The sequence below is a fragment of the Amia ocellicauda genome, chromosome 18, assembly GCF_036373705.1.
Source record: "Amia ocellicauda isolate fAmiCal2 chromosome 18, fAmiCal2.hap1, whole genome shotgun sequence".
NCBI lineage: Eukaryota > Metazoa > Chordata > Actinopteri > Amiiformes > Amiidae > Amia > Amia ocellicauda.
Window position 1 is genome coordinate 6,368,523 of NC_089867.1, and position 52,855 is coordinate 6,421,377.

At 38.2% G+C, this 52,855-nt stretch overlaps 1 protein-coding gene across 1 annotated transcript; it reads right to left on the reverse strand.

Annotated features, from left to right (window-relative positions):
* Nucleotides 1-6,549: 6,549 nt before the first annotated feature.
* On the reverse strand, nt 6,550-44,000 carry LOC136714084 (fer-1-like protein 4). The gene is made up of 31 exons (XM_066691396.1): nt 43,907-44,000; nt 42,358-42,511; nt 41,692-41,866; nt 40,475-40,661; nt 38,696-39,027; nt 38,366-38,474; nt 37,840-38,035; nt 36,176-36,296; nt 35,527-35,653; nt 32,681-32,805; nt 31,526-31,660; nt 29,578-29,751; nt 27,868-27,975; nt 27,492-27,653; nt 26,909-27,065; nt 26,498-26,560; nt 22,904-22,930; nt 22,367-22,452; nt 19,465-19,593; nt 17,925-18,038; nt 16,880-17,007; nt 15,736-15,906; nt 14,539-14,693; nt 14,044-14,067; nt 13,775-13,920; nt 13,447-13,532; nt 12,656-12,754; nt 11,763-12,004; nt 9,014-9,291; nt 7,768-7,868; nt 6,550-7,631 (listed from the first exon to the last, which is right to left on the reverse strand). Exons 1-31 carry the CDS (start codon nt 43,998-44,000, stop codon nt 7,451-7,453), a joined length of 4,386 nt encoding a protein of 1,461 aa, XP_066547493.1. The 3' UTR covers nt 6,550-7,450.
* Between the last annotated feature and the right edge of the window lie 8,855 nt (nt 44,001-52,855).

Here is a 52,855-nt window from a genome sequence, read left to right on the forward strand (position 1 = left end):
TGCGCAGGAGGGAGCGGCTGAGCTACACAGAGGAGCCTGAGCCCAGAGACGACGACTACCTGTGTGAGTGACTCTCTGATAGAGCAGCTGTGCTGTGAGCTCTACAGTCCGTCTCTCCCACAGAGGAGTGGCCGAATGGCAGGGCCTGTGACCCGTGTCCCTAGCCTGACCATGCTCTATCCCTGTGTCTCTGCCAGTCTGCGAGGAGTGCAGGTACCTTTTCCTGGATGAGTGCGAGGTCCACGGCCGGCCCGTCTTCCTGGCTGACACCCCTGCCGTGCTAGGCATCGAGAACAGGGCTCGGCTCACTCTGCCCCCAGGCCTGAGGGTTCATGAGTCCAGCATCCCTGGCGCGGGCCTGCGGGTGTTTAACCAGGGTGCCCTCATCCCCAGAGGGGTGCACTATGGGCCATATGAGGGCCAGGTGGTCAGCAAGGAGGAGGCCATTGCCAGTGGCTCCTCTTGGGTGGTGAGTCTCACCAACATTTGGAGCTCAGCTTGGTCTCTATAGCACTCACTCGTACCCTGTAGCTCTCGCTAGCGTGAGGTTGAGACACTGAGCCAATAGAGGAACGCCCCTCTGCACGACCCGGCCGTTACTGCATACATTTATGCAATTAAGGCCAGACCACAGTCAAATTGGCTTTTTTTTTCTTTACTCATATCACAATTAAACTTGAACAGGTTGAAAGTATACATGAATACAATATTTTCCTTAATTTCTGTTTTTAAGTGTTTTATTATTTCAATACGCAAATGAGGCAGACCCTCATTAAATATGCACTGATTTGCATAGCACACAAATCAATGTTTCAACATATTAATTGTCAGATGATTTTTGTTTAACCGTGATAACATGCCCAATGGTCAGACCTTTACAGAACAGTTAACCAAAATATTGTTTTTTGATGGATTTATTAAAAAAGAAAACGCCATATACAGTGAGGGAAAAAAGTATTTGATCCCCTGCTGATTTTGTACGTTTGCCCACTGACAAAGAAATGATCAGTCTATAATTTTAATGGTAGGTGTATTTTAGCAGTGAGAGACAGAATAACAACAAAAAAATCCAGAAAAACGCATTTCAAAAAAGTTATAAATTGATTTGCATGTTAATGAGGGAAATAAGTATTTGATCCCCTATCAATCAGCAAGATTTCTGGCTCCCAGGTGTCTTTTATACAGGTAACGAGCTGAGATTAGGAGCACTTTCTTAAAGGGATTGCTCCTAATCTCAGCTTGTTACCTGTATAAAAGACACCTGTCCACAGAAGCAATCAATCAATCAGATTCCAAACTCTCCACCATGGCCAAGACCAAAGAGCTGTCCAAGGATGTCAGGGACAAGATTGTAGACCTACACAAGGCTGGAATGGGCTACAAGACCATCGCCAAGCAGCTTGGTCAGAAGGTGACAAACTGTTGGTGCGATTATTCTCAAATGGAAGAAACACAAAATAACTGTCAGTTTCCCTCGGTCTGGGGCTCCATGCAAGATCTCACCTCGTGGAGTTTCAATGATCATGAGAACGGTGAGGAATCAGCCCAGAACTACACGGGAGGATCTTGTTAATGATCTCAAGGCAGCTGGGACCATAGTCACCAAGAAAACAATTGGTAACACACTATGCCATGAAGGACTGAAGTCCTGCAGCACCTGCAAGGTCCCCCTGCTCAAGAAAGCACATGTACAGGTCCATCTGAAGTTTGCCAATGAACATCTGAATGATTCAGAGGAGAACTGGGTGAAAGTGTTGTGGTCAGATGAGACCAAAATCGAGCTCTTTGGCATCAACTCAACTCGCCGTATTTGGAGGAGGAGGAATGATCCCAAGAACACCATCCCCACTGTCAAACATGGAGGTGGAAACATGATGCTTTGGGGGTGTTTTTCTGCTAAGGGGACAGGACAACTGCACCGCATCAAAGGGACGATGGACAGGGCCATGTACCGTCAAATCTTGGGTGAGAACCTCCTTCTCTCAGCCAGGGCATTGAAAATGGGTCGTGGATGGGTATTCCAGCATGACAATGACCCAAAACACACAGCCAAGGCAACAAAGAAGTGGCACATTATGGTCCTGGAGTGGCCTAGCCAGTCTCCAGACCTTAATCCCATAGAAAATCTGTGGAGGGAGCTGAAGGTTCGAGTTGCCAAACGTCAGCCTCGAAACCTTAATGACTTGGAGAGGATCTGCAAAGAGGAGTGGGACAAAATCCCTCCTGAGATGTGTGCAAACCTGGTGGCCAACTACAAGAAACGTCTGACCTCTGTGATTGCCAACAAGGGTTTTGCCACCAAGTACTAAGTCGAAGGGGTCAAATACTTATTTCCCTCATTAACATGCAAATCAATTTATAACTTTTTTGAAAAGCGTTTTTCTGGATTTTTTTGTTGTTATTCTGTCTCTCACTGCTAAAATACACCTACCATTAAAATTATAGACTGATCATTTCTTTGTCAGTAGGCAAATGTACAAAATCAGCAGGGGATCAAATATTTTTTCCCTCACTGTATATGACAGACCCATTTTGTCTCATATTTTCAGATAAAATTCAACGTATAACCAGAATGACAATTGATATCTAAAAACCCTCTATAAATGTCTGGGTATAAGACCTAAGAACCAGTTTGTGAAATGATGAGGATCTACCTGCATTGAAGGGTGAGGACAATGACTTGGCACACGGGAAACATCATTTTGAGACAATGGCTGTTATTGGTTAAGGCAATTACAATGTACTTTACATAAGGACATTATTTGTCATTCAGAACAATTCATGATATCTACATAGTAAATGACCATCAATGGACTGTTTTGCTTTAGAAAACAAGCTTTCAAACGACGTATTACTCAGTTTGGAGAGTTTTAAAAATACTGGTCAAACTTCGACTTGAAAAATGCTAACAAGGACTAACTTTATGTGAGCCAGGCTCAATATAGAGGCCGGTCTAGGAAGGAACAGCACACAGGCAGGGAAGTGAAAGAGCTGATATTTATTATACAGTGTTCAGCTGGTGAAATCAAAACAGAAAACCAAGGTAAACCCTAGAACTTCTTCTAGAAGGAACTTCTTCTCAGTCCTTCTCTATAGACATGGAACACAAATTCAAACGAACAATCAACGACACCAGCAACGACACAGTCCAGGTAAAATGTAAATTACTGTTGTCTTGTCACACACACAGACACACACACACACACACACACGCGTGCGCACACAGGCATTTACACTCTCACACTCTCTCCTGCTCCAACTCCCCCAACAACCAAGGTGCTTATTCACCTCCTAGGGCTTGTGGGGGATGCAGTGCCCTTCTAGGTGGCCATTTTGTGCCCCACCAAGCTCTGCACCACAACATGACCACTGCATGAATACAGCTCCCCCTCTTTTCTATCTGATAAACAAAGGTGATGACAGTGTTTTAAATGATTTGAAACCTGTTCTTATCTGTTCGTTTTGTCCACAACACAAGTCCTCAAATTCCTCAGTGTGTCTAGTTAGAGGAGACTCCATATTCAGAAAAGGTTTATATAATAGTAAAACGTCAGCATGGGAAGTTGTGAACAGCAGGAACTATATGCTACACCACCTTGTTCTGTGTTGTGTGTTGAACTGGTAGAAAGCAATACAAATACTATCACTGATTTAAATCTGTTTGTCATATAATAATGCTGGCCAATATACTTCCATGCTTTTACACCAATCTGCAATTCCTGAAACATTTCAACAAGAAGAATCAGCGCACAGTGAATGGTAAACGACTATCACACGCTGTGTCTTTCAACAGATCTGAGTGCCCTGTGACTGGAGCACCAGACTACAATAGGCTTTTACTGTTGGAGGAGCGAGTGACCGGTAACCGCATCCTGTGTTTCCACAGATCCACAGGGAGAAGAATGATGTGATTTACATCGACGCCCAGGATGAGATGCTGGATGAGGTGAGACCTGTAGCTCTGGGTGCTGGAGGACGCTCTCCTGTGTTCAGTGTCATCAATGTATAAAGACTCAGCATTGGGTCAGTGTAGCAGCACATGCTTCTTGTGTTGAGCGAGGGGAGAGCTGTCAGAGCTGCACAGTGTGGGCAGTTTACAGGAGAACTCCCATCAGCTCTAAAATCACAGTTTTATGCATCTTTATGTGTTATAGAGCATAAGGAAGGATTCACACTGGGGTAGTTTCCAACATGCTCACTTTGGTCTGCTTGCTTTGAAGCATTGTGTCAGTGTGCTAGTTGTTCATGCTTGCTTTGGGTACAAAGTAGAACATTTGGAACAGAACTGGGGTTTGTTTTTGTGTTTTCCTGGGACTCAGTTCACTTGTGTTCATATTGCAGTAATTAAGTCCACTCAGTTCGGTTTCTATTCATAAAACACAAGATGTTTACATTTTCCAGCTTTGAATTTTGTCGTCTGACAAAATATCTCACAGTGCTTCGGTTTCCTCCATAGCCCAAAACACCATCCTGGACATTTTTACCACCTAATTGCAGCAACTACATAAGTACTGTACAGCAAAACTACCATAAATGGCATCTCCATTGTGTGACATGTGTGCGTCGTTTCCTGTTTGCGACCCGAGACTCTCCAGTGTCACATGCAAGTGTTTCAAGGGCAACGAACTCTAAATCCATCCAAGTCCAAGTCGTCTCAGTTCGGTTCTTTTGCCTGTCAAACTTTGTTCTCACTCCTCTCCAAATGAAACAAACCGCACTGTGCCCAGTCTGAGAGAGAGCTCTAGTGTGCAGAGGCCCTGAGATACACACCACTCTGCCAGACCAAGACTATCATATAAGCAAGTTTTCAATAGAAATTAGTTTTCAACTAATTCAATAGAAAACTTCAGCAGGTCAGCTCTCTCCAGTTAGTCCAGATGTGTAGTGTCAACATCCTAGATAGCTGCAAAATTACACAATCCCCAGATTTGTCTTCCCCATGGCTGCTATTATCAAGTCCATTTGCATCACTCAATCATGCTACTCACCTACACTAGTTTGTATGAATCGGCTTATAACGAAGAGTAATGTGTGTTCAGGTAAACAGTAACTTTCTCATTCCAGTACAATCTGCACAAAGTAGTTTGTGTTGTCGTTGGCAAATATCAAGGGTTACTGAACACAAGCACTGTCCCAACACTACAGCTTTGTAAAACGACACATAAAGACGCATAAAACCATAGTTTTAGAACTAGTGTGACTTTTCCTTCCACTCTCTCACTGTCACTCTTTTTTCCTCACACCCCCTTTCTCTCCCTCCTTCTCCCTCAGGTTTGTGAACTGCGTGTGGAACGAGGAGGAGGAGCAGCAGCAGAACGTAGTGGCTTTCCAATACCACAGCCAGGTTTATTACCGGTCTTTCCGGCCCATCGACCCAGGGTGTGAGCTGCTTGTCTGGTACGGGGTATGGGCATCACCTGGGACTACCTGTGGCAAAAGAAGAGCTGAGCCTCAGGTATCCACTCCCTCCTTTACTCTCTTTTCTTCCCTATCTGTTTCTGCCTCTCATAATCCTCTCTTTTCTATATATATTTCTGTGACTTGTGACCTGGAAATACCTCTAGGAGAACAGAAGCCAATTCACCCTCCTCCACTTCACTCTCTTCCAGACGTTCTTCTCGCACACTGTAGCACTGTCTCTCTCTCTCAATTCACTTTCTCATTCTCCTTTCTTCGCTCACGTTCTGTCTCTCCACTCCGCTCTTCTCACCAACAGCTACTTGACACTATGTTCACTTGCGTCTTTCACAGCTGTTGCTCTTGTTGACCCGTCTCTCTTTTCTACCTCCTTCTCTCTGTTTTCAATTATCTCACACTGTCTGGAAGGTTTCTGCTTTCTCTCTTCTACCTACACTCTTGCTCTCTTAGTCACTCTCTTGCTCACTGTCTCCCCCACATCTCTCTCAGTGCAGTGTCTGTACAGCAGTGTGCAGTCAGTCAGTGTGTCTGTACGGTATTAAGCCACCCTGCCCTCTCTCTCTCCTCAGGCAACAGTGTGCCGATATCTCAGGTGTTTCCCTGCAGTCGGTGCTCCCTGTCCTTCACTGCCCAGCTCTTCCTCCAGAGGCATATGAAGAGGTGTCACCAGCAGGAGTACCTGCACCCTGCTGAGGTCTGGCTCTATCACAGCAGAGAGCCTCCCACCCCAGCGCAGACAACAGCACCCTTGGCCCTCCTGCCCACCCAGTGCATCCTCACCTGCCCCGCCCCCTCAAGACACTGGGGGCTGCCACCACTGCACCCAGTGTGGGAAGAGCTTCAGTACAGGAGATTCCCTTAAAGTCCACCAGCGCATTCACACTGGAGAGAGACCGTACAGCTGCACCCTGTGTGGGAAGAGCTTCAGTACAGGAGATTCCCTTAAAGTCCACCAGCGCACTCACACTGGAGAGAAACAATATAGCTGCACCCTGTGTGGGAGAGGCTTCAGTACATCAGGAGACCTTAGAGTCCACCAGCACACTCACCCACTACAGGAGAATGTATTTTAGCAACAAAAGTGATGCTTTGTAAATATGTTAAATGCTGCCATTTATTTATTCTGGCCTTGGTTTTATTTTTTTCTTGATCCCCATTTAACAAACCTATACAAATGGAAAATATGGGGGTTTTATCTGGTTTAAGACACCACCTTTGTTCAGTTACATGCCGCTGCCTGCATGCATCTCTTGTATAAAATTGGTGAAATACAGTTCTAGAAAATAGAAAAAAAATATTTTTGTTTTCCAGAACATTTTCAAAGTTTTAGAATGTAATTTGCTAGTAAGTAAGGGCTTTGTTGTTCCTCAAGACATCTGAAGACCAAACTAGCAGTGTTATATGTTAATAGCTTAATGTCACGGAAGAAAGTGAAATCAATAAAGCATTTTGTTTCTTTCAAATAAGCAGTCAAGAATGCATGTAGTACAACCGATTCATTACTAAATTGCTTTACAGAGGATCACATTTGTAAATAAATGTAAATGTTTGAGTACTTTTTATTAACCTTACAGCAACTTGAATGGTATATAACAGCAAGTACAAAGAATAAAATCTAAATGTAGGTTGTTGTTTTGTTTTAACTGTAGTGGGAAAGTCATAGTCATTTGTTTTCAAATACATGTTAAGATAATGCTGATGATAAATGTTCACTATTCACAACATTTGTTGCCCAGGGGGGTGGGGCAGGCTATTGGAAAATATATAGAAGCAGGCATTGGGGTTAACTGAAGGTGAAAACAGTACTAGTATTCATGAGATGTGAAGATATTTTGCTTTTATCCAGTTGCCGAAAACTGTTCCTCAAGAGAGCTGACAGAGATGCTGCACTTGAACTTTGTACCTGGTTCAATGTGGTTTGGAAACTCTCAAGAGGTTAGCACTTTTTTTTTTTTTTTGGTTTATTGTTCACTTCTTAGGTGTTAGTGTTAAATAACCATAGGATGGGATGCCCTTACCAAAACGTCTGGGACTACCCGTTTAAAATCTTGCTTGTAATGCTACCCGGAAAAGTGTATATCAGCATGACCAGAAAGCTTGCTAATGCCACCATTCCCAGTGAGGACAGTAGATAACACTTGTAGTTCCTCCAGATGTAAAAGCAGAGAGTTTTGATGGGGTTTGTAATCCACGTCATTGAAACGTGTGGTCGGCTGTGAAGAAAAATCAATAATTAACCCTAATGGATCTTTAGAGCATCGGTATGCAGTGACAATAACCAGATGGACAAGAGACTGAAGTCAACTCTGGATTCCTACAAGGTATGTGCAAAGAATCACAGAAACTTACTTTGGCTTATGCAGTGGCTGAGGCTCTTTTCTTCCTTCTCCTGCAGGTTTTTTTTCTGCTTCCTCAGAAGTCAGAAGCTCAAACTCGACTTCTACCTTCCCCTGGAAAACAGAAATCACAGCACTGAAGAAAGGGTCTGCTCGGCACAGCCCAGCAGGGTCCACGACACAGATTGTTTGACGAAATACAGAGTGGGATTCTTGTTTCCCCTTAAAGCACAAATAGTGCCTGATTGGAATATTTATGTTGCTTCCTTTATTTATATCTTTTTCAGGGGTTCTTAACCTATTTACACCTGTGGACCCCTGCCTTTAGCTGCCTTTCAGAAGTGATCATCACAGGAGTAAAGGAAATAAAAGTAAAGTAAAGGAAATCAAAACCTGAAAAAAATAAATTCCAATGTGAGTTCCCAATTATCAGAACCTTTGGAACACCTGGTTCAGCGATGATAAATTCTATTGTTCGGGAGCTATTTTTATATATTTCATTTTCCATGAACCCCTGCTCTAGCTTAAAATAGCACACTAGGAAGTAATACCAAAAAAGTGCCCTCCCCCCGACAGTCCAATTTTAAAAGAGGATTAATAGCTCATGACATTTGAGACCTGAAATTTGACTGTGGTCTCTGTCCAGACTTTCTGCACAGTTGGATAAGTGTTTTTGAGGCAGCCTTAGGAAAGTGATTAGAGAGGCTAAACTACCATAGGCAGTCGGCTTGTTTCAGGGATAACTCAGTCTCTCGGTGGTTTGGGGAGTTCGACTTCAGGCACTTATTAATAACTTACTATATATGTTGATTGTTTCATTACTTAAGATTTTTTTACAATTATTCTGTGAAAATACATATACATACCACTATGCATCAAAAAGTGAAATCCTACAGTCCTGAAAGAATCTACACCAAGGTTTATTCCTTAAATCTAATATGCAGGGATTAAAATACAACTGGGTGCTTTATACTTGCTGAAGAAAGTTTGCTTGTTCTCCGTAAATTGGACACATCCTAAAGAGTGCCTTTCTGAACTGAAACACTCCTATTGTGTTTCGCATTTTCAGAGAGGAAGCCCGTTTACTGGGAGTGTCTGAATAACAGCATTGATGTCTGAGGAAAGGCCTGCTGCTTTAGGATGTTTCTCATCTAATGATCATCTCTGGAAACATTAGACACTATCCTGCTGTTCCTTAAGAGCTGTTAAATTACAGGACGTTCGGTTCTAATGAGTTAGAGATGATTGAATTTCCTTACTGTCAGCTCCAAGACATGAGCACTGCTGCTGCCAGTCCTCACGGTCACGGTTTCCCTCTCCTTTTCTTTCTTCTTTTTCTTGTTCGTCTTTTTGTCATGTGGTTCCTCTCTTTCCTCCTGCTGCTCAGCCACCTTTGTGAAGGGCCACCAGCCTTTCTCTCTCCTCTTCTTGAAAAGGGAAGAAGTCGGGTACAGGCCTTCTACTGCCATCTTGACAGAGCACTGCTTTGCCGTTTTGATGCCGGTAACCATCCGGGTCAAGTCGATTTCAATGGAACCTTTTGGAAAACAAACAAAAGCATATTTTCTGCCATAATGCAAACTAAGGTTACTGAGTAATTCACAGGTAAATTAGAGTAGACATCTGGCTATACAAGGCAAATAATGATTCATTAATGGATGGCAATGACCATCTATTATACCTAGCTATTTTGGTCTATTTTGAGAATCTAAAATTTAAAGACAACTATTTGAATTTACAGTACAGGGACAGCCCACGTTTAGTGGATGAAATTCCAGCCGCACTGAAATCCTCTTTCTTTTTAACTGCACTGGACAGCATCGAATGATGATGATAAATATGATTTAGTGGATGTTAAGCACACAGGGCCAATGTCAGTCCTCTCTAGGGGTCAAACTACTGCCCATTTGAACTGAAAGTGAGAAGTATTGGGTTACAAAACAAATCCTTCTGTCTTGTGTGATCTATCGCATTGTGCTATTGACTTACAGGTCTCTGCAAACCTGAGTACTCTAAAGCAGTGAATGACTGAATCTGTAAGAAATGGAAGAGTAAAATCAACAAGATTTATTTTTGTTCAATTCATTCTTGTGCTCTTCAACACAGCCTCCATAATTATAATTGGTTAGATGTGATAGAACAAAATCTATCTACTATATTCAAGTGATAAAGATAAATCGGTCATTCTAAATATATTAAAAAATCTGGGATGAACTGACATTTCTGGGATGTGCGGTTGCAGTTCTAATCTTACTGTTGCAACCTGAGATTCGGAAGACATTGAAACAATCTTTTTATGGTGTGAGATGCTGAACTAAAAATAGCAGGCAGCGAGTTTATTTTGAACTTTTGGGTAATTAAATTCCACATCTCTCCAAAGTACAAAATCCCTCTCAGGGGGGCGCTGGCTACCAAACATCAATTTAATTAAAAATCGGCAACAAAATATTTTGAAACATTCATGGAAATGAGCATTTCCTGGGTCATTTATGTATTGAGCTGAGGCTCCTCCACACTTATTGATGTATTTGTTATTATTTAAATATAGTTACTCAATAGTGTATGCTTGACTATCTTCTTTTTTGGGGGGTGAGGGGGTATCTTCATTTCTATTCTGGGGACAATTTACAATGTCCAGTTTTTCCATAAGCTTTTTGAGCGCCATCTCTGTGACTCGAGTGTGCTATTCTTGTTTGGTTTGTTCTTTCCCAATCAAATTACCTAATCTGGATAAACGTGCTTCTACAGACATTTCTCAAGGTTTTATTCAAAGATGTGATGTGAGGAAATGTATCGGTGTTGCCCAGATTTAAGACCCTTGTCCAAAAATAACAAGCTTCTTTACAACACTTTCCCACAAACCCTGTTAAACATTTATGTAATCCTTTTAGCATTAACATATTTACTCCTTAAGATGTGTTTTTGTTTTCCTTGTTTCAGAGCAATTTAAAGTATGTGCATGTCTTTGGTGGTGGTGGTGGCAGCATTCAAGTGATACCAAGACAGTTGGCACAAATTCATATCACTGCTGTAGCTTTTGCAGTGTGTTAATATGTAATGATTGTCTTCCAGATATGCGGTTACAGACAAATTCTATTACTCTGAAAGGATCAGATCTTAGAGACTGATTGGCGCTGTGGATTAACTCGCAGGCGATTTCAAGCTCTTTGCTTATAGAGCCCAGGGGACACGTCCCAAATGAAATGAGTTTGGTGGCTGCAGACTAACCCCCAGAAGACATAAGTCCCTGCTTCAAAGTACTTCCTCTTTCTGTTAGTAATTGGGGTCAAATGAACACCTGCCGAGAATGTACTATGAGTGCTTAATGCTTTAATTTGTCTGAGAGGTAGATCGAAATATTCATTAGTACTTCAAAGAAACCACTGCATAAACCTACAACACATTACACACACAAAAACACGTTAAGTTGTAGCTGAACGTACTCACAATTTGAAAGTGTTATTCTGTAATTAACATATTCATGAAACCATGCTGAATTGAAATTGATAGCCTTTCAGAGTCTGTTGACCACTGTAAAGTTTCAGCAGTGACATTTCAGCAATGTACTCTGCAGAAATTGTAAAATGTCACCCTAGAGCAAGGAGACATAGGGAACATACATAGATTTCAAGTATGAAAAAAAACTAAACAAAAAAACACAACTCATCTTACAAATAAATATTGCAAAAGCAAAACAAACCCTTGAGAAGCCACTGTGTCGTTTGACTTTTCTTCCAAATGAGCTCTTAATTAAAACCATGATGTATTCAATTAAACCTTAATTGTTTTCAGCTAGTGCAAACATTGGACACTGAGTTATCTCGGAGCCACTTTAAAAGTCTAATTAAATAAACAAGTAGTTTCCTTTAGTACCTGAGAGGTCTGCTGGAATAAAAATCAAAGGAATACCAGGGACTGGGAGGAATAATTACTGCGTAACAGTGTCTGAAGAACAGAGACTCTGAACAAGAGTAAAAACCATCTCTGCTTCATTTGTCTGCAGCTTACCAAGGAAGTCATTGGCGGAGATCAAGTCATAGTCCCAGACCTGCAGGATGAGAATGGGAGCCACACGGTACTCTGTTTCCTCCAGGGAGAACACCGACTCCTTGCTCCGGTAGACAATCTTCTTTTCCGAGGACAAGTAGTCAAAGCGGAAGATGAACCTCCAGTTGAAGTTTCCTTCCCCGGTGAAAGAGCTGAAGTGGACGTCGGTCTCCTGCTTGCTCTTGTCCATGGTTTTGATCCACCTGTGGTTCCAAAAGCAAATGACTAATGGAGCGCTTACAGTAAGTTCACTTAATAAACCCGCCACTCTCCCCTTGGATCGGTGACACTTGATCCATGATTCCAGAAACTCTGAAAACCTCAAAACATAACAAACCAAGTTTATGTAGTTATTTTTGGCTTTGTTGGTGTATTAAATAAATACCTTTTCGGGGGGGAGGTGTTCCCCATTAGTGTTTACATAATTGTTGCCCAAATAATGGAATAAGTAGCATAAAGCAAGAAGTTTGATCACTTGAGCACTATATAATATATAGTAATGTCACTAGTCACCCAGAGATTCTCAGAAGGAGCACTGACATTTAAAAAAACAATGCACATTCAACTGACAAATAAGCAGGATGCAAAAACAATATGATCTTTGAAGGCTGAGACATTTCTGCTTCATAACATTTAATTTTTTTATTTTTTATAACTTTGCAAAACTAGCTTTTGAAAAGTAAATTAGAGGCCTTAAAAGTAAAATTATAATTTGTCTCTAATGAGGATTGTGGAATATAACCTTTATACATAATTTTAATTGCTGAATTATGCAATGAGGCACATTTTTCCCCTCCATACAGACTAGCACTGACATTATTAAAATTCAATACTGTCGTTTCTTCATTTCCTACCCTTTGACATAAATGTCACTGGATTTAGTTCCTGTGACTGGATTCACATCATCAAGTATGACATCTTCGGTGTTCCAGATAATGACTCTAAGTTCATAACTGTGAGAGAGAGAGAGAGAGAGAGAGAGAGAGAGAGAGAGAGAGAGAGAGAGAGAGAGAGAGAGAGAGAGAGAGAGAGAGAGAGAGAGAGAGAGAGAGAGAGAGAGAGAGAGAGAGAGAGAGAGAGAGAAAAGGAAGATGTGTGCACATAAAGAGAGCAAAGTGCAGACAGGTCAAGATATGATGTTTGCAAATCAAGTTTGAACTGTGAAGATAACAAATAATTTAGTTACAAACTACTTCATAATTCCCTTCTGGTGCAACCTTTGTGCCTTACAGATGGGCTGACAATACTTTCAAAGGGAAATTCTGGCATCTGTCTAGAATTTTCTGACACCATTTAGACAGCTTTTCACACACTTTTCTTGCCATCTATGATCAGTAGCTGTGAAGTAATGCTCAACTTTCATTACTGCATTATTTGTTTGATCCAGAAGTGTTGTTCACATGTACAAAAATAGAACACTGTTCAAACAATAGATATAGTCCACACAGTTTCAGTCATCAGTATATGTTTTTGTTTTTCTGAAATTCTTTCTAGTGCTATATATTGTACTTATTCTGTGGTGGATATATATTTGCGAACCTTAGGTGGTCTGCATATTTATTTCATGCCAGCAAAAGTGAATGAATGTTTATATTTCTTCAATTACATCTTCGTGAATTTAGTGAAGTACAGAGTAAATGCCCACCTCTCTGGTTTCCGTGGTGACACATTTACTGGTGGTGGTACAGGTAATTCTTTAGGGAACAAGTCTACCCACATTAGCACTTTGCCCTTCAGGAGAGATGGATTACTTTAAATACTGTGAATATTTTCATTGCACATCATAGAAGAAAAGAGAGAACAGAATTTTGGAAGACATCTATGCACTGGCAAGTTACATACAGTGTTGGGAGTGAACAACTACAAACACCATTGCTGAAATCAGATTGAGTAACCATAATGATGATGATGAAATTTGCTAATCACTAAAAAACCACAAACCAAAGTTTAGGCTATGTCTCAGTAGGCCTCACCTGCTCCAGGCCGGGCTTGTCAGCATTGTATAGTGCTCTAACCTCCACGTGCTCCGGGACGAGCTTCACTCCAGCTCCAGGCATGAGCTCCCATTGCTGGAGAACATACAGGGCCATGATTTCTTGTTGTTCCTCTACGGTTTTTCCTTTCGTGCCAGAGGATAAACCGAAACAACGAGATATACGTGAGGACTCATTGTTTGTAAGAAACTTGATTAAAAAGCACACATCTGACTCTCAAATACCTATTCGCTGTACTTCACTGGCACTGTTCCACTTAAGCAGTATTCGAGTTCATCGTATTATTCGTATTATAAGTATTATTCATGTTCATCTGAAATAACTGAACTAGGCCCAGAATTCATCTCATATAACTGAATTCACATACACAGTGCTTTTCTTCTCATCTCGTCATCTCCATATCCGCTAAGCTGTTAGCTCTTTTATTTTATTCCTTTCAGAATTGCTTCACTAATCCCAGGTCTTAAAAACACACAATACTGAGGTAACTGATACAGCTACACTGATTTGCATAATTTTACAGAATGTGATGTCAAACAATGGAACAGAAGGGGACATTTAAATGGAGTGGAATGACCTATCAGTAGAAAGCTTGAGATAATTCTGGTTCAGCTCCTGCACTAAAAATGTAAAGCTTGCAGGTAATGTTATCATAAAGAAGCTGGATATTACAGCACAAACATAATCAGGGCACTATGCTGACAAAAGATTTTCACATAATGCATCAAAAAAAGTACCAAGCTGCAGAATTTCATCAGGTATATGAAATACTTTCATATCAATTTTCACTTCTTGAGCTGAAGTGTCATAAATGGCGTCGGGAAGACGGTTTTCTGTGCAGAGCTTGGCGAGAATTTGAGTGGGCTTCCTGGCATCTCTCCATTTGTTATACCCCGAACTGTGAAAGGAAGAAAAAGTAGCATATTGTAAATGAATACATAATAAATCACAGAAGATAGACAGCACATTGATTTCCATTTATTTGTTTTATTTTCTGACACTTAAAATAAAATAAAAATAATGAACATTGATGAGCTCATCACTATCAGATTGTCACTGAGTCTGACAAGGACAGATTTCATATAGGTGGCAAATACGATGTGTGGTTCAATAATTTTTTTAGATACTTTTTTTATGATTACTTGATTGCTCTGATAGTCTGCCATTATAAAAGTATCCATAAACATTGTGGTTTACTTGTATATCCATCAATCTGTATTGTATTGTTGCTGGGGAAGGTCTACATTTATTTGCACTTTTTGAGATGTAGTTTTCAGTCCAAGATGAAACTGAAATTACCAATCAGTGTCTGCCAACTGAAAATGTGTTATGTTGCTTAAACCACTTTTGTTTCTTCTCAACGTTTTTGTTACAGAGATGGTAATTTGCTGCATACCAACTCAGTTTTGCTGGTGTGCTTCAACCAATAGATATTTAACCTTGACAAAATTCATTCCATGTTTTCCATAGTTACCTCACAGAGCAGGCATAGAGCTTATTGCTCACACAGAGGAACACCTTTCTCCATTAAAATGTTCCACTAATGGGACTGCCCTAGGAAAATCACAGACAGCTATGCTACAGTCTGGGCCATGCTTCAATTAGGAACATCTTCAGTCCATGGTAAAGGCAATCACTGTTTATTGATGGAGGACTGATAATAATGTTTACTTTTTATACTTAGAGGCGAATGACTATATTTGTGGGTGTAATGGATAGTGATTTACTAAGATTCACACCATTAACTTTGCTGTTTAAATTGGTTATTTTAATTTCTGAACTGTTTTACATCCCCTTGATTGTGAAAAACTAAATACCTGAAATAATGGCAATAAATTGAAATTAGATGAGACTGTGGCTAGCTGACATTAAAGCAGTAGCGGAGAAACTCAGCTTGTTCTTGGGCAGTAAAGGAGAACCAAACCAGGATGGACACTGACCTGCAGTAGACACGCTGCAGTCCACAGCATGCGTAGTGCCTGCTGTAGAAGCGATTCTCAATGTCAATCTTCGTCTCTCCAATTAAGTCGTCGCTGCTCACTAAATCATGGTCCAGGACTTGAACTGTGAGCTCCGTCTCTGTGGGGAAGTCTGCTGTGAATTCAAAGAACCTGCCGAAAAACACTGAGGTCAAGGTTATGGAAACACAGCATCTCTCGTGGTCTTAATTTAAAACACAGAAAGAGGAGATGCAACCAAAAATAATGCACACACACAAAGGAATTAAAATGCCGGATAAAAACACTGAAGGAGAAAATAAAAACTGAGAAGTCAACGTCTGGAGGACGATTTCAAAGCCAAGGCATTTTGTGTAGTTTAAGAGCTTAGAAGTTTGCGTACAGCCTGAACATTTGGCCTCATTCTGTACAAAACATGACACAAGTGATTTACTCGTCGTCTTGTGTCTAGTGACAGCTGGTTTTCATGTCCTTGTCAATCAATACACTGCATTGAGAGAGGGTCATTGGTTTACTGTTGTATGTCCTTACAACCTCACCTTGTCAGATTTATTTTTACACTTTGTTGCATAAATTGAAAAACGGGAAGACTGAATGGACAGCAAAAGATCAATAGTGTGATCAAACATCTCTACATGTAAATGGGGCTTTGTATTGTTCCTGGTTTTAGAGACACTGGAACAACTACATTGCTTATAGGCATGGAAAAGTACATTTTTAAAAATAACATCTTATTTAAAAGACATCTTTACTTTGCTAAACATTCTCATTTTGCACAGCAAGGGACTGATCATAAATCAATATTTGAGTAATTGAAATGAGATTAAATGGATCAGAAAGACATCGTTTGTCACAAACCCCTATTAACTCTGAAATGCACAATTGGGTGTATCACCGCAGGATTTACAGGCAATTACAGTACACAGTTATTTTCACATTTAATGGAAAAATAAAATAGAAGATACAAGCTCATAAAATATTCATGGGTAAGGCTCTTACTTTTACCAGAGGGATAAAATATATGCGTTCTGAAAATTGTTTTACAGCGATACATTAATTTATATCAACATTACAGTTTAAAATCCTGCATTTCTCCTGAACTTCTAAAATGGTGCAGGACACTTACTCTCCAAACATTGGGTTCAGTTGCTTTGGTATGTATCTCTCCTTGGAAGACAGCTCTGCTTTCCCCAGTTTAACGGTCACGTAGGGATCTGCTTTCCCATTTGAATCGGCTGGGGTCAGGTTCATGGCCTAGAGTATTAATGAAGAAGAGAAACATGAATTGAAAAGGCTAATGTGGCTGTCATGCTGACACAGGCCATTTGTAACCTTGTATTATACAGGAATATGCGTGATTCACCTGATAATGACTTTATCTAAATGATTTTTCAAACGCAACTGTGGCAGGTTTGGTGAAGATATCAATATACTAGGCTTATATCCACAGAAATCCGATGGTTAAAGTGAATACATATAGAAATGTTATAAACAACCTTGGAGAAAAGCAGAAGTTTCAAATGTCAGGCAACGGTTGGGGAAATGGTCACTCAAAAGTTAAGTTACATGCTGAAGTGCAATTGTGAGAATTGTGGGAAAAACAGTCCTCCTAAAATCAGTAATTGACAGAAGAAAGGGATGGCACAAGCTTGTCCTTTTCATCCTGAAAAGTAGATGAGTTGCTTAAGTCATACAAATGCTATTATCTATTGAAAGCCTTTATTAAACATGATCAAATTGCATTACAAAAGCTATAGCAAATAAATTAAATTACATTTGAAAATGTTGTCATCCCAGCTGTGAAGATAAGACACCTTTAATGTCTATTTTTGATATTTTTCTTTCTCTATAACACCGTCACAGAAGCGTAACACTCTCTACTTTTCTGAGCCATTTCTTCTGCTAAGGTTGTCATTTGTCATACTAATAAGGGCCTTGTGAAATTCCATCCTAAATCTTATTCCCAGGATAGGAACTCTATGGGGAGAGTACAATAGTTTCACCATACCTTTCTCTGCAGATGAGTAATGGTTCCCCCAACTCTTTCCAGAGGTTATTTATTCCGGAAGACTCCATTAACATTGTACAGAACACAGAGGATATGCAACAAGACCAACTGAAAAATGTAGCTCATATAAAATACTACTTTACAGTGTGAATCTCTCTCTTACCTGTATTACATAGACTCTGACAACTACTTGAATAGGAGAGTTGGGTGGAATTCCTTCAGTGATCCTGAATGTATTAGCCTGAGCCTCTCTCGCCAGGTAGATACAAAAGGAACCCTAAGAAACAGGTTAACATTTCAAAGCGTTTTCATGAAACCATGCCAAAAAATAACAACGATTGGGTGAGAGGGAAATGCCTGTGATATTTCAAATGTAAGCCCTCAGCTGTCAGCTAAAATAGCACAAAATCTGCAAAGTCTTAAGTGAAAGGGAACTTCCCTTTTTTTGTAATTCTTACAAAAAGGTTTACCAATTGTTAAACAGAAACCCAAAGAACACCTTCTGCTATCTTTGAGATGCTTGGTACTCTAGTAGCAATTCAAATTTAGTTGCCACGTTTCTCTGCTACATTACTGGATACCTGAGCTGACTAAGCCCTCAATCTCTGACAGCAGGGCCTGAAAATCCAGCACAGGCAACAAGTCATGGGAGATTGCTGTTATCAGCAAAGCCCCCCGTGAGCATAATAAACTTCATATAATAGGGAGGCTTTGGTGGTGGCTGGGAGCCAGGCTATCAGGACTGAAGCACCCTGCTATTCTCTGGGCTGTGGTCCAGCTGGGGCACTGAAAGGAAATCAGGCTGTATTCTGGTCTCCTACGGTTTACCTGCTCTGTTAATTCACTCATGACTTATTTAGTAGTTTTAGCCTGTAGACACATTTCATAAACCTAATGAGCCCACCAATTAGTTTGGACAAAGGTAATTCTCCATATGTCATCCTTTTATGCTTTTCCAACTGTAAAAACCTGTATCACATGCACTAAACCTTCTTTGTTAAATAAGGATGAACATTTATTTAGACATGTCATGCTTTTATGCATCTGAGAAGAACAAAATGCAAAACCCAATGCTATCAATTAATTTACAGCTAATAGCAATAGACTAAATAAGGGTATCCTAAGCCAAGGTATTTGTAAAGTGTATTATCAGCTAGTATGTATAATCCTTGACAAGCTTAGTCATGGGTATACATTACTTTTGTGAATAAACAAACAATTAATGCACCCTAGGTCCAGGAGAGAGATCATCAAAAAGATGAAAATGTGTTACTCTCAGAAGGCTTTCACTTGTGGATTTAATGAGAAGCATAATGTTTCCATTGATGCTCATAACTAGTAGTCATATTTCATGTCACGTCATATCATGATTGAGATTTAGCTGATATAATCACACACAAAGTGTCCAGGAGAAGTGGGTAAAACTCCTTTAAAAGGTTAGAATTGTAATACTGAGATCTATGTTAGTTACTAAGTGTAAAAACCTTTAACTGAATTATGGATCTATTATTGGAATCTCTAATGAGAAAACAGTCTATGAAATCATGCATTTTAAACACTTGATTAATGATAATGTATTCAGAGATGCCCTCCAAAAATACAGCTCGCTCTAGTTTCCATTCTCAAAGGCTAGGTGTTTAGAAGTGGTCCTTTTCAACTGATGAAAGAACCATCTGGACTGCAGCAGATCTAGGCAGGCTCACTTTAAACTTCCCAACTGCTTTGTCTTGCATCTCCTCAAACTCATCCCTGCTTTTGCCCTTGTAGATTGAGAAGATGTGCAGCCAGTCTTCAAAATTGTCAAATTCCTTCTCCAGCTCACTATAAAAGATCTGAAGAAGAAAACAGTTTGCATTTACAATCAAAGAAGAAGAAGATCAGTCATCTTTTAATGATTTAAAGCATTTTGTACCTAGTAAAGTGATACAAGACACAGTTGATTAGGCCAATTTATTGAATGAAACTGTCAGTAAAACTATAGGAACAGTAAGGTAAAGGCAGAGACTTTAATTGAAGTACATGCAGATTCCACTTGACTGCATTCAACAAAACAGGACCTTACCCTTTGTCTCACAAGATCTGAAATTAGATACAGGGCTATGAACAAAACAAAACAGTTTCAATTATATGGGAGTGAGAGAACAGCAGATGGCCTCTGAGACAGCAGGAGCTAAATCTTGTCGGTGGGGTGATGAATGATTGCAACCTTTATCAGCACTAGTGTAATTTTCCCCTACAGAATACAAGAACAACTTCTGCTTCATCCTAGAAGATTCCTGCAGGTGAGTAATGATTCTCTTGGACAAATATGTGGAAGTTAACCTATATAGTTAATCCATGAAGGCCTTTGCTTTCATTCAGCTTCTGACCTCTCTCTGGGATGTATGGCTTTAAAACCATCCCTGAGTTTAATTTTGCACATGACTTTTGCTGGACCTCGCCCAGGGACAGTGAATCATCCCCCTAATGATATAAAACTTGTCAAGCTGGAATGTACTTCTTTAAATTAGAACAACCATCTTCGATTTGTAAGGTATCATTTATGGCCAGCATCCCAAGCAGTGCATGATATTTTAAAAAGACATGGCAAATACTGCTAATAAATAGGAGTCTTAAAGTTATCACCCAGATTTTCCTTGCCTTTTCCTAATTTAGCAGATCATTTAGCTAGTTAACTTTGAGTTCTGTCCCTAGCTTTTCACAAGGAGTCGTTTCTGCAAGCAGGCAAATGGAACAGAGATGAACAGAGCCTTTAATAAGAAAGCCTTCACAATACCAGATTTTATCAACTTCAGTTCTTCAGTTCTCCAATTGTTATGCAAAAAATAACTCTCATTCTGTTTAAACTCCATTTTTCAATTTTCTGCTGAATTAAAATATTTGTATGCTCTTCTTTTCTTCTTTCCAGTGCATTCACAAGATAACATTGTGCATTTTAAAATGGACTAAAAGGCATGTCTTTGCCCTGTAATACAATTAGGACTGACGCTTCTGCTTGGGCTTACAATATGTCAGGCAATTTATTCCAATTAGAAACAATTAGGCAGGTACAGCTTTAATAGTTAATTTTTCATATTTTGAGATCTATGCAGGGAAAATATCTGAAATAATGAGAGCCCAGGTGAATCATTATATAAGAGAAGGGAAGAGATATTTGTTGTAGTTTTAATCTGTATACATAGTGCACCACACTTGCCACCTTAGAGCTACAAAGAATAATTAATAAGGCACCTTATTAGTAATCTCAAAAGCATCAAAGGGAAAAATCCAACCGCAAGAGAGATCTAAAATGAGCTCTGAATAAGCTCATTTGTATTTCCAACTCAGCTTAAAAGTCAACTGACTGCCCACCTCATACACCTCCCTCTCTCCCTCTCTCCCTCTCTCCCTGTGCACAAAAAGAAGGAAAAAAAGATCACATCATGCCCTTTGTTCTTCAAGAAATATTGTCCAACTCACTTTCGGTCAGCAGAAGTTGGGAGAGAACATAACGTACTTCACCCATATGTTGCTAAAAATCATGGTATTTAATCATGTTGAATATTTGATCAAACTGATATTAAAAGTAGCAAGATAAAGACATCATCCTGAGCTAATTCTACAGTGTTGGACAAAATTATTCTACTGTTATAAAATCTCTGATACCTTTGTATTTAATTTACATGGTACTTATTACACTATGTGAAGGGAATAATAAAGAGGGCAATTTGAAGCTGCTGATGTGACTGTCGAAGAGTGGATCCTCCAAAATGATTCTGGTCCTAAGAAAATCACAGCAGAGGTATGCCCGAGGAATCGAGGCTACAGTCAGGGTGGGAGTTTAAATGTATCCTAACAATAGCAGTGGAAGAAGGCGCTTTCCTAGTTTCATGGAAAATGCACTTGCACAGCTTTTACTGTGATGACGCACAACCAACCTACGTGACAACAAATGAAGCGGATGCAGCAACTTTGCCAAAAAGATGGGTAACAATTACTCTTTGACCGGTCAGTGCCTTTGAAACAGTATGGACTAATACTGTACTGCATCAGAAATAGAGAATTACCCTAGACAGGCCATTTTCTGTACTGCTCTATTGTTTCTCATTCGGTTATTGTGTGGCAGGGACTGAGTCTGAACAATAGTGAGTTCTGCCAAGGATTGCAGTGTCGGAGAGAGAATTTAACCCTCACACACTCCATCCTCATAAGTGTGCACTCCTTTACCTTTTCTGTTTCTTTCCTTTTTATGTAAATCTTAAAAACAGGCAATTACATAGTACATATTTCAAATCAATCCTATACCCATTCAGTAAACTAATACTTTAACAGGTCAATCTGCTACTTCAAGGGCTTTTTATCTTTTGCTATGCTTAAAATAATTCAGATGGCATGGTCCATCCTCAAACCCTTCAGAATTTTAATAATAATAATTTGACGGGCAATGGTGGACAACACTGATGCTTGCGATTCTGTCTGTTGATTGTTGTCAAGACAGCACTGGTGTGACATCTGTAATACAACAAATATGCTGCAAGAAACCATGAATATAAAAACGGCAAGATTTACTGAATATTGGTTAAATATAACATAACATATAATATAACAAAATCAAAAACACTATACCTTCAGTGGGACAATAGTGTTTGGCAGGGATTTCTGTGGGTTTGCAGCCGAAGGATTTGATTTGCCGTCTAGTTCATGTTCCGCATCTGTTAAACAAACAAGTCTTACTGTGTTACTTACTATGTTTGAAGCAAACTTAAGTAGAATAATATTTTCCAGTTATTACATATATCTATGTGGCTAAGTCTTATACAATTTTAAAACTCTACAATCCAACTGGTGAATCCCATAATATATACATGAGTTATACAATCAGTATTATGATCTGCTTTTTTATTTGACATTTATTTATTTTGAATCTTGAATTCCTGTACTTATAAACCTTTGCAATAAAATTGTCTAAACCAGTATATTGAGTTTCAAATGATCTTACAACATAATGAGATTTTAAAAAGAACAAGATAATTCAATAGAATCATTAAATAAAAACAAAGACAGTGGTTAGGTCTTCAAAATGGATAAAAGTGTTTTGTTCTGTAAATGAGAGAGAACTTAATGACTGGATAAATAAGACAGGAAAAGCATGTTAATTCTTACCTTTTGGTCTGCTGTGTTCCCCATCACCTGCGGAATAAAGGTCAGATACCTACACAGCAAGAATAATGGTGAATATGAATATATTATCATATATAATCATAAGTTAGACAATGTAAAATGTCCTATTTAAATTTAAATCCAAGTAGAATCGAGTAAGAAGTTCATGCTGAGCCCAGGAAAATGAGTTGCCGCTTTGTATACAGTGTTATCTGTTTAGTGGGTTTTGTTAAATGTGGAAATTCTCATGTGACTTGCCATATCCATCTCAAAGTACGGCAGGAGGCAGGTTAAGATAATATAGCACTGTCTAATATCCAAGTTACTTTGACGTATATGGTGCCATTAAAGGACCTATAGAAAATAATTAAACATTCAAACAAGGAGAGATATGGTCATTAAAGGAAATCCAATTGGTATTATTGAAGTGCATCCAATATATAAAGTACAGCCCATTCTCCTTATAGGTTCCTGGCCAACAGCCAGAGTGCACAAAATATACAATATCACCCGTTACTTACTTTTTATTAGAAATTACTACTCTGCCTCAATAACCTTCAAATAATTTCCATAGCCATTGTTTAACATTAACATTTCAGTTACAGTTCAAAGGCCTAAACCTTGCCTTTACCTGCTGCCTTTCTTTATTAAGTGTAACAATATATGTTATTTTGTTACCTTTAAAATATAAATACTTCCTAGATCAGGAAAAAGGGGTCTTCAGCATGTCCAAACACACAAACAAGTTCTAAGGTGTCTTCTGGCTTCTGTTCCAACCAACCCTAATGGGCCTGAGTAGCAGATTAACTGGATGGCTTCTCTGCAGGTTGAGACTGATGTAGGTAGTGTACCATGAATCAAAAGAACCTGTTTAATCATGAACTGTAGTATAGTAATTTCAGTAATGTTCTATGTGTCTAAATGTGTCTTCCTGAGAGCTCCAACTGGACCACAAAGCAATGGGCATGGTAGACATATATATTCAGCACAGAATATACAATAATCACATTTTAACACATAAGAACCTTAAAGCAGGCAAATATAAAAGACTGTCGAAACTGATTGCCACTTTTCAATTCACCTTGTGTCTTCCAATGTAAAAGATGTTCACATTAAGGTCAGACTACATTTGATTTGTCTCTTACCGAGGCATACCTGATGGAATGGGTATACCCAGAAATTCAATGCATTTCAAATGAACAGCCTATTTTAAAGCCATGAAATTACAGGATACACCAAGTTGTGGAAGTATTAATGCTAAATACGTTTTTAATTCATATTTATTTCAAAACTGATTCTGAGGCCTTGTAATCCTGTAATGAGTAGACTATAAAAGAATCATTGTTAAAAGAACATTATAGCAGCAGGGTATGAAATCCCATTACATTTACTATTAGATGCTCATTTAGCTTACTTTTGCCATCTTTAGACTCTCTGAACTTTTGGTTTGTATAAGAATGTGCTGTTGTTAATTAATTGAGGAAAAAGCGGAAAGAAAACATACTCACCTGTACCTTTGAGATGTGAAATTTGGACCACCAGTCCAGAGCATTTTCATCCTCCTCATTTACCACATTCTCCTGATTAATGATCACTCTTTCGGTGTTGTCCTAAAGGAACGTGTGGCATTAATTCTGCATAGTAGTGGTGTAATGAGTGCAAACTGGAGCAATAGTGCAGAAATAATTGCAGATGAGGTCTTCCTCTCCAAATCATATTTATTGAAATATTAACATTTTTGAAATAGTTATGGGGCTGGGAAGTGAAAATCAAGTTGACTGAGAGAAAGGGGTGAGGGGTCACATAGAAAAAGTAAGTTGGTTATGGTTCATTCTGACAGTTTTGTGTTTTTTTTACTTGAAGGAAGGACACTATTAGATTACAAAAGTACATTCACTATAATGGTGAATAATATAAATGATGCTTATCTTTGATTAATAAAAAGGGTCTTACCTTCAGTACATAGCAGTAGAATGTCAGACCTAAATAATACTTACTAGAGGACTGGTACCCTTTTTGAGGTGGAGCAATTTATTCACCTTTCTTACTAAGAAACATCCATTATCATCTTCCTCACCTACTGCAAGGTAATTAGAGAATAGTATTAGCTGGTTTCCTATGAAATATATATATATATATATATATATATATATATATATATATATATATATATATATATGAAACAGATATATCTATATATGTAGATTTTGTATCTATCTATCTATCTATCTATCTATCTATCTCTCTCTCTCTCTCTCTCTATATATATATATATATATATATATATATATATATATATATATATATATACAGCTCTGGAAAAAAATAAGAGACCACTTAACATTGATTTCTGAACTTGGAGTGGTCTCTTGTATATATACAAAGCTTATTTGGAATTTCTATTAACATATATTTTTAACTATATATCTTCATAGTAGAACTTTAAATACATAAAAAAGACTATCTAATGTCTATAGGCATCAGTCTTCACTCAGAACCAAGTTTGGGCTCTGGTGTGCAGGTCTTTGTAGATGCAAAGCCAATATAGACTCTACACTAGTGCACTCCACTCGGGTGATTTCACAGTTAACTTGGACTACCCTCCATAAAGTAAAATGAACCCTTTTAACTGCTCTTATATCTCCATAGTATTGAGACGCCGGTGTCTACGCATGTAAGTTTGAATAATTCACTGCAGGGACTTGTCTTGTCTGATCGAGGAGGTTTTGTGCGATTTATTGAGCCCATCAAACACAGAAGTGACACCCTTATAAACCAGCATCGCCAGTGCGAAAGAGCAGAATCTGCTGATTTTATTATTTGGATTGTTTGGAAAGATACAGTGATCTTATAAAACACAAGAGAAGTCTGGAGCAGCTCCATTGACCATATTGTGAGCTAAACACGTAGAAGAGACGTTATATCACAAATCTGACAGTGCAGAGGAAACTGAGTCCACAAGACCAGCACTGGCAATTTCATGCGCTTAGTGTTAGCAAATGTACGTTATTATAAAAATGCTAATAACAGAAAGAAAAAGTAAAAGTAAAGAAAAGATAGCAGAAGGGAGAAGGTCGTTACAACATCTGACAAAAAATCTTGAATTGGTGACCAATGTCTTAGGTAATACCCATACCTATGGGGGGTGATTCAATTAACCTAAATGTGACTTTTAATTATCTATATTTTGTTATGTGTGAATACTTTTGCACTGGAGCACAGTTTTGTACATGTCATTTCATAATGTTATTTTACAATGTTTTGACAACATCTTCTGTGGTCTACAGACTTGTTTTGTCAAAATGTTGAGTGTTGCTACAACATTGCTGGTTAGTACTCACTATCTCCAGCCCTCTATTCTCTTCAGTACAATCTCTTAAAATAGCTCTGTGCCAAAGAAAAATACCCATAAAACTCAGAAGTAACAAATCTTGCTTTGTAATTATATCTGACAACTTGAAATGCAAATTCCTTGCATAATTGCACATATTCTGACAGAAACCAGCCTGTGGTTGTGGGCCTTTTATACTAATTTCTTCTTAATTTCTTCATGTGCCACAAGTAACCAATTTTTTATTTTGTTTTGTTTTTAATTACCTCTTTCAATACTATCGACTGGGGTCTGTTCCTTTGCATGCAGGGTGAGAGGCTTTTGATGACCTGGGAATAAGATGAGACATCACAGAATTATAGTGGTATCTACTTAAAAGTTTAGTCTTATGAAATTGGGCTCTCGATCTTCAGACCATACAGTATAGTGCTCTTTGATGTTGAATTACAAATGAACTGACAGTCAGACTTGGCAGCAACTTGAAGTATCACAAAGTAGAGAAATCTATACTTGGAGATAAATCGCTGTTTTGCTCACTTCACCGTAACTAGAGCTGATGAACACTCTTCTGCTGTTTTGAGGCTGTTCGATTCAATTTGTTTGTGAAAATGGATGAACAATCAAGCCGCCACCTGAAACGTGAGATAACCGGAGAACAGCTATATCCTGCCAATTACTTTCAGTTTTCTTCCTTGTTGTCATCTTCTTTCCACAGATGAACTTCTCCAGGGAAGGCACACTTACGGTGCCGATGAGACCAACTCCTCCAAACAGCCTGCGTTCTGTGACCACAATCGTAAGAGGAGGCCTCAACTCCGGCTCTTCTGGTATTTCCTGATGGAAATGACACGCCTACAATTATGAACGGCCTGAAGGTGATTGTTTTTTCACAGGATAGTACCTCGTAAGTAAGCAGGATCTATCACACCCACAAGGCAACAAATAATTTCAACCAACTGCACTAAACTCTAAAAACTGTAGCATGTAAGAGGGCCATATGAAGCATAGACATTTAACTGTTCCATGAAGTGAATTAATTAACAAAGGAAAAAACTCTGGAGACTTATTTAGAAATATTGCACATACTGTTTCTCAGTGCCTAACAGTTGTTAAGGTAATTAGGCAGCCATTCATTCGATCATCAACTAAGATCAGAAATATTTATTTTCAGTGGGCTCTGTTGAATTTAGTTTTCATTAAATATCAAAAGTAACTCTTGAACTGTATGTAATAAAGGTCGAAACTAGGTAGATGGCTTACAATGGTGAAAGAGTCCACTGTTTTACTGAAATTGGGCTTCGTCTTATAGTTCTCAATGTGACAAGACTGCAGCTTTTCCCCTCTGCACTCGATCTCCACCGCAGGTTGGCTCAGAGACAGGATGTTGAGGTGCTTCAGGTCACGGAGCCCCCAGAATAATACCTGACGATGAGGAAGGGGAAAAGGTCAGTGCTGAGCCTTCCTTGTTGTCACTCCTCCCATCGGCAACACCAACATGCATAGAAACTATATGCTAGAGAAAATAGTGCAGTACTGGCATTGGCAGTGATAATCATTAAGGAAGTAAGTTTTCAATCCCCTACGTTATTTTGCATTCAGAATCCTTTTTCACTGATGCACGCTCTGTCGGGCTTACCTCTATTCTGTACGGTTCAAGAACAGGTTGAATGCTTTCTGGGATAGCATAGCCAAACTTCTCGTGGTACTGTAGTTCCTGAGGTTGAATGTGCGGTGGTATTTTAGGCTGAAATGAAACGAGGTTGGAAAAGTAATTGTTCCCAAAGGGGGCCACTCTGAGCCGAACACACACTGAGAACCATAAACACACAGCGGTCAATACACAGTTGGAGGGGCATAAAACTACATTCTGATGTGCGATTCATCTTTCAGACAACACTGACCTTTTTTGAATGTCTGTTAAAGCTTCAAAAAGCAGAGTTAAGATGCAATAACCTCCTATTACACAGCAAACAGGTATCTGATGCTTTAGATTCTGGTCTGTGATGAATCAATGTGTCAGTTGCACTTTGATCCTATTTTCCTTCTCTTCACCTCAAGAACAATTGCAGAAAAAAGTAGATTGTCTGTTCCCTCAAAGGCCAATATTTAAACACCGAAAAACACTTAATCTGAGTCTCAGCTTGAAGTCAGAACTGGGTTACATGTCTGAAATATTAGCAAGGGTTCATCTGTATTTAATAACCTGCTTCTGTTATCCCCCACTCGCCATCACTTTTGTGTTTCCAGATTGTCGCCCACAGGCTGTGTTGGTACACAGTACTGTGTAGCATGGTGATAGTGTGGAATTTAGGTGTTTTAAAATGACTTCACAGCTGCTCCCAAAAATAATATTTGCCATTTGTTTTGATAAATATATAAAACCCCAGTTTTAAATCTGCATGTGTAAAGCTCACGAACAGAACAAACTACAGCTGTTTCAGGGTCTGCCTCATTAATAAGAATGACATGAATCTGTGCCCAGACATCTCTGCTGTGTGCTGTTTGGGATTTTCGGTATTCGGCACTTTGTCTCCCATAGAGAATCCTCTCGGTGAAAAATTCACCCTCAGATGCCTGGGAGGGAAGGTCTTGCTGTAGATTTGCTGTTTTTAACACAGTATGCCAGAGCATGAGGGAACATATTTTTGTCAAACAAAATGGCAAAATGTTGTATCTTATAATTGTCAAGTGAACACATCACACTAAACTAGAGAATGTGTTAATTTCTATATAGCTGCATGTGGATGAGGTTTAAAGAGTTGAAAGTGATCCAGAGAGAGATATATAGTCATAGTCAATCAAATGGAATTGATTATGAGCAGCTGCACTGAAGATGTCAAAGAGGCAATATCAAGCACAAATTGCTGGTGAAAAGTGGGTCATATCAGGTTTTGTTCTTCTGGGTATCAGGATTGAACCACAGTAACGTAGCACAGTAAGACTGTGATCTCATTCACAGACACACAGGGAAAGACCTGCAGTTCTTCAGGGTTAAAATTAAAAATATATTCAATATAGATCACACACAAACACCAATTTGATATTGAAAGTCACAGAACTGAGAAGTTACTTTGGATTGACTAAAGCTTTCTACCTGGGTCGACCCTACCCAGGCAACAACACCATAGAAAGCGGTCTCACACTGCACTTTCGACCCACTTTCTACCCATGTACGTGCTCTGACACTAACAAATACAGAACCCAGGTTGTTAAATAAGTGAGTGTGGACCCCAGTTGGTGTGCAGGTGTGAAAGGGGTTGAAACTGTAAAACCAGGTGGGCTTATCCAGGGAATATTGCTACCATTTCTTTCAATATTTTCCATATGGGGCAGGCTGGTGCACTACCTCTCCAAATGCAGAGTAGTCCAGCTCAATGATTTCCACCACGGCCAGCAGCTCCCCAGCTGGTCTGAGTCCCTTGGTGATGCCATAGATGTGCAGTCTTGGTTGTACATACTGGTCACCTTCTAGAAAGACCAGTGGAGTTATAAAGCATTGGCCCATGTACTCTGAGGCACCCTGCCAAAGAAATATAAAAATATAAATGTGTTGTTGTTTTTTTGCTTTTTTAAAATTTTCTGTAATAATTTAGGTGCTGCTAAATTAATTTAAATTGTGCCACTTATAGGACTCACACCAGAAGATGCCCACAAAAGTAAAAGAGGTGTCTTTGTACTGTACTATATTCCATCTGAACAGATTTTGTTCCACTTTGAGACATTGTCTCAAAATTAAGGTTGACAACTAAGACAATAAGGTGTTTTTTGGGGTTTGTTTGTTTTAATTATTTTGCTGCTTTTAAATATATCATTGGAAGTTTTTTAACAAAACAAAGTGGAAAAAGTATTTTAAATATTTAAATAAATAATCTTAATCCTGACAAATCATATCTTAAATTTTTGATGGTTTGACAGAAGATGAATATATCCCATATTCTGAATGGTCACACACACATATTGTGTGTGGATAACCCAGTATTAAAGAATCCTGTTAATTGAAATGAAAAGTGGCACTGATTAAAACCACATCAGTTCGGCAGGGGGTTTGCTGGTGCGTAGAGTAGCCACCTTCTTTCTGTCCCTTACTGTCAGCAAAAGGCTCATCCAGCAAACAGCAACCCTTCAAAGCTGAGCCGCAATTAATCAATACAGCTTTCTGCTCGGTTTAATTAAGACAGTTTGTCAGCACATATTCTGTTCAACAGAAGCCAGACCCTCATAAAATTAAGAGCAGGAAAGCGCTCTGAGATGGTTATTTATCTTCTTAAACCCTCAGGTGCTTTTGACTTCTCTCTCATTCAAAATAAAGACAGGATCTTTTTTTTTTTAATTTCCTTAAATCGGTACAGTTCTGTAAAGAATTTTCCAAGTTATTCAGCTAATTTCTGCATGCATTTCAGGGAAATCCTAGAAGCCTGTGCAGTTTAAATTGACATCCAGGAATCTTTCATTCTTTCTTTTTAACGAGTCGCCTCCTACTGGATAAGCAATGTGTGTACACTGCAATACGTCCAGGCCTGACTTGCCATCTGGGCTTGTAATTGAAAATATCTTTCATGTTTATTTTCCAACTGTGTTAAAGCTTTGGAGTCAAGTGTAAACCAGAGTTTGTAGAAGTAATGTTTCCCAAATTCAATGTACCAGTCTACTTTACGGCTTTACATAACCCTGACCGATCTGGAAACAAAGCCAAACATTGATATCAGCTGTCATCCTCATTCACGTTATTTGCGTGACTGGTATAAAAGAATAAAACCTCATTAAAGTAATCTGCTTAATCAAAGGTCACCTTACGTCGGGGGGCAAATACGTCTTCCATACTGACATACTAGTTTCCCAAAACGACTGGCACTAATCTCTCATTTTGTCATGCTAAAAGTAAACACAGTGGAGTCGCTATAACTGAAGGGACACATTTTATTTGATATTTTTTCACTGAAACTGTTCTTGGTTCTGAATATAGTGAGAAACAAATTAAAAGCGTAGTGTGATACAGCACTATTTTATGCGTTATGATGTGAGATTAAGGGAACTGAAATGTATGTAATGATGATTTTCCCACTAAGGGTTGACTAGTGGCCCATGGGGGAAAATACAGTACACAGTATTCATTTATCTCAAAACCTTCCGAGTACAAATCTTCCTCATTTACCTCAGCCAATATACATTGATTTAGGTTTGCATCATAGGAAAGTTTTCATCCTATCATTACTGTTGCATCTTATGAATAAATCCACATTCAATTCAACTGAATTCCACAGATAGATGGGAGGACTGAAATACAAATTACTTACAACGCGGTCTTGATCGTATATCTCAACACAGACAGGGGGTGGGTCCTGTTGGAAACTCTCCCCACTGCCCTCCACACGAATGTGATCAAACACCACTGTCTGGTTCCATGTAGGAGACAGGGTTTCATGAATCACCTGTAAAAAAAACACACAAAAAAATACCTACATGAAAATACAGTCTACTATTTGTCTAGGTATGAATTGGTCCTAATAATGTAAATGTGTGAAGAGAACAAATATTATTATTATTTCAAATATTTCCCAAATACACATATATTAGAGTTTTTTTGTGTTTCTTTTTGTGTGCTTGTACTTCTCTTTTAGCATTAACTTGGGAGATCTGTCTTCCAAGCTGTATTGGGATTTTAGAATCAGTAACCCAAGGCTGGCAATTAACAGAAAGACATAAAGCACACTGAAGATGCTAGAGATTTATCTGTAGCTGTAAGGAAGAGGAGCAGAATAGAGTGGAATTGAACAGAATTACTCCAGTGTCACCATTACCTTTCCAATAGCACGTTATAACATCTTGTACTTAGTGTGCCTGTGCCAAAGGCATATAAAGAGAAATTAGCTTGGATCAAGGACTAAATACATTAAAATAAACATTCCAATAGACCTCTTATAGAGAGATAAACCTAATATAAATAACCTCTGTTCTCTATGCTGTCCCTAATAACCAATTCAGTGAGAATGCAGGACTGATAACAGAGCTAATTTAGTTGCCTGCTCATCCCTTATGTTGACCAATGTACTTTAATAATAGTAGTTGTGCATGGAGCCTCTGATAATCTGTGAAAGGTAGAAGCTGTAAAGTGCTGGCATATTGGATTAAACATATTTCAGCCTGTGAAAACAGAAACGCTTTTTCTGGTGATTCAAGCTGAGGAGCTCATTATTAAAACTCTGCAAGAGATAGCATATGCAAGAGAGGCCTTTAGTTTTTCCTGTGTATTTCATTCCAGAAAGAACAGTGTTGGTGATGACAGACTAGTTTGCACTGATGGGAATAGCTAAAAGGCAACGAAGTATCAATAATGGTGTAAGAGGGGAAAAATTGTAAAAAAGCACAAGCACAAATTAATTTGATCCACAGAGTACAGAATGCAAGCTATTGTTTTTGACTGAGCAGGAATATGCAATGCAATACCTTACCTTGGTAGACTGGCAAAAAGTGGAGAAAGTAACTGTAGCATAGGGGTCAGAGAGTCCACTGTCATCCGCGGCCAGCAAATTGCGCGCTTGATATAAATGGACTCGCATTTGGAAAAAACTCTCCACTGTCAAAAACAATCAACAAACCAGACATCAGCAGCTGTGGCTGATATACAAGTGAGCATATGAGAATGGTCGGAAACTGCATTTTCTGCTAAAATCACCCATATTTGTCTAAAAACATTAATATTATTTTTATTTATTTATAAGCAGATGCCATTAACCAGAGCGACTTAGTTTTCAAAGAAACATTTTCAAATCATTGTAAAGTGCAGTAAATACAGTCAGTAAATAATGAAATTGCATAGACCTACATCCTAGTACAAATTAGATGAAACTGCAAACATTATAGAGCTATGGCCCTGGTATGTTTTATTGTACAGCCCCTTGAGATGTTTGCCTAAAAAGGGACTTAGTGGCGTAACTCTTTACTTAATTGCATGGCATATTCAAAACAAAGTTAAAGTTGCAAAGATATACCTTCACTGATGAGTTTGGTGGGTATTTTGATGCCTGGAGTGTCTGCTTCTTGTTGCTCACAGGGGGGTTGAAGGCCCACAGGAAAACTGGAGATTGCGTTTCTTGCGTATTTAGAGAGTCCGAACCACAGATTCACTTCCATTCTGGCTAACACTCTACCGTTAAGGCCTGGCGACTGAAAACAAAACCAATTCACTGTCCATTCCTTCAGACTGTCCTTCACTGTAGATTTTATATTGGACAATATTTCAATTTTTGTGTGTTTTGTAAAATGTTTATTAGGGTATTCGCCTTATATACTTCAGTGTGAAAGCAAATTTGCCATTGCTATTTAAAGGAAAAACAAAAATGAATAAAAATGTATCAACTATATTTGATATATTTTTTTAAGTCTTTGCAAACTTCCAGATTTGCTTTTGATTTTTTTGTATATTTTTTGTATATTTTTTTTCTTTTAGACCCTACATAGCTTTAAACTAAAACTTAAAACTAAAGCTTTGATTCTTGAAATGGAACCATCCATTCCATAAAGAACCTGCAGCCGAGAAGTTTCATGACTATCGACACAAGACAAATGAAGCCCTTACTTTGAGAAATATTGTTTGTATTTTCCCACAGTCTCTTCCTCTCTCCTGCTGAACTACTGAAAACAAAATGCTGTGAGCAGGGATCCGCATGTAGGCAACCCGTTTGTTATTGGAGAACATCCAGATTAATACATCTGGAATGGGATTCTGAGGCTGCAATAGAATGATATACAAATCTGTGTTACGCACACATTACATTTCTGTATTTTTTATGATATCTCGCAGTCCCCACCTAATGGGACTTCTGTCCCCTTTTCTCTGCTTTTATCGAATTGAAGATTCTTATCCCTTTTGTATTCCTCTCTGCATCACTACACCTCCCTGTCATGTTGGGCCAAATGGCCTTTTTTCTGCTCATAAAACTAGATTAATCTTCTTCAGATGAGTTCCTGCTTTGAATAAGATGGTCTGGCCTGGCAAATCACAGAAATAGTTAAAAGCTTGGTAAGGATTTATGAAGAGCTAATGGGCTCAGCTTTTATCCATTCCTCTAATATCAATTACCAATGAATGTTATAAAGTTTACCATTAAATTGTGAAATTGTATATTGTTACATAAGAACATTCAGAAAATTACAAAACAACAATATCAAGTCATTGTGCAACTGGGAATTTGAGACAGGAGCTAAACAGAAAAACAAATGATTTATAGCAAATCTCAGTTTAGCCCTATTTCTCCACGTCTGATGCTGACTCCTTCAACGTTTCTCGGTGGACATTTCTCAAAGCCTGGGTGTCTGTGCCCTGTCACTCATTAACCAACACATTTCAAGTGGGTCTGTAATGTTTTGTAACATGGTAAACCTACTCAAAGCCCAGGCAACCCAAAGGATAGGAAAATTAATGTTATGAAACGCCTGCACTGAATGGTTACCTCTTCTGACCACCAGTGAAGTTCCTCTAAAATCTCTTTTGCCTCCAGCAGAATTTGTCCACAGCTTTCAGAGTGCAAACATCGCTTGAGTTGACCCGCCTTCTCTAACACCTTCTCCTACAGAACAAAAAATGTCACCCACAAATATATTTTATTTTTTAATTGCGTAATACTACTGCCTGATATAAACGTACTTTTAATAAGGTGAATCGGAGTAGGCTGTATAACGCAAATAAATCTATGACTCACACCAGCATCCAAAATTGACTACAGAAAATCAGTTGTATATGCCCTGGGTGTATTCATATTATTCATGTTAAAAACAAACGTGAGCTTCTGTGATTTCATCTAAGAAGGCTTGCTGCTGGTTGTCTTTAGTGTTCATTTGGATGAAAAGTCTCCCTTTTTCTTAACTTTTTTATTAAAAAAGAAAATGTTGAACAAAATAACAAGAATCATTATGTATACTCCTTATTCCTTAAAGGTCATTATCATTTGGAATCAACATTGTAAATACTTACAATGTTGTTACCCAGTGATTTGTGCCTCGCACGATCTAACGCATTTGTTCTCATCATCACAACCTTGTCCAAGAAACTCAGGTATCGTCTTCCGTCGGAGGAAATGGAAACCAGAAAACAATTATATAAGATTGTGTAATTTATGTTTCACGGTTAGACTTTGATTTGGTCACACTGGCAAAAAGAGCAAAAAAATATCTCCCTGGACATAAATAATCTTAACAAACACTGATCAATTGACATGGTGGATGGAGAGAGAAGATAGGATAAGACCATTTCCTGTTTAGAAAAAGTTGTTAGTTTTGCTGGGAAAGGAAATCCAACTTTTCATGTCCTCTCCACACACACACCTGCACAGGATCTTAAGGGCTTCCAGGGTTTCATGCAGCTTTTGTTCTGTGTCGGGGGTCTCTTTCTTCAGCATTCGGTCCACCTCGATAAGGTCCTCCTCCTGGGCCGATTCCAAGAGGAGAGAAAGTGAGGGAGCTTGCAGGACAGATTGCTAAGACCTATATACTACAGCTCTTAAATATTTCAGTTTAATCACGGTTTATTCAAGGTGCCTACATTTAAGCAATGTTAGAAAAGATTAGGGTTTGCAGCACAGTCACTACTTGGTGTAAAACATTTAATTAAAACCTACAGTACAGTAAAATGAATAACCCAGCGCTGGGCATAGTAATGGTGCCCTTGGGAAGTCTGCCTATTAATCTAGGTAATATACAACAGTATAATCAATACAGGTCAGAAAACAGGGAAATGGGAAGCAGGCACATGGAGCACTGTCTCCAATAAAAACTTCTATCACCAGGAGCATATAAAGTCAATGAAAGATTAACTGAAAATAGATTTGCAATGTGATATGGACACAGGGGTGTAAACCTTGTTCTTTCATGGATCCTCTGTAAAATCCCCCCAATGTTTTCTGGAATGGATGGGAGTCTTTGCACCATTTCCTTTCAGAGAGGCTTACCAATGCTTGTGATATCTGCTGAAGTGCGTTTGTGTTGTACATCCTCCAGTTGTGGTCCTCCCACCTGCTCCAGATGTGCAGGCAGGGTTTTTCGCCTGTGAAAGGCAGGCAGTAATAGGAGCTGCAAAGAAGTCACATAGACATACAAGAAATGCGTCACATGTCCGACAGCTAATATGCAGTGCACCACTGTGAATAGAAAAGTCATGACATCAGGAAATGAAAGCCATTCGTACCCTAGCTAATGTGATATGCCAGTGACATTGCCCCCCCCCCCATAGTTTACTACTCAAGAGAGTGTATCTGAGAAAAAATACATCACACTAAGTGGTTTTTTCCATTTCAATCCAGGAAGTGTCTTCACAACTCCCAGTTTCAATAAGACAAGAAACAGCTGAAGAAACCTGGAAGAAATTTTCCTTGAAAACATTAAGTGCCTTAAGAAGCTAAGAAATTCAAAAAGTCAAACAATTTAAGGGCTCTACAGAACATTTACCAAATTATGGTAATTGCATACTTTTTTCTCTTTTGTTGGAATTAGGTACTCTTTTGTAGCTTGCAGTTGTGCTAATGGTAATTAGTGGTAATTTATTAAGGTGGGTATTTTCCTTCTAAATATGTAAATGACAAACAAACAAACCACCATCATTAGACTTCTGTAATGCTGGTATAATAATGAAGTGCTAACGCAATTAGCAACACTGCTGATGTAATGACAAATTTCAGGAGGTAAAAGCTGATGACACGTGAACAATTGACTTATTCCCTGCAGCTTTGTCTCTGGCATCCCATCTCTTTTATTTGGAGTAAAAATAAGCTGAATTAGTCTCAAAGGATTGTAGGGTAATACAGGGCCAGAGAAATTAGATGGAACGTCAAATGTGAAGCTATAGTGAGTTAATTGATTGTTATGCAGTGTCATCTGCTTTTCCCTCTTAGAGTTTGTCATTACATTCAAATCTTTGCTAATTATGTTAGCACTTTACATTGAAGTCTAATAACTGGATATTTAATGGCTTTTTATTATTATTTATTTACCTACAAGATCTGGACCATTGGACAGTACTCTACATAAGTCTGTATGTTTTTTAATTGGTGCTGCAGCTTGCAGAGACTGGGAGAGAGGTACATTCTGTAATGGGCATCTAAAAGCTGTTCACATCAAAGCAGAGAACACATCAAATACCACAGTTTGGCAGAAACAGTGTTGGTTTAAAAATAAATTCATACATAAATACATAAAGTGGTTATATATTTTGAAGAAAAACAAAATCTGCAGTGGATTTAATTGAGTCATAATAAGTAGTCTTTCTAATTAGGGAAGCCATTTAGACATCTAAAAAAGCCATTTTAATTAAATAAATAAATAAGCTGAGTCACACACATCCTTGGTGACATCCTGACTCCAATGCCGACGTTTTAGAGATGACTCAGTGTAGAGTCAATCCTGGTATTATGAAACTGTGTAACCCAGGGTAGAACACATTCGGCAACTGTTGTGTTTAAATGTAACCTTTTTTCTGCAGTGTGAATTACCTCTGTATGACAGATGTTTTTTAAACTGTTTTGTTTGGTTGGTTTTATCAGACTAACTTCTCTTCAGCAATCAACAGCAGGTCATTTAAGGCCACATATACAGGGCATAATTATGGAGTGAAAATCACCTCTCGTATTCTGTCTCCACTGGGGTAAAAGGAGGAGTGATACAGGCACTGGTTGTCTGTTCCTCCTCTTCTACCACTTCCTCATTCGGGCCGTCTTCTATTAAGACCGTTGTTTCATCAGGTTCGTTTTGTTTGGTTTGCTTCTTCTGGGTGGAAGACACCCTGGATGAACCTTCTTCACGTTTCCCGTAATTTCCTGAATGCACAACCAGACCTTTTATTATGGACAATTAAATCTAATTGAAAATTCAAATCGAAAAGCCCTTTATATTTAATAACATCTAAAATTGCTCCAGGTTTCGGAAAATGAAATTCCTGGCCCACTGTTTGATGATCATCATTAATGAGAATATTCAAGATGATGAAGGGATGGTACTGGTAACCATATGTTATGAATCAACATCTCGCCCCTTCTCTCCATTGTGAATACATGTTGAAATGTTGGCCAAAGAGTACAACGATAGAAATGTAGTCAAGTGTTTTACAAATACTACAATGACTGAAATCATATAATTCCAGTACTTACCTATTGAAAGTTCAAACCTGATGGGCTTTGGGCCCAAAGTCTTGTCAATCATGGATACTTCTAGGAAAGCGGCTAAAAGGAGAAAATCTTCTTTCTTCCCAAGCAATTCCTTAGAAACAGTGAATTGCATATTGGTGCAGTGCACAGAGCTGTGTATTAACTGTGCTTGTAGAATATAGCACTTTAGAAAGGTTTTTTCTAAATAATGTGTCAAATGGGCTGCAAGGACAAGGACTGAGTTGGTAACATGTTAGTTTAAGGTGCTCAAGTGACAGTTTAAAAATGTATGATAACAAAGTTAATCATTAACTTACATGGGTCCCAGCTCACCTTTGGAAGTGGATGAGTGTCTTCAACCTCCACATGGATAGTCGTGGGCTGCAGTGGGTCATCTGTGTTCTCACTGTCTTCCTCCATTTTGACTTTAGTTTTGAATGACATTTTCTTCCACAGTTTTTCTAGGACTGTATTTCCCTTCAGCGCAGTTTTCTGTCGAGATGACATGCCATACACCCCCATGCTAACAGCCAATAGGAGGCGTCCACGGTAGAACACGGCTTCCCCAAGGCCTTCATTCAAGCCTTGCATGTCATCGCCCACAGTTGAATTCTGGGAAGAGCCATACAGGTTTACCCACGCCGGGCCAAAAGTGGGCAGAAACCCTGTAATATAGTATAAAATCAATTAAAATTAAAAGAAAACATTTTTAAGATGACATGCAGACAAGCAAACACTAGTGATAGACTATCACAAGTTCCAATGCTATTAGATCTTTAATGATAGTATAGAGATAGCTCTGAAGACGTGACGCTTTGTTAATCCCTGGTCGTTATATTATTTCCCAGGTGTGGACACGGTATATCACCACTTCTGATTTGCCTTTGTACATTCAGTCTCAGAACTGAAAAAGTCATTTCCCAAATCTTACATAAGACTAGTACAGTAAAAATATAAATAGTCTTCTTAACTGTCCTGGTCATTATTGGCCTTTTGTTGCTGTGACACTGTGTGTGTGACCCATCCCTGTCACTGAATTGCTCTTTGCATCATGTACTCATTCGCTGTCATATCAATTGTTGTGGTTTACAGACATTTCTTTTTCATTTTCTTTTTTACTGGCTCTCTATAGCTATAGCTATATCTTCCGTTACATTTTCCTTTAAAGATCAGCCGAGTAGCGTAATGAAAATTAACTTTTGCCTTCTCCTGACTTCGAGCATGTTTGGCAAGTCATGTTTCCATTAAGGATTAAATTAAATTGATTATATTCCTAAATATATGTTTTACCCAATATTTAATGTTTAATACAGATTATGTGAAAATACAGATATCCTATTGCTGCCTAAAGACAGTGAATTATTTATTTTTGTAAAACATTGTTAACAGGGCTAATTCCAGTGTTAACTGCCTGATGATTTCGCTCATGTTCATGAAGTAGCCTGGGCTTAGCAAGTTTTTGTGTACGAAATGGAAGTGTGTTAATGAAACAAGGCTAAATAATAGGTCAAAATTTGTTGACTAAATTGGGCTCTTTTCAGTGATTGATACCTATTGGTTTCCTGCTGGTATATTTGCCATCTGGACAAACAAATACGTGAACGTTGGGGGAACAAAATGCCAAAAAAGAAACTATACTGCAAACCCCCCCATCGATGACAGTTCGTCAAATTTCCAGGCACCTGCCCTGCTGGGCAACCAGCATTTAAAAATTATGCCAGACCATGTCATAGTGTTAATGCAAAAACAAATGCAACAAATGAACAATGCAGCACCATATTCTAGGTCACAAAGTATATAGTCTTTAGCCTTTCACAGAAGACTAAACACAGAAAGAAAAGCACTTCTTTGCTCTTATGCTTAAGACAGAACAGACCCATTACTGACACATCTTATCTAGTGAATTCAAGTCTGTCCGGTAAATTATATTGGCTTCTGTTTTGTTGTGTGGGGAATTAGGTAACCCCTGCACAATTTACTTAACAATCTACCAAGTTCCTGTAATGACCAAAGATAATAGTACAAAACACAGACGTTAAGACTAAGAGTCAGTATTTCTTTCACTTGTGTGACTTGAGCAAAAGGTTGTTGTAGCAGAATAGGGAGTCTTACCGTCAGGGCCATCGTCAGAAATCTGCTTCAGGTAAATAAAATGTGTAGCTAAAACAGTGTCGCTTATGTTGGCGTCATCCAAAACCTGTATCTGTATTCGTCTGCACAGCACAGGGAACAACTGCATGAAGGTCACTTGTTCGTTCCACACTGGGTTAGAGGAACTTGGGACAACAGATGTTTCTCCCTGTGGAATGAAGGTGGTTTACCATTTTGCAATTTAACATATTATGTATCTGACAGAAATTCCTTTCACACTAGCACTCCAGCCCCAGTTATGATTTTTGTTAGTGTGAAAGCACAAACACGGGTAGAAAGAGGGTCAACCCGGGTCAGGAGAAACCCACCTCTAGATTGCGATTCAGCCAACACTGACCTGGGTAGGCACTGCGCACTTCCGTAGATTTGGCCCACTTCCTGAAATTGTGAAAGGGTGTACCTGACCTGACTGTGTCATAAGCTAGGTAGGGCTTACCAGAGAATGGGGACACTAGTGAAAGGGGCTATATTGTATAAAACAAATTGTGTAACTGAGATATAGGCCAAATTCATGTTTTTGTAGAAAGTGTTGAAGTTGCTACCAAATTTATATTTGTTTTTATTCTTTTACTAAGTTGCATTATATTAACAATTTGCTAATTAGAATATTTAAATGGAAAAACTGCCAATTTATAACTAAACTTGTTACTTGAATTGACCATATATGATTTGTCAAATACAAAAAATTAGTATTACAGGTTTATGCTTTTTTTTCTTCTTCAAGATATCTACAATTATCCAAAGTTATTGTTTGTGATCCCCCAGCTGTCACTAATGGTATGGGTGGTTGTTTTAAAAAACAATAAAAATAGTTCTGATTTTGTGAACCACATGGGAATTGAAGTTGCACATTATCAATCATGAATATAATGAAACTGTGAAACTGATCAGCGCCTGTTGCCAGTAATTGAAAATGACAAAGCAATTGGAAAGTAACTATGTTCTGGGGTAAAGGCAATCAAGCAACTGGAACAGGTTCTTATCATTTTAATGGGAACATAGTAAGCAATTGTACCGCTGAAACTAGTAAATATTGAAGAAATCACAGAGTGTAAGCAAGGCCAGTCTGGACAGGAAGTTCATAGATTGCCCTTTGACCTCTGATTCACTACAAGTAAACACAATTAAACTTAAGGAACAACACTTGTTACATTTCTGATACTTTGTGGAGATTTTACCTGCTGATCCATAAATGTGACCAGGACTTTGGGGTCAATGAAGACTTTGCTGTCGCCAATGATCTTGGAGACTAACCCTGAGTTCATCTTGGGGAGGCCCTCTGCCTTGTAGATGCGCACACACAGATAAGACCAAAGCCTTTCTGCTGGGATGCCTTTGGGAAGCATGAGATTCCTGAAAAAGGGGAGACCAAGGTTCATACAGGAGCTACCACTTACATAAATGTCAACTTAATGCTACTTTATTATATAGTATTAGTATTGTAACCAGTCTGCTGTGTATTATCATGAACTGTTACATTTTTCAAAATACGGCATGAGATCTAAATTTGAGGATTGTGTAGAAGTTCAACAGACAAGTAAAATGTTGGATAAATGCACAACCATGCAGTACCTACCAGTACCTGCTCGAGTAATAGAATATTTCATGACATTTGTAAGCAAGAAAATTGGCAGAAGTGCACTTTTTGGGAAATGCTCTTATTTTTGTGGGTATAATGGATACAATACAACATTTTAAAACTTCTGAAGAATAGGACTTTGAACTTAAAGTTGCCCACAAATGTGCATGACTGAATTTTGGCATTTATGCCTTGTGTGTTGTGTTTTTTTCTGAGAAAGTAGTTGGGTGTTTGTATTTGCAAAGTGTTTTATCAGTGAACTTACTTCTCAATGTTACTGGAGTTATTTGTGGGATTGGCCAGTTGCACCGAATCCCCTTTCCGTGTAATGATGATGTCACATTTTACATAACCCTTTCTGGCTGCTGTGATGTCCTTTGGGTTTGTAAGAATGGCCCATTTGTTGCGAAACATGTGACCTGCACAAAAAGAGAGGTTATGTATTTGATATCTATTCTATGTCAAGTAAACTACAACAAAACATTGGACCAGACATTGGAAGGAGTTTTGGTTTATGCAAGGACGATTATTTTTTAAATGAACAGGGTGACCTTTAGATATGAAAGCAAATCTGTATTAACATTTACAAGGGTACTTTAATTTTCATTGAATCACTATGTGAAAGTTGTCTAAGGACCTGAAGGTGAATTCTGTTTGAACAATCTAATCATTTAACTAATGCTTTTATTTTAGTTATTTAATCTCTTTTACACCATACATACAAATTGTAACAAGTTCTGTACTCTTAACTGGTTCAGGAATATGCACATATACCTTTGTACATTAGGGCGGTCTATATCAAATTTATTTGAAAAACTTAGTTATTCAGGCCTGAATGTAAATGTTGAACTTAAAACTTGCTTTCTCTTCCTGCCCACAGAAAATAACTTGAATATTCTATATTTTCTCTTCAGAAATGATTGTGTGTAAATTTAATTTTGTATATAAAGTGCAGATGTTTGCTTTAACATGCAAATATTGTTTTGTTAATTTGTGCTACACTATTAAACAATCTAAACCGTACTTATCCTTAGTTTTCCTTCCATATTTGGAAACAGGCTATAGACATATTGATTTAAATTATTGACAAATTGACTAGTTTTTGCTTGAATTTAATTAGTACTTTGTTCAGAAATTCAGAAAAATCTAAAATAATATGATTGATTTTAGTATGTATTCTTCAGGGTAGAACAGTTATAAATATATTAGTTTTGAAGGATAGAATTATTGTGAATGGTTTATATGAATATATTTTGTATTAACTTGTAGTCTTGCGCAAAGTGAAATATTGATAATTTTATTTCACTGTATTTACATGTATACAGATTTTATGTTTTAGGTAGTGGCAGACCAGTTTACTGATTTCTGTCTGATAAAAGCCCAAATGCTTTTAGAATATAATTTGCTTTTAGCAATATATATATATATATATATATGTTCTGAGATGCTGTGTATTAGTTTTCATACATTTGATTTGTCAGACCAATTCAATAACCATCAGCCAGATTTATTGCAATTGGTGACTGAATGATGTCTACAAATCCCTGCAAATGTGCAAGAAATTGAACAGCAGTGTGTAGAAAAATCAATGATAAGCACCTTACAACTTTCTTCTCATTTGGTATTTGATCAGAAATAGCCTCAAGCTGCTGAAACTGAACAACCAGTCAGAGGAAATATAGCCCCCATATTAAACTTGTGGGCTGTCTATTTGGCAGTTGCACTTTACATTGCAGATTTTGATCATCTGTTACTTAGCCCTTGTGATGTAATGTAGCAGTGACAGATGAATAAAACACTACTGTAATACTTGCCTTGCTGCTCATAAACTGTTGACACATCAATCTTGAACATCCCGATCAGAGATTTCTGCAATGGTATTTTGCCAGAGCTATAAACCTGTAACATTGTTATGTATTTACTCAACAGAAATAGAAACTCGAAATACATCTTGAAAGATGAGCAAGAACCGTTCAAACTCACTGATATTTGAATGATCTTGTCCATAATTAGGTCGGGCGGTTCCATAAACTCAAAAAAGAAATCCTGCAAAATACATTGTTGCCATAGATTACTTAGATTAAAAATGCACAGAGTCTTATAAAAAAACAGTTTACCATTATAAAACCAGTGAGTTCATTCTTACACAAGAACTACACGTACATGTACATCTATGTCAGGACACGATGATAGAGACCTTCTTATGGTATGCTAATTACATATCAGACAAAATTGGATTGACATACTTTTAAATGCAACTTTTTTATATAATGGTAATGTGGAAATGTTTTAAACATTTTATTAATAATTTGTACCTTTTTAAAACTTATAAAAGTTGGACTCGGTAGGGATAGTAGGGAAAAATGCTTGCGGCTTGCCAGGAAGAAAAGATATTCTCTTTTGATTCACATGTATAATTAGAAGAGTCCAATACATTTTGTCTTTACAATGAAAGAAAATTGGAATCTGTGCCATTGGATATATTTCTGATGATTTTCTGAGGATGTGAAATTACTTTCATACTCCAGATCGATTTTGATCATCTCTTCAGCTATGTTTTATTAAATTATCATTATCTCAAATCACCTCTTTTTCCACACCTACAAGTTCTGTATTCTAAGATGTACGATATACACAGTATGACCCTGTGTATCTACCTCACTTTCATTTTGTCCTTTTCTGCACATGATTGTATCTGACACTAACCACTATCCCCAAATGTTTCGGGATTTGCATTTTTTTAATTATTAAACTGTTATTTCAAGGTCTGACTTACACATCTGTCTGCCCAATTCTAGTTACTGTGGGTGATATTCACTAACATTTTGTAATTTGTATTATTTTCAGCTGGGCGGCACAGGGTCCCGGGTTTGAGTCTCGGCTTGGGGGCCTGTCTGTGTGGAGTTTGCATGTTCTCCCCGTGTCCGTGTGGGTTTTCTCCAGGCATTCCGGTTTCCTCCCATCGTCCAAAGACATGCAAGTTAGGTTAATTGGCTATGCTAAATTGACGTGTAGGTATGTGTGTGTGTTTGTGTGTGTTGCCCAGCGATGGCCTGGCGGCCCATCCTGGGTGTATTCCTGCCTTGCGCCCTCACCAGGATAAGCGGTTTCGAAAGTAGATGGATGGATGGATTATTTTCAGCTATATTTTTTCTGAAGGCCAACAAATTTAATTATTTGAATTCTTATAAAACATTTTGATATTTGGTGTAATGATAAAAAATAGGTTTTCCTATACTGAAGACAGTGGTCCTAAGGAGCAGTTTGTTTGTTTTTCCCCACGTACTGAATAATATAATAACCCAAATTAATCAAAGTTCTTAGTCTTAATTTTGCACACACCAATCAATTAGTAAAAGGTTACTGCTTTTTTCAAGGGCAGTCTGTTCAGCCAGCTATACTGGCAGCAGAGGAATCAGCCTCCTTCACAGGAGATTTGCATTCAATTTGAGGGACATTGAACTCCCCATTTGAATTATTGGCACAATTTTCATATTGCAGTGCGAGCAGAGAATACATTTGAATCCTTTTATGTATGATAAGTGGAGAAAGGTCTATTTGAATTCCACATTTGTGTACGAAACCCATTCTGCCAAATACCTGCTCACTTGAGAACACTGGCCACGTTTACACATTTATCTTGGATCAGCTATACATTATTTCTGTTTCCCCTTCTTGACTAAAATTGTCACTAATTTTCCAATTTGATTTGATCTAGCGGTTGCCAGGTTTTCTTCTTATTAGTAGATAACCAGCAATAGATAACAATAGATGACTTAAAATAACCTGTTTTACCTTATTCAAGAGTTTGGACAGCCCCAATAAACGTATATCGCAGAGGTTAGTAGTTTATTTTGGCCTAGACTCACTTGACACCTGGGCATGAGGACGAGGCCATCAGAACCCTCCCTCTCAGGGATGCAAAGCAATGAATGCTGAGAGGCAGGTTTTATTTTTATTTTTTTGCCAAATGCTTCTGCCTGGGAAGACAAATGCCAGGCACGAAATTGGGGTTGTCCTGAACTTTAGTTGAAAATACTCCAATAAAAGACACAAACACACATACACACAAAACAATAGCACATAGATATCTTAAGAGGCAGTACCGTATTATATTCTGGGCAATTGGTGGACTTCTGAGTGCAGGTGTGCTTCTCCTTCCCATCAATTTCAACATACACAACAGGGTTGATGTTCGCTCCAATCAGCTGTGTGGCTTCATGCACTGTTATATTAAACTTCACAAAGTGTGGAGAGGAAACAATCACAATCAGCTGAAGAAACCGCCCGTGACTGCTTGAGCCCTCCCAGCCTGCACTTTTCTGTACACTTCACACGCCAATTTGATGACTGGGAACGTGGTTTCTGACTGATTAACTGGAGACCTGGGATTTTGAGGGAATATGTTTCCTAATTGGCAGATCAATCATTGAAGAGGCTGGCTGGGCGAGACACTTCAGTTCTAGAAAGGTCTGGATTTGGCTGTACCTTCCTAGGGTAGATCTGTGCATCCCAATTCACGAGCGTGAAGACAACAGACAAATTACTAAAGTGGAAAATTGCACTGATGCTAAGAGAAGGCGTTGCAGTTTGACACAAGGGTTTACATTCAAACCAATTTGTCCTGAACACTACAAATCCAACTCTACCTATTTAAGAAACATTATAGCTGTTATGTAATTTGGTTGGTTATGATTTATGTTGTTTATTTTCTTCAGTGAGGGACGTTCTGTGCTGCGACGACACCACTGTCCTAACATTCAGACCACTGCGGTTGACTGGCACGCCACTGTGCCTGCTGCATATGGGAACAGACTGGAATACTAATTGTAATTAACCCAATCCTTCACTAACCTGGAAATGTTGCGGTCTGAAGAGCGTCTGGTCTTTTCTCACAACTAATTTGAGGCGGCTGCGAGGGGAAAGAGCGACAGAAAAACACTCAATTGAATGTATGCAGACTAAAACAATATGCCCATATACAGTGCTCTTCTGTGGTTTCCCATTTTGTTAAATTACAAAATGGTGCATAAACTTTTTTTATAAATATTTTATTTAAACTTAAATGTTCAAACTAAAGACTTTTAAGAGTAAGATACATTACAGTTAATGTCAGCAAAAACTAAGCAGAAAAAACTGAAATATGTTGATTGCATAAGTATTAACCCATTAACTCAATATTTGCTGGAAGCACATTTGGCAGAAATTACAGCTGCAAGTCTTTTTGGGTAAATCTCTACCAACTTTACACACTAGCTCGTGCAATTTTTGTTGCTTCGGGTTCACTTATGGACAGCAGTTTTTAAGTCTTTCTACAGATTCTCCATCAGATTCAAGTCATGACTTTGACAGGGCCACTCCAGGACATTCACTTTCTTATTCTTTAGCCACTCTAGAGTAATTTGGTGAATTTTCTCCCCAGGTTGTCCTCTAGTATTTGCCTATAGTTAGCTTTCCAGTCCCTGCTGAGGAGAAGCATCCCAATAGCATGATGCTGGCACTACCAGGTTTATTGCAGAGATGATGTTGACTGGGAAATGTGCTGTGTTGGGTCTGTGGGAAACGTAACGATTGGCATTTAGACCAGAAAGTTCCAGTTTGGTCCCGTAATGTTTGCAGCATCACTCAGGTGCTTTGAAACTCCATGTGGGCCTTGAGATGGCTTATTTTTAGTAATGGCTTCCTTCTTCCCGACCTGTCATACAGGCTAGTTTTGTGAAGTGTTCTGGATATCGTTGACTGATCCACATTTTCTCCCGTCTCAGCCATTGAACTCCACAGCTCTTTCAAAGTTGTCGTTGGCCTCACAGTGGCATCCCTCATCAGCTTCCTCCTTACCCAGTTTGGAGGGACGGTCTGATGATTGATTAGACTGTGCTCACAGGGATATTCAGAGACTTCGGTATCGTTTGTACCCTTCTCCTGATCTGTGCTTTTCAATGGTTTGCCACACTAAAGGGTTTGAACACTTCTGCAAATATGTTTACTTATTTATTTTTGTTTTGGCTTTGAATGTGTGTATATTGTGTATATAACTATATATGAATATAACTAAATTAATTCCTGCTTCAAAGTATTATGACTGCAAGCCTTAAAGCTTTAAGAAAACTGTGAGAAGGTTGAATACTTTTGCAAGGCACTGTATATTTACCCAGTTTAATTTTGTTTAACCACCCCCTTTTTCCTCTACACTAGCATGTATGGGGTTTTCAGGTATTCGTTTTAATGTACTATTATGTTTTATGTTTTGGTAAAATTTTCTTCAGACAAAGACAAAGAAGGAAAGAGAACCATATGCAGGGTAGGGGAGCTTTCAAATTATTGATCTAGAAGATCATAGACCAAAGAAAAGGCAGTTCTTAGGCAGGGTGAATCTTGGAGTAAACAGAAAATAAATTACTAGATTAATGCTGCTCCTTTATATCACTGTTTATATATGTATATATATTCTTTTTTTTTTACTGATAGAGAGCATACTTTCTCTGTAGTTCCTTTAGTCGTCTGTATATATTAAATATTTCTGATTCCGCTTGAGGCTCATCCATCCCAATGTTCTCTAAAATAAAAGCAGAGGGATGCACAATAAGTATATTAAGGAGAAAATGACATTTTCCAGGTGATCACTATATAAATTCAGTCTGTCAATTTGTATTTCTTATTGCCTTCTCATGGTGAGCACTATCTCAGAGTAATTTAAATTCAATCAGGTTACCATTCGGCATAGAAAGTATACAGTATCCCAATGATAATAAGAAAGTTTGGAAAGGAAGCAAAAGAAAATACTGTTTTGTCAGTTTAGGTTTGAGGGTAGGGGTCTTTCTAATGGGAACTGGCAGACATTCAGAGCAAGGAGGCCAATTTCATTTGAAACCGGATGGGCTGTCAAATTGGATATAGAGTAATGTGTTACTGCATTACCTCTTGGTCCTAATGAGATTTTTGGCTGCTGTGTTTTGTGACTTAATTTTAGCCTGTGGTTACAGGATGATGGGATGTCCAATTAAGTAAAGTACTGAGAATGACCAAGGGGAAAATAGCACCTACTAAAATATATTTCACACAAATTTAAACTATAAAAAAATAAAAAATAAATTTACTTGGAAATAAAATGTTCTTGTTAACTGGTTATTAACAAAATATAATCAAGGAGGAGTATATATGTTTTGTGCACAGAATGCTGAGCTGGCCAACCCCAGCCCAAGAGAGCCATCTTATCCAGACTGTTTACAACATAACTCATTCAGTTATTTTCTATAATTTGTCAATATTACCATATGCAAAAGGTATTCTATGAATAATAACCCATTAAACCCGTAGGATCGTGGCTCTCCAGGAACAGGGTTGGGCACCATTGCACTTTATTATAGTGAATTATATTTTGTAAGTAAACTACTCACCATCATTTTCTGACAGTATGCCAGAACCTGGGATACTACTGAACATGCCCTTCAGTCTGTCTATCACCTGACCTCTGTAAGAACAGAGGGATTTATGGAAAGCATATTTAATGGTAGAGAGCACTTTAAAACATTCCCAATGAAGTTCAATCATTTTCCTGTTTCTCCAAGGACATGAAAATAAATTGAGATTTGAAGCTCATCTTGAAAACACAATGTAGTTATATTGTTTAAATATTCAAACTCCACCATAGAAGGAGACTCGTTTCATGAGTCAGACTTGAAATGATAGCACATAATGTTTGTGCAAAGAAGAGCAGGAGTAGTGACAATGGCAGGATTGTTGTACCTTTTGTGCTGTACATTTGTGGTCTTTGCACGATCAGTGACTTCAAAGTCTTCATCTTTCCATTGGACTTTCATTGGCTTCTCAGCTACATAAGTTATTTCAAGACTCACAGTTATCTGTCGGAAATTAATGCAACAACAAACTTTTTAAAATATCAGCAGAAAGACATAACCTACAGTTATGAGTGAGAAACATTGCTTTATTTAGGCCAAATCAGAAGCAGCTTACAATCATCTAAAGATGGTAATTGCGAACTGTGCTGTTTTTTTGGCTGGCTGTACTAATCTTATTGAGATCTCTCAACTTGGACGATGCTACAGCCAAAGACAAATTAGCATAGTGCACTTAATTCAGTGTTGTACAGATGTTGGATAAAAATAGCATAGTATAAAGCTGTGAATGGCTTCTAAATATATATCATTAGATATTAATTAAGGTCTGTGTTTCCTGATTGTTTTTTTCTTTTAGTCTCAATGTGTTCAGATAATTATATTCTGTTTGTCTTGTCATCCAAAGCATCTGCTCTCTGTGCTGTATTCCTCCTTCCCAGTGGAATTTACTCTCTAGACACAGACAAGCAACTACAATTTTCTGCGTCAAAGCTGAATAACCAACTGTTTTTAGACTAAATATTGTCCAGTTTAAAGATGTTCAGTAGTGACATGTAGATGGACCTTGATCTCAACTAAACTGGGAATATCTAAATATGATACATGAAGTAGTCCAGGGTTATTTTGGATTCAAGAGCTTATACATAAATGTACAGACATTTGTTTGTCAGCATTGGATGCAAATTCACTTTAGGTTGCACTGAAAAATGCCATCTATTTAATTAGTTGAAATCACGCTGTGTTTACATTCACATTGTCTTAACACACACAATACAGGGCAGAACATTTAAATACATACCATATGTATACATACCCCGACAGCCAAGTTGTTCTTGTCTACCAGCATCTCTTCCACACAGATCCTTCCATTGGAAATGGCTTGTTGCACGATGATGTTGACTGTTCCCATGAACCTCAGAAACGCAAAGACAGGAATGAAAGAGCAATTTGAGAACCAATGCACCAACAATCGGCGCAACTCCCATCTGTTCGGTGTGAAAATATGAATCACATATTTTGTCATGTAGTTCATTAGTATTATTGAGTGTTTATTTAAAATATAATTAAATTGCTTGCAATCTCATTGGGTATCGACTAAGGTAAGTACTAGCCAGTTATATTGAGGAAACTGTTAACTTGCTCTAGAAACTGACCATGATGCCAGAGATCTTAACTTTTTATTTCCCCTCCTCTGTTAGCTACTGATGTCTGCCCATAACGTATTAAACAGCTCCCTCTAGCAGTGTTGAAACTGAACCTATGTGATTAAATCCTCAATTACAAAGACTGTGCAAAGCAGTATGTTATCTATTAATTTTTTATTTTGCAATGAAGGAATTTCAGTTATCACACAAAATCCAATATATTTTCCAAAGCAGCTCACAGACTTCAGAATTTGCAAATATGCCCATATTCATTCAAGTGAGGGAAAAACGCCTGTTTATGAGCTTCCCAACCTTTCCAGGACACAGTTTTGAAGTGGTAGAGAAATTCCCCAGCAGGTGAATTTGACTGAGTTGATTGCATAATAATTGGTGCAGCTGTGAGTAGAAGCTCTCTTATTACTGAATAGGGATGAATACAATCCTAAACATACTTCAAAAAGCTAGTGCACTCAAAGCCACGTCTGAAATCAGCAGGTTTTTGCAGTGAAAACCATTTGGCTGCTGTTTTATTTAGTTAGTGTACACAAGTATCTCTGCTTCAGTATTTTATACATTCACAATGTCCTTTTTCCATGATAATCTGTCCCACAGTATCTAAGTTATCTTATCTCAGTGCAGTATGTCTTACCTCGTAGTCAGTTTGTTGTACTCTAAAAGATCCATCGTCATGTAGTCATCTTTCTGGATTGAGCTGCAGTATTGCCATTCAAATATCTGAAGGGCATATGTATATAATATACAGAAATAAACACATATAATTTGTATTTGTTGTGGCCTTTGCAATACCACTATTCAAGTTCATGCTGAGTATGAAGTTAACACACTGTGTGCAAAGTGAAAATTAATGATTTGGCAATGAATTTAAGGGACAACACATTAGCAATCTTTCACATCGTAAATCCACAATTCAGTTTGATTTTCAAATGCATAAGTTTGTGATTCCTGATCTTCTGATTTTTTTTTAAGTAACACATTGTAAAATATCCAAACTATCATTTAATATGGGCCATATCCAAAACGTTGACATACCTATGAATCAGAAATTACAAATTTGTACTTAGTCGTGGTTTATTTATTGTCAGAATCTGCTTTCCACAATGTATTAAAAAAATGCAATAGGGTACAAGCTCGTAATTTGGGATTTTAGTGTAGGTCAAATACTTGTTTAGTCCAGGGTGACGTAATAGTCTGAATCTCTATTCTGAATTCTGCTGCATTGCAGTGGCAGAAAAAGCTATGACGTCAGACTGTGGATACTTATGTATTTCACGCACAGTAATAATCAGATTCATCCTGCGACTACTTTCCAAAAAAGGAAGGTAAGTTTTATGTATTTAAAAGTAACAGAAAAAGGCAAAACATCATTGTCAAAATACGTATGTGAATGTGGAGGGTGGGGTAAAATGAGTCGTCTTTACCAGCTGCATTTTGCAAGAATGACACTGAGGTTTCAACACAGGGGAATTAAATTGGTTACATGATTTCCATGTGTGCAACTACAGAGAAGCTAATGACAAAATACATATATACAGTAACTTTTCAATAGTCACTTAGATGACATGCGTCTCTTCCCCTGGGTGGCTCTCAGAAGACTACTGCATATTAAGCTCTATTTCCCAGAGACTACAACACAAACCTAAAGTGACACGTTGGTACTGCTTGCCGTCTTTGGAGACCATAACTTGAGTTCACTATTTCTTGTTTCCAGACAGCAGCAGCACGGCTTCCTATTAAGAAAATG

What these genes read in the sequence shown, in the direction of transcription:
- LOC136714084 (XM_066691396.1), bottom strand. Translation starts at nt 44,000, where the DNA reads ATGTTACAGGTTTATAGCTCTGGCAAAATACCATTGCAGAAATCTCTG. An exon ending in ACTACTCTGCATTTGGAGAG is followed by an intron (nt 27,976 to 29,577) that starts GTAGTGCACCAG and finishes GTTTCATTTCAG; the next exon opens with CCTAAAATACCACCGCACAT. An exon ending in TATACCTGATGAAATTCTGC is followed by an intron (nt 14,068 to 14,538) that starts AGCTTGGTACTT and finishes TAATACGATGAA; the next exon opens with CTCGAATACTGCTTAAGTGG.